Consider the following 72,089-nt stretch of genomic DNA (forward strand, 5'->3'; position numbering starts at 1 on the left):
GTGATATGCAAGTAGTTAGAAGTTGTCCTTGCTGATGACAAAGATAGAGATGGAGAGGAAAATTTTAGTGCAGGTGCTAAAATCCTCAAGGAATGAGGAATGGCAGGGAGATCAATGTGGCCTGGCAGACCGAAGGTGCCATAGTTGCAATGTCATGGATCTCATAGGAGGAAGTGTGTGGGATTGAGGAAGAAATAGACTATTAGATAGAAATCATTAACCCCATTTTAGAAATCATGAAATTGAGTCTCCGAGGGGTTAAGCTCAAACACCTCAAACTGAACCCTGGTCTCCTAGTTTAAAAGGTCACACCTAAGTTTTTCAAACTATTTAAATGAAGGACAATTTTCCCCCAAACCACCCATGAATAAATAATTTTTTATGTTTTTAAATATGTTTTTATTGATTTTAGACAAAGAGAAAGGGAAAAAGAGAGAGAGAGAAAAATATCGATGAGAGAGAATAAGAGAATCATTAATCGACTGCTTCCTGCATACCCCATACTGGGATTGAGCCCACAACCTGGGCATGTGCTGACTGGGAATCAAACCAGCATCCTTTCAGTGCATGAGAGGACAATGAACCAACTGAGCCACACCAGCCAGGGCAAAGGGACTGTTTTGTCTACAGAGATGGAATTCAAGCCCTGGTGGGAATGACTCTTGTCTCCATCTCTACAGCCAGATTTCTATTCCAGCAATTCATTGTCTAAATCTCTGGACAAAGCTTCCATCAGGATTCTTAAAAATACATCTTCATTAGCACCTAAGTTATGCCACCTTCCCTGACCAGCCCCTTAGATGCACAGTAAATCATTCTTTCTCCTATATTACTGAAGCAGCTTTTCCATTATTTCATTGTACTACTGCTGACACTGTGTGATAAATTCCATCTGGGTTGAAATTTGTTTGATTGTCTTGTGTTTTGGATAGCAGGGCCTCAATTTGATTTGGATGATTGGTTGATTACATTAGTGATTAAGTGAATGATGGGTTTGCTCTCAACTTCTCAGGCCTTATGGAGTACTGGCCATTGCCACTGTCCAAAAAGATGAATAATCTATAATAATAAAAGCATAATATGCTAATTAGACCATACATCCTTCCCAATGAAGCTGAGCCTGTGAGGAAAGCCCAGGTCCTGGGTGCCTGCTGGCAGCCAGAGGAAGACCTACTACTCTTGCACGAATTTCTTGCATCGGGCCTCTAGTTTAATTTAAGGCAGAAGAAGGATTGAGTAAGATGCAGATCTACTGGCGACCACCATTTTGAAGATTAGGGACCTGCTCCTTCTTATCCTGGTTTTGCAATTCACTCTGGTGTGAAAACAGGTATAGAAATAATGGATCTTAATGGTAACCTTTAGAGACATAGAAAGGAAGGTGGGGTACCTAATGTACCTGCTGTTGCCAGCTGGCTCAGGGGAATGTGGGTGCTTAGATAACTCAGAACATTTCCTGGGATTAGTCTGTTGGGGGGTGAGTAGAAAATACTTCCAAGACATTTAAATAGGGGACCATCCTGTGTATACTGAAATTCAGGGAGAATCGTCTTAATATTTTTTCTACAGCTAAATAGTCACTAAGTCAAAGTAATAGTTTTCTTCCTTACTATTCCCTATTTCAATTATAATGTTCCTTTTCATAGTGACCCAAAGGTTATTTTATTGGAAAGAAAACTGACGTCATCCTACTAACCCTAACAAAGTAGGAAGCTAATTGTTCTGAACATTTCCCATGGTCTGGGAGACCAAAAACTCTCTCCTTCACTTTCATTAATTAAGGGAGAAGGGATTCCAAAGGACACCATGACATCCTGATGCTCCTTTGGGAAGGACAGCCTGGCCTTAATGAGTCACCAGGCTCTACATGGTTTTCTGTACGAGAACCTTTTTCTCAATGGGGCAAGCAAAAACAGCCCTAAGAGATTTGTTCTGTTCTGTTAGAGCCTTCCTTTTCCTCCCACCACACACCCATAGATAGCCACCCTCATCCTCACAGCACGTGTGTAACTATGGTCCTTGATCAAGGGGAGCATTCAGTGGTCTACATTGTCCAGTATGCAACCTATAAAACTAAGTGGAAAACTTCTGCCTTATAAAATTCTCCTTGGAGTTCAGCCTCAAGCATTCTGGCTCTGAAGGTGAGTGCAACTGTTTTAATTGTTATTTGTTCAATGAGAAATTTAAAATAAAAGAAACTAATCAACTTAGCTCTTGACCTCTGTGGAGACTGTGGCCTCAGCAAGGGATGCACAGCAGAATGGTTACTCTAGACACCAAAACCAGGCTGCCCAGGTGTCGCAGGGCAGTGTGGATGGTCTGCAGCAGCCAGAGCCACTGCTATGCTTGTGTGACTGAAACTCTGAAAGGAAATCGTGAAGAAACCACCAGGTACTCAGGTTGGAGGCTCACAGTCCTATGCCTTCTAGTCCCCATGCATTGAGTGAAGGGATAGTTGAGAGTTAGAGTCCCTGCCCCAGGTGGGCAGCATGAATGGATGGCAAAGTGAAGAGCTCAAGAAAGAACCCTGGTAGCCAGTGGAGAAGAAGGGAATATCAAGAATCACATGTCGTATTATGCATCTCAATGACGTAGTCCAAAAGTATGAAGGCATCAGATATTGTACTTCCTGTCTTAATTTTGATTTGTGGTGAAAATCTCCTGCCATGTGTTGAAAGAAATCTATGTAGTTTTTAAAATCAAAAAAATTAACAAAGAAAATCCACCAACACTTCATTTTTACCTAATAAAAAATAGCCCTGCAGTGTGACCAAACACCTTTGGAAACTTTATAAATATCATGTCTTTTAATCTCACAACAAAGCTGCATTGCAGAAACAATTATTCCCATTTTACCAAAGAAAAAGCTGGGAGTCACAGAGATTGGCATGTTCGAGTTAAAACAGCTGGCCGGTGGGCGGCCTAGGAACTCTTTCCCCTTCATCTCCATGACTCTGGCAGCACGGACTGAGGCTCACACCATGTGCTCGGTGATGCAGGGGTGGCCCACAAATCCTGCTCGGTGCTTGGCCCCTTGCTCAGACCTGTGTATGTTCAGAGTCTGACAATGAGCACTCTGTGGGACCTTGAATGTGTGGAAAGGCCAAAGGAACAATAGATGCTTAAATGTCAGAAAGGAAAGGCAGTGGAGGCAAGCTAGCTGTATTTAAATGTGTCAGAGTTTTTCTATAGAAAGGTATAATTAAGCTCCAGGAGATGACTGATTAGGTGTAATGCTAGAGCTACCAGCAATGGCAGCAAACGGTCACTAGAGTAATTTAAATGCACATAATGAAATCAAAGAAGAGATAGAACACATTTTTAATGACCTGTAGGTTCTTAAATATTAGTTCATTAAACCTTACCATTCATTTATTCAAAGAACTAAGCCCCATTTTTGGAAATACAAAATGCTTTCTTATTCAGAAATAAGACATTTTTATGATATCTGGTAGTGATATTTACCATGTATGTAAGTGTTTAGAACTTTAAGAATGGAAATAATGTTGATAGCAGAAAATTGTGTTTCTTTGAAAATCAGAACTAACAAACTGAGTAGAAAACCTCAGTTTCATTTAACATGACCCTCAAAAGCACAAAAATTGCAAGGAAGCATATATAAGAAAATACATTTAGAAATGTAATCAGATAGATTAAGCTTCATGAATACCATGCTAAGGCATTTGACATATTTTCCATTTAGCATTTCAGATATGGAAATTTCTTAGGAAACTGGGATATATTTTATTGATAATATTGACTGAAATTGTAAATCAGGTAAATGGAATTATTATATGAGTAATGTCTTATTTCTGAATAAGAAAGCATTTAGTATTTCCATAATATATAAATACTAGTTACTTATGCCCCCAAAGTACAATAAATCAAATGGATTGTGAGGCATTGTTAAAGAATGTAGGTGAGTCTTTTTCTTTAGTTGTTAATTAGAGGAGAAAAAAAGAAAATGCATGCAAAAAGGATTTATAAATCTGTAGAATGTATCTGCAAGGATTTTTATTTAGCTGAAGTTAATGGAAAGATAAGATATGCATAAATAGTGAAATTTTCAGGTAAATTAAGTCCCAATTAAATTATTTTATAATATTTTTAATTATCACTTTTATTAATTGATTTCTTTAGAGAGAGAAAGGGAGGAAGAGAAGGAGATAGGAATGAGGGGGGAAGAGAGAGAGAGAGAGAGAGAGAGAGAGAGAGAGAGAGAGAGAGAGAGAGAGAGAGGGAGAGAGAGAGAGAGAGAAAAACACTGATGTGAGAGAAAAACATCTATCAGTTGCCTACACTATGTGCCCCAACCAAGGATAGAGCCCTAACTGGGTAGGTGCCCTGACCAGGACTCGAACCTGCCACCTTCCTGGGGTATATTGGATACCACTCCCAAAACAGCCACACCACACCAGCCTTACAATTATTTTCACACTTCTGTTTTCTCATTCTGATAAGCATATCTTTCTTTTCTAATTTTCACTGAATGTTTAGTATGCCCTGAAATGATTGCCTTACACTACTGTCTTCTCTTATTATTCATCAATAACCCTGCTTTTGCAGGACTGCCTCTAAACAGAGGAACTTTGCCTAGTGTCACACACAACACATGGAGAAGCATAAAAAATAAAAAATGAATACTCACATTTCCCTCCACAGGAATAATTCAAAGAGGACATGGAGGTTGGAAACCATACCAGTGTGACGGAGCTCATCCTTTTGGGGTTAACAGAAGAATCTACACTTAGTGTCATCTTCTTTGTGATATTCCTAGGAATCTATGCTGTCACCTTAATGGGCAATGTCAGCATAATCATGTTAATCAGTAGCAGTCCTCAGCTTCATACCCCAATGTACCTTTTCCTCTGCCATTTGGCCTTTGTTGACATATGGATATCCTCCTCAGTCACACCTGTCATGCTCATGGGCTTCCTGAGGAAAAGAATCTCTCTGTCTCTAGCTGGTTGTTTGGCTCAACTCTGTGCTGTGGTCAAGTTTGGGACGACTGAGTGCTTTCTGCTGGCTGTCATGGCCTATGACCGCTATGTGGCCATCTGCTCTCCACTGCTCTACTCTACCCACATGTCCCCCAGAATCTGCATTCTCTTAGTGGGGATGTGCTACTTGGGTGGATGTGTGAATGCTTGGACATTTACTGGCTGTTTATTGAGTGTGTCTTTCTGTGGACCAAATCAGGTAGATCACTTTTTCTGTGATTTCTCCCCTTTGTTAAAAATTTCCTGCTCCGATATCTCCATCATTGAAATTATCCCTTCCATCTCTTCTGGGTCCATTATCGTGGTCACAGTGTTTGTGATATCTCTCTCTTACATCTGCATCCTCATCACCATCCTGAAGATGCGTTCTGCTGAAGGGCGCCACAAGGCCTTCTCCACCTGCACCTCCCACCTCACTGCAGTTACTCTCTACTATGGAACTATTACCTTCATTTATGTCCTGCCCAAATCCAGCTACTCAACCGACCAGAACAAAGTGGTGTCTCTGTTCTACACGGTGGTGATCCCCATGTTAAACCCTCTTATCTACAGTCTGAGGAACAGAGATGTGAAAGATGCCCTGAGAAAGACAACTGTCAGATTGTGTCAGATATTCTTACCATGTCAGATGAACTGTAAGGTTTGTGTTTACCTGTATCACACTTAGGACCTACTAAATGCTGCCTAACCGATTGCTTAAATTCATACTTCTTCTAACTCATTTTATGCACTTATAAATCAGTTATTATGGCTGTAGTTATCAGTTATTAACACCTGTAGGTTTCATGTGCTTTTTCTTAATTAATTTATTTAGCAAACAATAATTTGCATTTACTGTGTTCCATGCCCTATTCTAAGCACATTAAGTTCACATAGTTGCAACTTATGTGGGGGTCAGTTGGGGGTGATCAGATATATTAGTTGGTTTATTTTTCACAAAAACCACATGAAGTAGTACTACTATTTCTATTTTACATGTAAATCACTTGGGGCACAGAGACATTAAGTAGATTGCTCAAAATCATGCAGCTAGGAGGTTGTGCATCCAGTGTTTGAATCCAGAAAGTCTGGGTCCAAAAACCACTATACCTCTCAATTTAGTTTTCACACCAATCCCATGATATTATAAATTTCCTTCAATTTACAGGTTAGAATGCTGAGTCTTAGGGAGATCCAGTAGGTTGTCTGGGAGATTCTAGAGAAATCAGATCCTCTTGTTCCATGCACTTAACCTATACTGTGATGCCATGAGCAGTCTAATGATTTCAGCTATTACTTTTCTAGAGGATTTGAGCTTTGCCAATTGGAAAATAATTTGAGTCAAAGACCAGTGACAAACATTAATGTCCATATATGTTTAGTTAAATAGATGGATAGATAGATAGATAGATAGATAGATAGATAGATAGATAGACAGACAGATAGATATAGGTAGATAGATGGATAGACAGATATATATAGATAGATATACAGAGAGAGAGAGAGAGGCAGCTAATCAATGATTCTCTTTCATCATTGATGTTTCTATTTGTCCCTCTCCCTTCCTCTCTCTGAAATCAATAAAAACATATTTTAAAAAAAGAAGATCTGAGATGATGGTTCATTGGCTAGTCAGTTGTAGTGTAGTTAGAAATTAACCTATTCAAGATATAGTTTAGGTGAAAGACCAAAAGGATTTGCTGATGGATTAGTATGGGAGGTTAAAAAAAAGTTTAATAATTTGAGGAAACCTCAGAAATTTTTAGCTTTGATTATTCTAAGTGGTGTGAATGCGATGTCACTAATTAGTTAAGGAAAAGTGATATTCCGGTTAGCTATTGCTGCATAACAAGTCACTCAAAACTTATGGCTTAAAACAAAATTATTCTTTTGTATTCCATTTTTTTTGTGAGTCAGAAATTCAGGTTAGGCTTGTCTCCTCCACAATAAATTAACAGGAGTCAATTAGTGATATTGAGGTGCACTCAGAAGCCTGGCACCTTGGCAAGGATGGTTTGAAATCCTCTCCCTCTCTACGTAGTCTTAGAGTCTTTCCATAGGTCTTACCAGCAAAGTCGTTGAATTTCTCACCTGTTGGCTCACACTCCAATAGCAAGTGTCCCAAGAGGCTAAAAAAGATTGTTCCCTATGACCTAACCTGAGGAGACCCAGAGCATCATTTCCACTCTCTTATATTGGCAATAAAATAATAAAATAAAATAAAATAAAATAATAAATAAAATAAATCACTAAAGCCAGTCCAGGTTTAAGGGGAGGGAAATTAGATCACATCTTTCAGTGACACATGAATATCAAAGACTTTGGAACCATCTCCAATTTACCATAATCCCTCTGACCACAATTACTTATCTACTTCCCATGTATCAAAATACATTTATACCTTCCTATATTTCCTCAAAACATTATGCCATTACAGCATTGGCATTGAGTTTCTCATCATGAGATCTAGATCAGGCATGGGTGAGGTTCCTTGTGCACAACTTCTTTTGATTTGCTGACCTAGGAACTAATGTGACAAGACATATGAATATGACTCCTACACATCTATCAGGTACTATTGATACAGGCATTGAAAGACTGCAGTAAATACTTTTCTTTTTTTTTTAATCAATATATTTTATTGATTTTTCACAGAGAGGAAGGGAGAGGGATAGAGAGCTAGAAACATCGATGAGAGAGAGACATCGACCAGCTGCCTCCTGCACACCCCTCACCGGGGGATGTGCCCGCAACCAATGTACATGCCCTTGACTGGAATCGAACCTGGGACCTTCTAGTCCGCAGACCGACACTCTATCCACTGAGCCAAACCGGTTTCGGCCAGTAAATACTTTTCATAAGGGAGGAATATGGGAGTCACCTAGCAGCACTGGCCCATGGAAATTGCAAAATCCAACTAGACACATGCTGCCATATATTTTAAAATCAGGATCTAGTTCTGGTTTTGCTAATAAGTATCTGTGGCTCTTGGCTCTGCCTTCTGAGCTTATATTTCAATCCTCTTAATCACCCTTCCTTTTACAGGGGGGGTGGGGGGAATCTGGTGTGAAAAGAGGAATAGAAATAATGGATCTTAATGGTAACCTTTAGAGACATAGAAAGGAAGGTGGGGTACCTAATGTACCTGCTGTTGCCAGCTGGCTCAGGGGAATGTGGGTGCTTAGATAACTCAGAACATTTCCTGGGATTATTCTGTTGGGGGGTGAGTAGAAAATACTTCCAAGACATTTAAATAGGGGACCATCCTGTGTATACTGAAATTCAGGGAGAATCGTCTTAATATTTTTTCTACAGCTAAATAGTCACTAAGTCAAAGTAATAGTTTTCTTGCTTACTATTCCCTACTTCAATTATAATGTTCCTTTTCATAGTGACCCAAAGGTTATTTTATTGGAAAGAAAACTGACGTCATCCTACTAACCCTAACAAAGTAGGAAGCTAATTGTTCTGAACGTTTCCCATGGTCTGGGAGACCAAAAACTCTCTCCTTCACTTTCATTAATTAAGGGAGAAGGGATTCCAAAGGACACCATGACATCCTGATGCTCCTTTGGGAAGGACAGCCTGGCCTTAATGAGTCACCAGGCTCTACATGGTTTTCTGTACGAGAACCTTTTTCTCAATGGGGCAAGCAAAAACAGCCCTAAGAGATTTGTTCTGTTCTGTTAGAGCCTTCCTTTTCCTCCCACCACACACACATAGGTAGCCACCCTCATCCTCACAGCATGTGTGTAACTATGGTCCTTGATCAAGGGGAGCATTCAGTGGTCTACATTGTCCAGTATGCAACCTATAAAACTAAGTGGAAAACTTCTGCCTTATAAAATTCTCCTTGGAGTTCAGCCTCAAGCATTCTGGCTCTGAAGGTGAGTGCAACTGTTTTAATTGTTATTTGTTCAATGAGAAATTTAAAATAAAAGAAACTAATCAACTTAGCTCTTGACCTCTGTGGAGACTGTGGCCTCAGCAAGGGATGCACAGCAGAATGGTTACTCTAGACACCAAAACCAGGCTGCCCAGGTGTCGCAGGGCAGTGTGGATGGTCTGCAGCAGCCAGAGCCACTGCTATGCTTGTGTGACTGAAACTCTGAAAGGAAATCGTGAAGAAACCACCAGGTACTCAGGTTGGAGGCTCACAGTCCTATGCCTTCTAGTCCCCATGCATTGAGTGAAGGGATAGTTGAGTGTTAGAGTCCCTGCCCCAGGTGGGCAGCATGAATGGATGGCAAAGTGAAGAGCTCAAGAAAGAACCCTGGTAGCCAGTGGAGAAGAAGGGAATATCAAGAATCACATGTCGTATTATGCATCTCAATGACGTAGTCCAAAAGTATGAAGGCATCAGATATTGTACTTCCTGTCTTAATTTTGATTTGTGGTGAAAATCTCCTGCCATGTGTTGAAAGAAAACCTATGTAGTTTTTCTCATCAAAAAAATTAACAAAGAAAATCCACCAACACTTCATTTTTACCTAATAAAAAATAGCCCTGCAGTGTGACCAAACACCTTTGGAAACTTTATAAATATCATGTCTTTTAATCTCACAACAAAGCTGCATTGCAGAAACAATTATTCCCATTTTACCAAAGAAAAAGCTGGGAGTCACAGAGATTGGCATGTTCGAGTTAAAACAGCTGGCCGGTGGGCGGCCTAGGAACTCTTTCCCCTTCATCTCCATGACTCTGCCAGCACGGACTGAGGCTCACACCATGTGCTCGGTGATGCAGGGGTGGCCCACAAATCCTGCTCGGTGCTTGGCCCCTTGCTCAGACCTGTGTATGTTCAGAGTCTGACAGTGAGCACTCTGTGGGACCTTGAATGTGTGGAAAGGCCAAAGGAACAATAGATGCTTAAATGTCAGAAAGGAAAGGCAGTGGAGGCAAGCTAGCTGTATTTAAATGTGTCAGAGTTTTTCTATAGAAAGGTATAATTAAGCTCCAGGAGATGACTGATTAGGTGTAATGCTAGAGCTACCAGCAATGGCAGCAAACGGTCACTAGAGTAATTTAAATGCACTTAATGAAATCAAAGAAGAGATAGAACACATTTTTAATGACCTGTAGGTTCTTAAATATTAGTTCATTAAACCTTACCATTCATTTATTCAAAGAACTAAGCCCCATTTTTGGAAATACTAAATGCTTTCTTATTCAGAAATAAGACATTTTTATGATATCTGGTAGTGATATTTACCATGTATATAAGTGTTTAGAACTTTAAGAATGGAAATAATGTTGATAGCAGAAAATTGTGTTTCTTTGAAAATCAGAACCAACAAACTGAGTAGAAAACCTCAGTTTCATTTAACATGACCCTCAAAAGCACAAAAATTGCAAGGAAGCATATATGGGAAAATACATTTAGAAATGTAATCAGATAGATTAAGCTTCATGAATACCATGCTAAGGCATTTGACATATTTTCCATTTAGCATTTCAGATAGGGAAATTTCTTAGGAAACTGGGATATATTTTATTGATAATATTGACTGAAATTGTAAATCATATAAATGGAATTATTATATGAGTAATGTCTTATTTCTGAATAAGAAAGCATTTAGTATTTCCAAAATATATAAATACTAGTTACTTATGCCCCCAAAGTACAATAAATCAAATGGATTGTGAGGCATTGTTAAAGATTTGTAGGTGAGTCTTTTTCTTTAGTTGTTAATTAGAGGAGAAAAAAAGAAAATGCATGCAAAAAGGATTTATAAATCTGTAGAATGTATCTGCAAGGATTTTTATTTAGCTGAAGTTAATGGAAAGATAAGATATGCATAAATAGTGAAATTTTCAGGTAAATTAAGTCCCAATTAAATTATTTTATAATATTTTTAATTATCACTTTTATTAATTGATTTCTTTAGAGAGAGAAAGGGAGGAAGAGAAGGAGATAGGAATGAGGGGGGGGGGAGAGAGAGAGAGAGAGAGAGAGAGAGAGAGAGAGAGAGAGAGAGGAGAGAAGAGAGAGAGAGAGAGAGAGAGAGAGAAAAACACTGATGTGAGAGAAAAACATCTTTCAGTTGCCTACACTATGTGCCCCAACCAAGGATAGAGCCCTAACTGGGTAGGTGCCCTGACCAGGACTCGAACCTGCCACCTTCTGGTATATGGGATACCACTCCCAAAACAGCCACACCAGCCAGGGCCCTTAAAATTATTATCACACTTCTGTTTTCTCATTCTGATAAGCATATCTTTCTTTTCTAATTTTCACTGAATGTTTAGTATGCCCTGAAATGATTGCCTTACACTACTGTCTTCTCTTATTATTCATCAATAACCCTGCTTTTGCAGGACTGCCTCTAAACAGAGGAACTTTGCCTGTGTCACACACAACACATGGAGAAGCATAAAAAATAAAAAATGAATACTCACATTTCCCTCCACAGGAATAATTCAAAGAGGACATGGAGGTTGGAAACCATACCAGTGTGACGGAGCTCATCCTTTTGGGGTTAACAGAAGAATCTACACTTAGTGTCATCTTCTTTGTGATATTCCTAGGAATCTATGCTGTCACCTTAATGGGCAATGTCAGCATAATCATGTTAATCAGTAGCAGTCCTCAGCTTCATACCCCAATGTACCTTTTCCTCTGCCATTTGGCCTTTGTTGACATATGGATATCCTCCTCAGTCACACCTGTCATGCTCATGGGCTTCCTGAGGAAAAGAATCTCTCTGTCTCTAGCTGGCTGTGTGGCTCAACTCTGTGCTGTGGTCAAGTTTGGGACGACTGAGTGCTTTCTGCTGGCTGTCATGGCCTATGACCGCTATGTGGCCATCTGCTCTCCACTGCTCTACTCTACCCACATGTCCCCCAGAATCTGCATTCTCTTAGTGGGGATGTGCTACTTGGGTGGATGTGTGAATGCTTGGACATTTACTGGCTGTTTATTGAGTGTGTCTTTCTGTGGACCAAATCAGGTAGATCACTTTTTCTGTGATTTCTCCCCTTTGTTAAAAATTTCCTGCTCCGATATCTCCATCATTGAAATTATCCCTTCCATCTCTTCTGGGTCCATTATCGTGGTCACAGTGTTTGTGATATCTCTCTCTTACATCTGCATCCTCATCACCATCCTGAAGATGCGTTCTGCTGAAGGGCGCCACAAGGCCTTCTCCACCTGCACCTCCCACCTCACTGCAGTTACTCTGTACTATGGAACTATTACCTTCATTTATGTCCTGCCCAAATCCAGCTACTCAACCGACCAGAACAAAGTGGTGTCTCTGTTCTACACGGTGGTGATCCCCATGTTAAACCCTCTTATCTACAGTCTGAGGAACAGAGATGTGAAAGATGCCCTGAGAAAGACAACTGTCAGATTGTGTTCTTAGGATCTATTCTTACCATGTCAGATGAACTGTAAGGTTTGTGTTTACCTGTATCACACTTAGGACCTACTAAATGCTGCCTAACCGATTGCTTAAATTCATACTTCTTCTAACTCATTTTATGCACTTATAAATCAGTTATTATGGCTGTAGTTATCAGTTATTAACACCTGTAGGTTTCATGGGCTTTTTCTTAATTAATTTATTTAGCAAACAATAATTTGCATTTACTGTGTTCCATGCCCTATTCTAAGCACATTAAGTTCACATAGTTGCAACTTATGTGGGGGTCAGTTGGGGGTGATCAGATATATTAGTTGGTTTATTTTTCACAAAAACCACATGAAGTAGTACTACTATTCCTATTTTACATGTAAATCACTTGGGGCACAGAGACATTAAGTAGATTGCTCAAAATCATGCAGCTAGGAGGTTGTGCATCCAGTGTTTGAATCCAGAAAGTCTGGGTCCAAAAACCACTATACCTCTCAATTTAGTTTTCACACCAATCCCATGATATTATAAATTTTCTTCAATTTACAGGTTAGAATGCTGAGTCTTAGGGAGATCCAGTAGGTTGTCTGGGAGATTCTAGAGAAATCAAGTCCTCTTGTTCCATGCACTTAACCTATACTGTGATGCCATGAGCAGTCTAATGATTTCAGCTATTACTTTTCTAGAGGATTTGAGCTTTGCCAATTGGAAAATAATTTGAGTCAAAGACCAGTGACAAAAATTAATGTTCATATATGTTTAGTTAAATAGATGGATAGATGGATGGATAGATAGATAGATAGATAGATAGATAGGTAGATAGACAGACAGATAGATATAGGTAGATAGATGGATAGACAGATATATATAGATAGATATACAGAGAGAGAGAGAGAGAGAGAGAGAGAGAGAGAGAGAGAGGCAGCTAATCAATGATTCTCTTTCATCATTGATGTTTCTATTTGTCCCTCTCCCTTCCTCTCTCTGAAATCAATAAAAACATATTTTAAAAAAAGAAGATCTGAGATGATGGTTCATTGGCTAGTCAGTTGTAGTGTAGTTAGAAATTAACCTATTCAAGATATAGTTTAGGTGAAAGACCAAAAGGATTTGCTGATGGATTAGTATGGGAGGTTAAAAAAAAGTTTAATAATTTGAGGAAACCTCAGAAATTTTTAGCTTTGATTATTCTAAGTGGTGTGAATGCGATGTCACTAATTAGTTAAGGAAAAGTGATATTCCGGTTAGCTATTGCTGCATAACAAGTCACTCAAAACTTATGGCTTAAAACAAAATTATTCTTTTGTATTCCATTTTCTTTGTGAGTCAGAAATTCAGGTTGGGCTTGTCTCCTCCACAAGAAATTAACAGGAGTCAATTAGTGATATTGAGGTGCACTCAGAAGCCTGGCACCTTGGCAAGGATGGCTTGAAATCCTCTCCCTCTCTACGTAGTCTTAGAGTCTTTCCATAGGTCTTACCAGCAAAGTCGTTGAATTTCTCACCTGTTGGCTCACACTCCAATAGCAAGTGTCCCAAGAGGCTAAAAAAGATTGTTCCCTATGACCTAACCTGAGGAGACCGAGAGCATCATTTCCACTGTCTTATATTGGCAATAAAATAATAAAATAAAATAAAATAATAAATAAAATAAATCACTAAAGCCAGTCCAGGTTTAAGGGGAGGGAAATTAGATCACATCTTTCAGTGACACATGAATATCAAAGACTTTGGAACCATCTCCAATTTACCATAATCCCTCTGACCACAATTACTTATCTACTTCCCACATATCAAAATACATTTATACCTTCCTATATTTCCTCAAAACATTATGCCATTACAGCATTAGCATTGAGTTTCTCATCATGAGATCTAGATCAGGCATGGGTGAGGTTCCTTGTGCACAACTTCTTTTGATTTGAAGACCTAGGAACTAATGTGACAAGACATATGAATATGACTCCTACACATCTATCAGGTACTATTGATACAGGCATTGAAAAACTGCAGTAAATACTTTCCATAAGGGAGGAATATGGGAGTCACCTAGCAGCACTGGCCCATGGAAATTGCAAAATCCAAATAGACACATGCTGCCATATATTTTAAAATCAGGATCTAGTTCTGGTTTTGCTAATAAGTATCTGTGGCTCTTGGCTCTGCCTTCTGAGCTTATATTTCAATCCTCTTAATCACCCTTCCTTTTATAGGGGGGAAAAATCTGGTGTGAAAAGAGGAATAGAAATAATGGATCTTAATGGTAACCTTTAGAGACATATAAAGGAAGGTGGGGTACCTAATGTACCTGCTGTTGCCAGCTGGCTCAGGGGAATGTGGGTGCTTAGATAACTCAGAACATTTCCTGGGATTATTCTGTTGGGGGGTGAGTAGAAAATAGTTCCAAGACATTTAAATAGGGGACCATCCTGTGTATACTGAAATTCAGGGAGAATCGTCTTAATATTTTTTCTACAGCTAAATAGTCACTAAGTCAAAGTAATAGTTTTCTTCCTTACTATTCCCTACTTCAATTATAATGTTCCTTTTCATAGTGACCCAAAGCTTTATTGGAAAGTACACTGACGTCATCCTACTAACCCTAACAAAGTAGGAAGCTAATTGTTCTGAACGTTTCCCATGGTCTGGGAGACCAAAAACTCTCTCCTTCACTTTCATTAATTAAGGGAGAAGGGATTCCAAAGGACACCATGACATCCTGATGCTCCTTTGGGAAGGACAGCCTGGCCTTAATGAGTCACCAGGCTCTACATGGTTTTCTGCACGAGAACCTTTTTCTCAATGGGGCAAGCAAAAACAGCCCTAAGAGATTTGTTCTGTTCTGTTAGAGCCTTCCTTTTCCTCCCACCACACACACATAGGTAACCACCCTCATCCTCACAGCATGTGTGTAACTATGGTCCTTGATCAAGGGGAGTATTCAGTGGTCTACATTGTCCAGTATGCAACCTATAGAACTAAGTGGAAAACTTCTGCCTTATAAAATTCTCCTTGGAGTTCAGCCTCAAGCATTCTGGCTCTGAAGGTGAGTGCAACTGTTTTAATTGTTATTTGTTCAATGAGAAATTTAAAATAAAAGAAACTAATCAACTTAGCTCTTGACCTCTGTGGAGACTGTGGCCTCAGCAAGGGATGCACAGCAGAATGGTTACTCTAGACACCAAAACCAGGCTGCCCAGGTGTCGCAGGGCAGTGTGGATGGTCTGCAGCAGCCAGAGCCACTGCTATGCTTGTGTGACTGAAACTCTGAAAGGAAATCGTGAAGAAACCACCAGGTACTCAGGTTGGAGGCTTGCAGTCCTATGCCTTCTAGTCCCCATGTATTGAGTGAAGGGATAGTTGAGAGTTAGAGTCCCTGCCCCAGGTGGGCAGCATGAATGGATGGCAAAGTGAAGAGCTCAAGAAAGAACCCTGGTAGCCAGTAGAGAAGAAGGGAATATCAAATTCTGCTCGGTGCTTGTCCCCTTGCTCAGACCTGTGTATGTTCAGAGCCTGACAATGAGCACTCTGTGGGACCTTGAATGTGTGGAAAGGCCAAAGGAACAATAGATGCTTAAATGTAAGAAAGGAAAGGCAGTGGAGGCAAGCTAGCTGTATTTAAATGTGTCAGAGTTTTTCTATAGAAAGGTATAATTAAGCTCCAGGAGATGACTGATTAGGTGTAATGCTAGAGCTACCAGCAATGGCAGCAAACGGTCACTAGAGTAATTTAAATGCACTTAATGAAATCAAAGAAGAGATAGAACACATTTTTAACGAACTGTAGGTACTCAAATATTAGTTCATTAAACCTTACCATTCATTTATTCAATGAACTAAGCCCCATTTTTGGAAATACTAAATGCTTTCTTATTCAGAAATAAGACATTTTTATGATACCTAGTAGTGATATTTACCATTTAAGTGTTTAGAACTTTAAGAAATAGTGTTATAGCAGAAAATTGTGTTTCTTTGAAAATCAGAACCAACAAACTGAGTAGAAAACCTCAGTTTCATTTAACATGACCCTCAAAAGCACAAAAATTGCAAGGAAGCATATATAGGAAAATACATTTAGAAATGTAATCAGATAGATTAAGCTTCATGAATATCATGCTAAGGCATTTGACATATTTTCCATTTAGCATTTCAGATATGGAAATTTCTTAGGAAACTGGGATATATTTTATTGATAATATTGACTGAAATTGTAAATCATGTAAATGGAATTATTATATGAGTACAAATATATAAATACTAGTTACTTATGCCCCCAAAGTACAATAAATCAAATGGATTGTAAGGCATTGTTAAAGATTTGTAGGTGAGTCTTTTTCTTTAGTTATTAATTAGAGGAGAAAGAAAAGAAAATGCATGCAAAAGGGATTTATAAATCTGTAGAATGTATCTGCAAGATTTTTATTTAGCTGAAGTTAATGGAAAGATAAGATATGCATAAATAGTGAAATTTTCAGGTAAATTAAGTCCCAATTAAATTATTTTATAATATTTTAAATTATCATCATTTTTATTAATTGATTTTTTTAGAGAGAGAGAGAAGGAGAGAGGATGGAGGGGGGAGAAAGAGAGAGAGAGAGAGAGAGAGAGAGAGAGAGAGAGAGAGAGAGAGAGAGAAGCATTGATGTGAGAGAAAAACATCTTTCAGTTGCCTACACTATGTGCCCCAACCAAGGATAGAGCCCTAACTGGGTAGGTGCCCTGACCAGGACTCGAACCTGCCACCTTCTGGTATATGGGATACCACTCCCAAAACAGCCACACCACACCAGCCTTACAATTATTTTCACACTTCTGTTTTCTCATTCTGATAAGCATATCTTTCTTTTCTAATTTTCACTGAATGTTTAGTATGCCCTGAAATGATTGCCTTACACTACTGTCTTCTCTTATTATTCATCAATAACCCTGCTGTTGCAGGACTGCCTCTAAACAGAGGAACTTTGCCTGTGTCACAACACAAAACATGGAGAAGCATAAAAAATAAAAAATGAATACTCACATTTCCCTCCACAGGAATAATTCAAAGAGGACATGGAGGTTGGAAACCATACCAGTGTGACGGAGCTCATCCTTTTGGGGTTAACAGAAGAATCTACACTTAGTGTCATCTTCTTTGTGATATTCCTAGGAATCTATGCTGTCACCTTAATGGGCAATGTCAGCATAATCATGTTAATCAGTAGCAGTCCTCAGCTTCATACCCCAATGTACCTTTTCCTCTGCCATTTGGCCTTTGTTGACATATGGTTATCCTCCTCAGTCACACCTGTCATGCTCATGGGCTTCCTGAGGAAAAGAATCTCTCTGTCTCTAGCTGGTTGTTTGGCTCAACTCTGTGCTATGGTCAAGTTTGGGACGACTGAGTGCTTTCTGCTGGCTGTCATGGCCTATGACCGCTATGTGGCCATCTGCTCCCCACTGCTCTACTCTACCCACATGTCCCCCAGAATCTGCATTCTCTTAGTGGGGATGTGCTACTTGGGTGGATGTGTGAATGCTTGGACATTTACTGGCTGTTTATTGAGTGTGTCTTTCTGTGGACCAAATCAGGTAGATCACTTTTTCTGTGATTTCTCCCCTTTGTTAAAAATTTCCTGCTCCGATATCTCCATCATTGAAATTATCCCTTCCATCTCTTCTGGGTCCATTATCGTGGTCACAGTGTTTGTGATATCTCTCTCTTACATCTGCATCCTCATCACCATCCTGAAGATGCGTTCTGCTGAAGGGCGCCACAAGGCCTTCTCCACCTGCACCTCCCACCTCACTGCAGTTACTCTGTACTATGGAACTATTACCTTCATTTATGTCCTGCCCAAATCCAGCTACTCAACCGACCAGAACAAAGTGGTGTCTCTGTTCTACACGGTGGTGATCCCCATGTTAAACCCTCTTATCTACAGTCTGAGGAACAGAGATGTGAAAGATGCCCTGAGAAAGACAACTGTCAGATTGTGTTCTTAGGATCTATTCTTACCATGTCAGATGAACTGTAAGGTTTGTGTTTACCTGTATCACACTTAGGACCTACTAAATGCTGCCTAACCGATTGCTTAAATTCATACTTCTTCTAACTGTTATTTTATACACTTATAAATCAGTTATTATGGCTGTAGTTATCACTGTTATGAACACCTGTAGTTGTCAAGTGCTTTTTCTTAATTTATTTAGCAAACAATAATTTGCATTTACTATGTGCCATGCCCTATTCTAAGCACATTACATATATTAATAGGTTTATTTTTCACAAAAAAAACCCATGAAGTAGTACTACTATTTCTATTTTACATGTAAATCACTTGGGGCACAGAGACATTAAGTAGATTGCTCAAAATCATGCAGCTAAGGAGGTTGTGCATCCAGTGTTTGAATCCAGAAAGTCTGGGTCCAAAACCACTATACTTTTCAATTTAGTTTTCACAGCAATCCCATGATGCTGGTATTATAAATTTTCTTCAATTTACAGGTTAGAATGCTGAGTCTTAGGGAGATCCAGTAGGTTGTCTGGGAGATTCTAGAGAAATCAGATCCTCTTGTTCCATGCACTTAACCTATACTGTGATGCCATGAACAGTCTAATGATTTCAGCTATTACTTTTCTAGAGGATTTGAGCTTTGCCAATTGGAAAATAATTTGAGTCAAAGACCAGTGACAAAAATTAATTTCCATATATGTTTAGATAAACAGATGGATAGATAGATAGATATAGATAGATCCTAATGTGTGTGTGTGTGTGTGTGTGTGTGTGTGTATACATATATATATATATGAGAGAGAGAGAGAGGCAGCTAATCAATGATTCTCTTTCATCATTGATGTTTCTATTTGTCCCTCTCCCTTCCTCTCTCTGAAATCAATAAAAAAATATTTTAAAAAAGAAGATCTGAGATGATGGTTCATTGGCTAGTCAGTTGTAGTGTATTTAGAAATTAACCTATTCAAGATATAGTTTAGGTAAAAGACCAACAGGATTTGCTGATGGATTAGTATGGGAGGTTAAAAAAAAGTTTAATAATTTGAGGAAACCTCAGAAATTTTTAGCTTTGATTATTCTAAGTGGTGTGAATGCGATGTCACTAATTAGTTAAGGAAAAGTGATATTCCGGTTAGCTATTGCTGCATAACAAGTCACTCAAAACTTATGGCTTAAAACAAAATTATTCTTTTGTATTCCATTTTTTTTGGTGAGTCATAAATTCAGGTTAGGCTTGTCTCCTCCACAATAAATTAACAGGAGTCAATTAGTGATATTGAGGTGCACTCAGAAGCCTGGCACCTTGGCAAGGATGGCTTGAAATCCTCTCCCTCTCTACGTAGTCTTAGAGTCTTTCCATAGGTCTTACCAGCAAAGTCGTTGAATTTCTCACCTGTTGGCTCACACTCCAATAGCAAGTGTCCCAAGAGGCTGAAAAAGATTGTTTCCTATGACCTAACCTGAGGAGACCCAGAGCATCATTTCCACTCTCTTATATTGGCAATAAAATAATAAATAAAATAAATCACTAAAGCCAGTCCAGATTTAATGGGAGGGAAATTAGATCACATCTTTCAGTGACAAATGCATAGCAAAGACTTTGGAACCATCTCCAATTTACCATAATCCCTCTGACCACAATTACTTATCTACTTCCCACATATCAAAATACATTTATACCTTCCTATATTTCCTCAAAACATTATGCCATTACAGCATTGGCATTGAGTTTCTCATCATGAGATCTAGATCAGGCATGGGTGAGGTTCCTTGTGCACAACTTCTTTTGATTTGCTGACCTAGGAACTAATGTGACAAGACATATGAATATGACTCCTACAATCTATCAGGTACTATTGATACAGGCATTGAAAAACTGCAGTAAATACTTCTTTCCATAAGGGAGGAATATGGGAGTCACCTAGCAGCACTGGCCCATGGAAATTGCAAAATCCAAATAGACACATGCTGCCATATATTTTTAAATCATGATCTAGTTCTGCTTCTTGCTAATAAGTTTCTGTGGCTCTTGGCTCTGCCTTCTGAGCTTATATTTCAATCCTCTTAATCACCCTTCCTTTTACAGAGGGGAAAAAAATCCCATTTTATAGCTGAACTAGAGGCACAGTGCACGAATTCATGCACCTTGAGAGGAACTGTGGACCACGAGGCTGTGGTGGGTACAGGGGCAGGTCTTGGCCCACCCTCTGCGCCCTTGCCGGGGCACTCCCTCCACGGCCCCAGTCCTCTGTCTGCCAACAGCCCCACTCCTGCCACCGCCACTCCCATGCACTGATGATGGCAGCCCCACTTGCACCCGCTGACAGTGCAGAGCGATTGGGGCTGGCGCCAGCAGCGGGTGCGAGCAGGGCCGGCACTGGCAGCAGGTGCGAGTGCCCGGCAGAACCGCAGCATGTGGGAGCAAAGGATTTTCAGTAACTACCAGACGCTCGCCCCGATGACAGCAATCTGACGCCCCCGCTCACCTGCTCAACCATCCTGCCACAGCCAATGCCTGCCATGTTCCGTGCTCTGCTGCCTGCTGCTGATGCCTGCCATGTTCCTCACATGTCCCCTGGTGGTCAGCATACGTCATAGCAACCATTTGTTCAGTTGTTTGGTTGTTGGGTTGTTCTACCGTTTGGTCTATTTGCATATTACGGTTTTATATATATATATATAGATTAGAGGCCTGGTGCATGAAATTCATGCACGGGGGTGGGGGTCCACTCAGCCCAGCCTGCACCCTCTCCAATCCTGGACCCTTCAGGGAATGTCCCACTGCCGGTTTAGGCCTAATCCTGGGGATCGGGCCTAAACTGGCAGTTGGACATCCTCTCACAATCCAGGACTGCTGGCTCCTAACTGCTCACCTGCCTGCCGGCCTGGTCGCCCCCAACTGCCCCCCCCCCCTGCTGGCCTGATCGCCCCCTAACTTCCCCCCCACTGGTCTGGTTGCCCCTTACTGCCCCCCCCCCTGCGGGCCTGGTCACCCCCAACTGCCCCCCTCCCCTGCTGGCCTCATTGCCCCTTACTGCCCCCCCACTGGCATGATTGCCCCCAACTGCCCCCTTGCTGGCCTGATCACTTCTAACTGCCCCCCTGCCAGCCTGGTTGCCCTAACTGTCCCCCCACCAGCCTGGTTGCCCCCAACTGCCCCCCTGCTGGCCTGGTCGCCTCCAACTGTACCCCCGCCAGCCTGGTCGCCCCTAACTGCCCCCACCTGCCTGCCTGGTTGCCCCTCACTGCCCCTGCTGTTGGCCTCATCGCCCCCAGCTGCCCCCCTGCTGGCCAGATCGCCTCCTACTGTCCCCCCTGCCAGCCTGGTCATCCCACGCAGCCTGCTGTTCAGTCGTTTGGTCATCCTTTACTAACCCCCCTGCTGGCCTGGTCATCCCACGCAGCCTGATGTTCAGTTGTTTGGTCGTCCCTCACTAACCCCCCTGGTTGCCCCTCACTGCCCCTGCTGTTGACCTGGTCACCCCCAACTGCCTCCCTGCTGGCCAGGTCGCTCCCAACTGCCCCCCGTGCCAGCCTGGTTGCCCCACTCAGCTTGCTGTTCAGTTGTTTGGTCGTCCCTCACTAGTGCCCCTGCCGGCCTGGTCGCCCCACGCAGCCTGCTGTTCAGTTGTTTGGTCGTCCCTCACTAACCCCCCTGCTGGCCCGGTTGCCCCATGCAGCCTGCTATTCAATCGTTTGGTTGTCCTTCACTAACCACCCTGCTAGCCTTGTTGCCCATTCAGCCTGCTGTTTGGTTGTCTGTCCAGTTGTTTTGGTTGTGACAGCCCCTGGCTTTTTATATATTAGGACTAGTGGCCTGGTGCACGAAAATTAGTGCACTGGGGGAGGGGGTCCCTCAGCCCAGTCTGCCCCCTCTCACAGTCCAGGAGCCCTCATGGGATGTCCTACTGACGACTTAGGCCAAAGTCTGGCCTCCCTCTGCAGGAGGCAAACGGCCGATAAGGTATATAGATACTTTCTGAAGGCAGCACGGACTCCTTCCTTATTTCTTTCCTCTGTGGTTGGAGAATAGAGGACTAAAAGGTGGCCGGGTCTGGGGTTTTTGTAGGCAATGGAAAGAGAGAGAGGGGTGGGAAAAGTCTAGACATGGTTCCCTTCAATTGTCCTCCCTTTCTTCGGGCCCCTCCCTCCGTTTTTTCCTTGTCATGGTGGACACTTGGGCCTCAGACCAACAGGAGCCCAGCGACAGTGGGGTTTAGCCCCCTCACTTCTCAGCTGAATGTACAGCCGCCTCACATTCCAAGTGGGGCTAAAATGCTGGGAATTCACGCCTCCCGGCCTTTCCCCTCTTGGTTTCTTCCTTGGGTCTGTTGCAAACTTCAACGAGACACCGAAGCAGCTCTGCCCTGGTAGTTCTGCACCGCCCCCACCCGGACGCCACCGGGCACTCTTCCTCGAGTTCTCCGGGTCCAAAGTCTGCGCGCGGAGAGGTCCCAGAGCCCGTTCCCCCGAGCAGGTGGGGCAGGGGGGCTGGCTTGGAGACCTGGAGGAAGATGGCAGAGTAAGAGTTGGTATGAACCAGCGCCTGCTCAGCCAGACTTCCTAAGCTCCCCACTGGGCCCAGGCCGGGCCCCTTCCCTGCGCTGGGAGGACCCCGGCTGAGGTCCCCTCCCTGCAGCCAGCGCCTTCCTCCCTGTTTCACCACCAGGGGGCGGGAGCAGCTCACTCGCTCTGGACCCTGCCAGCCCAGCAGGTGGCAGTGCAGGCAGTGCAGCCTAAGGCGCAGGTGGTCGTGAGCCTCCTCCCCCTTCCTGAAGCGTGGGATGGGGTCGCAGCAGCTTGCGACCGCCCGCGGGCGTTGTGCATGGAGACATCGCTCGCCTCTGAGCCACCGTCTGGCCTAGGACCTGTGGGGGCTGGGGTGGCCTCAGGCTCCCGCTGGCCCCACCAAAGCCAGACTCAGCTTGGCCACCCGCCCCCACCGCCTGAGGGCTGCACATGCCCCACGGGCCTTGTCGCCCTCGTGAATCGCCACAGCCCAGCCGTCCATCCCAGGAAGTGGCCTTCCCGATTGCCATGGCTCACTCCCCAGTGCAGTCAGGCCTGCCTGGCAAGCACATAGGCAGGAATTGGGCCACCAAGGGGGAGGAGGAGGGATGCGCAGGCCGGGGTGGATGCAGGGAACTTGGTGGTGTAAACACAGCCCCCCCACACTGCACCGGCCCCATGCACCACATTCCCGGGTGCCCCTGCCTGGCGCCGCACTCTCGGGCCTGGGGTGGGGGCAAGGGACCTGGATCTGTGGCCTGGAGGCGGCCCTTGTTGGCTTGGAGTTGCAGTGGTAGGTCAGGGAGGATGCGGGGTGCCATGAGACAGCCTCACGCAAGTCCCCGCTGCAAGTCCCCGCCTCTCTCTCTCCGAGAGGTCAGCAATTCAGCCCGCTCAGCTTGCTGCGCACACAGCGGCGTTCGGTCGAGCCTTTGGTCGTTTTTGATGTTGCGGACACTGGCTCTTTATATACATAGTTTTCTTGGCCTATTTCTCGCGCATTCTAAGTTGAGAGTCCAAACCTCCTCACTTTGCACTGTGCAAGCTGATATTCATCAAGAACTTTGTGAAATATTATATCCTCATGCCTTATTTATTTTATATCTTGAAGTCTGTACCTCTGGACCCAAATCTATTTTGTTGACTCCTGCAACCCTCCTCATCACTGGAAACCACCAATGAATATTCTATGTATCTATGAGTGTATTGTGGGTGGTATTTTTTTTTTTTTTGGAGGTGGGGTTGTTTTTTCCTTTGTTTTGCTTTTCGGATTCCACAAATAAGTGAAACCATGTATAATTCTCTGATTTATTTGACTTAATACCCTCAAGATTCATCGATGTTGTTGCATAATGGCAATATTTCATTTTTTATGGCTGAGTAATATTCCATTGTGTATCTTCACCACATCTTCCTTATCCATCACTAGTCTATCAATGAACACTTAAGTTGCTTCCATGTCTTAGCTATTGTAAATAATGCTACATTGAACATAGGGATTCATATATCATTTCAAAATAGTGTTTTTGTTTTCTTGAGATAAACACCCAGAAGTGGAATTGCTGAATTACATAGTAATTCTTTTTTTTTTTTTTTTAGAAATCTCTATAATGTTTTCCATAGTAGCTGCATCAATTTACAATCTCATCAACAGTGCATGAGGGTTCCCTTTTCTCCACATCCTCACCAACACTTTTTAATTCTTGACTTTTTAATGATAGCCACTCTAACAGGTGTGAGGTGATATCTCATTGAGTTTTGATTTATATTTCCCTCATGATTAGTGATATTGAGCATCTTTTCATGTGCATATTAGTCATCTATATGTTTTCTTTGTGGAAATACCTATTTAGAGCCTCTGCCCATTTCTTGTTATTGAGTTGTTTTGTTATTGAATTGTATAAGTTCTTTATACTTTTTGAATATTAACCCCTTATTGAATATATTATTTGCAAATATATTCTCCCATTCAGTAGGTTGTCTTTTCTTTTTGTGGATAATCTCCTTTGCTGTGCAGAAACTTTTTAGTTTGATATAGTCCCACTTGTTTATTTCTTCTTCGGTCACCCTTACTTTTAGTCATATCTCTCAAAAATCATTGCCAAGACCAATGTCAAGTAGCCAACTGCCTATGTTTTCTTACAGGATTTTTGTGTTTTCAGGTTTTATATTTCAACTTTTTAATTGATTTGAGTTAATTTTGTGTATGGTGTAAAATAGTGGTCTATTTTTATTCTTTCTGTGGCTGCCCAATTTTCCCAACACCATTTATTAAAGAGACTGTCCTTTCCACATTGTATATTCTTGCCTCCTTTGTCATAAATTAATTGATCATATATACATGGGTTTATTTTTTACTCTCTTTTCTGTTCCATTTATCTACGTGTCTGTTTTTATGTCAATACCATACTGTTTACTATAGCTTTGTATTATAGTTAAAAATCAGTAAGTATGATTTTGTTCTTCTTTCTCAAAATTGCTTTGGCTATTTGGGGTCTTTTGTGGTTCCATACAGTTTTATGATAGTTTGTTCTATTTCTGTGAAAAATGCCATTGGAATTTTGATAGAGATTTCATTAAATTTATAGATTTCTTTGCATGTACAGACAGTTTAACAATATTCTTCCAATCCATGCACATGGAATATCTTTCCTTTTATTTGTGTCTTCTTCAATTTTTTTCATCAGTGTCATAGTTTTTAGTGTATAGATCATTCCCTTCATTGGTTATATTTATTCCCAGGTATTGCGTTCTTTTTGTAAATGAATTGTTTTTTTAAATTTCTTTTTCTGCTAGTTCATTGTTAGCATATACAAATGCAACTCACTTTTATTTATTGATTTTGTATCTTGCAACTTTATCAAATTTGTTTATCAGTACCAACGGGTTTTTTTAGTGGAGTCTTTCAGTTTTCTTTATATAATATCATGTCATCCGCAAATAGAGAGAGCTCATCTTGTTCCTTTCTGATTTGGGTGCCTTTTATTTCTTTTTCTTGTCTACTTACTTTGGGATTTATAATTACTCTTATGGTTGTATCAATATCCACAAATCTGTATTACATCTTCCTTTACCTTTCTTATATTGGTTATTTGTACATTTTTAAAAAAACATTTTTCATTATACATTCAGTAAAAAGACAAATCTTTGGCATTGTTGGTCCTCTTCATCATTTGTTAGATTTCTGTTATATTAATTTCTTCTATTAATTTTATAATTTTTCTTCAACCCTGCATTTTATATTACTATTTTTCTACCTATTAAAATTTTATGTAAATGTTATTAATTTTAGAAATTTTTATTTTTGGTATTTCTAGTATAATTTTTCTTCAAAGAACTTATATATCTAGAACACAAGTTTTTATATGTATCATTCAGTTGTTCTTAATTTCTATATATATATTTTTTTGACCTATGGGTTAGTCTATTTCCAAATATATGGATGTTTTCTAGTTAACGTTTTGTAACTGATTTGTTACTTTATATAGAGAGAATATATTTATATAATTGAAAACTATTAAAATGGGTTGATCTTGTTTTATTCCCCAATATCTGCTCAATTTTTTAAAATACACTATATTGAAAACTAATGCATTTTCTGCAGTTGGTTGCTGTGTTCATATATGTTCTATGTATGTTCAGTGATGTTAGTCTTGTGTCTCAGATTTTGTATATCATATTACTTAAGAAAGTGTTAAAATATACTATGAAAAATTAAATTACCTTTTTCATTTGGATTAGCTAAAAGCTGAGTTTTATATTTTCCCCCAGCTATTATATTTTTTCTTAACTAAGGATTTACATGTGTCAATAACATTATGTAGAATTGCCGAATAATTGTTATAACAGCGATGAAGACCAACCAAGAACATATATTTTTTGTTAAACTCACAAAATAAGCATAGGCTCACTTAACAATTTTGCCAAATAAAAACTAGAAGATCGCCAAGGACTTCATATAGTAGTACCTCTTTTATAAAATCCAAATGTGGCCCATAATTTCTCTAAGAACCCTGTATGTGCACTTAGAGTGGATGGCCCATTTCTCAAATACCACCACAGTGGGCAGTTGTGTTCTGTTTATGATCCAGTACAGAATCCTAAACAGTGCATTTGTTCAGGATCCATGTAGAGACTGCATGGCATTTAAGATCCCAGGTGGCCAGTGTTATCCCATGTATGGTAAAGACTTAACAAAGTCCTTTGACTTTTCTAAGGAAAAATTTCATTTTGTGAACTTTCTATTTATCCTAAGTCCTGACAAAAAATGGAATGCAAGCTGTGTTACATGCAACATTGGTTATAACAAAAATGATTCTTTAGTTGTAAAGTGTATCTAGACTAAAAGGACCCTATAGGAAATATTCTGTTTTTTTTATGCTTTCTGATTGCAGTGATTCTTATAACTGGAAACAATGCTTGTAGGGACCCTGGAGTTATACCTGACAGTATTATTAGATACTAGAGGCCAGGTGCACATATTTGTGCACAGGTGGGTTCACTCCACCTGGCTGGTGATTGAGGCCAATCAGGGCAGTCTCGCCCAGTCCCTGCAGGAGGTTGGCCGGCTGGGGAGGGGCCGTGGGAGGGCTCCAGGGCATGTCTGGCCCCAGCTCACCCAGTCCCAATCAGCCAGCCCCCAGCAGCAAGCTAACCTACCTGGTCAGAGCGTCTGCCCCCTGGTGGTCAGTGCTCATCATAGTGATCGGTCGACCGCTTGGTCGGACACTTAGCATATTAGGTTTTTATATATAAAGATGTTGTTCCCAGTTATAATCATGTAACTTCTAAGCTGGATGGCTCCTCTGTCTGTGCTTTCTCTTAGGAGACAATGTGAAAACCCATAGGGATTATTTATGCTCAGCCACGAGAAATGACTGGTATAATGGCTGGCATGGTGAATATGTTCGTTATGAAGTTCTATATGTGTGTTTTGCATACTATTTAGTCATTGTCTTTCACTGGATGCTGGTCATTGTATTTGAACAATTATTGGTAGGAATAATTGAGGATTGAGTTGTTTGTTTACATATTCAGTTCACCTTATTGAGGCACCACCATCCTTGACCATCTAATATCCAAGTTCAAGGCTTGAGAAGACTCTCTAGCTCTGCAGGACTGCAAATCTGTGCAACACTTGATCATATCAGGTTTATCTTATTCTAATGATATATGTGAGGTGAATTAATCAGATATGTCCTAGGCTTTGACTTAGGCCTTTCCTGTCCCAAAAGAACACTAAATCCATGGCCTGGGAGGTCTGACTTGAATAATTCTTTCATGGAAAAAGCATTCTGGAGTATTATTAGGTATGCTTCTCTAGGTTCTCAGAGTTCCTTATTATCCTCTCACATGATATTTAAGATATATTTACCATTTTGTCATTTGTGTTAGTTGTGCTCACCATGGAATTGGTTAAAATTAGCAAGCCTGGCATTGCCTCAAATTTTATGCATATAAGTAGAAGATTAGACTTTCACAGATGTCCACATGTAAGCACATAGGTGACAGGAAGTGTTCTCAACTCCTACATCTTGGCTCAAATGCTATATTCCTACTTCCTGCCCCTCACAGGTAAGTTTTCCTTGTTATGCTCTGCTTTCTCATTCTCCATATCACCGTCCCCTTTGAATAGTCTGAATCAATAACTTATTGGTTTTATTGTCATATTACCAAAAGCCTGGGACAATCCCTGGAATATAAGAATCATTTAATATAATTTTTGAATATAAGAAGGAACAAATGAATGAATGAAATGAATAATACTCAATGAGTCTGTCACCAAAAAGGTAGATTTTTGTGACTAAAGCACTCAAAAGGGGGCAGGAAAGGTATATAAATGTGGTTGTTCCTTAAGCCTCTCCAACAGGCAGTCACAAATTCAGTTCCCTCAAGTTTCCTGAGCAATACTTCTTTGGGCCTTCCCATGAACAAGTCACTCCAAGAGTTTGTTCCACTCAGTCCCTAAGAAGTTAAGGAAACTTTCTCATTCCCATATACAGGTTAACAGGATTCAACATGACAGAATTCACAGGTCAGTCAGCAACATGAGCCAGAATCTTAGGGGTCCACAAAGCCTGCCAATCCTCAGCAGATACCCTTCCTGCAAAAAATAAAAAACATTGCTACCAGTTTTCTACTGGTTGCACTTTGTCATTTCCTCTTAGAATGCACTTAGTTGTAAGTATAATTACCACACTCATTTTAGGATAAGATTGAAAATGGACATAGTCTTAAATGTTTTGAGGTAGAAAAACCTTAACTTATGGCAGAGAACAACTTTTTAAACACACATATATAAATAACATTGTTAAAGGATTATACAGTGTGCCATACCAGCACGGCCAAGGGTGAACCTGAGGAGGGGCAGTAAAGGATTAAAGAAGACAGACAAGAGAATACAGCTGGGGCTCCGCGATCTCCCGTGCCTGGATGAGGACACAGAAAGACCCAGCCTGCAAGCCGAGGCTTTATTTTATAGTCAGAACACACAAAGCAAAACACGGGAAGTGGTCAACATGTTTACAATGTTCTTGTGCGTTTCACCTTGTTTTGGCAGCACTTGTTGCACCTCCCACAGCCCATTAGCTACCTAGGAAGGAACTAGGGAGGACTATAAGGTCAGGCTTAATTATGCTAAGAGGGCTCTGCCCTCCAAGCTGGGACTTGTTTGTGGCCCTGCCACAGGTCAGTCCGAGGCTTGACCCTATAGCCTCGCCCTACACACAGATTAGTTTTTCATGTGAGCCAATATGTGTTTCTAATAATAAATTCAATGTTATTAAAGGTAATTCAGTATGGACCTTGACTTTACAGTATGATATCAGATCAACCCTCTACCTTCACTAAAATACTCTATACTGGCTATTAACAAATGGGCAAATATATTTAGACCACAGACATTCAATTTCCTTTCATTTATTTATTTGTATTATTACATCAAATCCTATGAAATATTAAGCTTCAGTGAGAAAATATTTTTCTACCAAGCATTCTCTTTAGAGCTCCCTTAATCTCACTGTTTCTGAGGCTGTAGATGATGGGGTTCAGCATGGGGATCACCACCATATAGAACACGGACACCACTTTGTTCTGATCCGTTGAGTAGCTGGACTTGGGCATCACATAGATGAATGTGACGGTCCCAAAGTACAGACTTACTGCTGTGAGGTGGGCGGTGCAAGTGGAGAAGGCCTTGTGGCGCCCCTCATTGGAGCGCATCTTCAGGATGGTTACAAAAATGTACATGTAGGAAACAACTATGACAAGCACAGTGAACAAAATGATGGAGCCAGCTGTAAATGAGGGGACAACTACAGGGATACTGTTCTCAGAACAGGAGAGTTCAACCAGAGGAGCAAAATCACAGAAAAAATGATTGACTCGATTTGGTCCACAGAAGAATAAAAAATAGTAGCAAATAGCAAAGGAGGACGCATTGAGAAAACTACCCACGTAAGCCACTACGAGGAACTGAACACAGACTTGTGTGGACATTTTGGTTGAATAAAGCAGTGGTTTGTATATTGCCACAAAGCGGTCATATGCCATGATAGCCAGAAGGAAGCATTCGACTGCCCCAAAGACAGCAGTTGAACTAAGCTGTGTGCAGCATCCATGATAGGAGATGGAATTTCTCTCCACCAGGAAATTAACAAGCATATTGGGTGTGACAGAAGTTGAAAAGCATATGTCAGCAAAAGCCAAGTGGCTCAGAAAAAAATACATTGGATGATGGAGCTGAGAAGAGATTCTAATAAGAATGATTGTGCTGAGGTTACCAGATATGGTCACCAGGTAGATACACAGGATGATCATGAAGAGGATGACTTTAAGGATGGGGTCATCAGTTAAGCCCAGTAGAATGAAGCCTGTCACTGCCGTGTGGTTTCCATCCCACAGGGAATCCATGAGATAATGTAGCTGATATCAATGAACCTGAAATATTACATTAAAGAAGATATACATTTAATGATTTAATTAATACATATGGGAAGTAGTAAATATATTTAAGCATCAGTGCATATTTCTATGCAATTATGAATCTCTCTGGTTTTTAAAAATTATTTTAGCAGAAACCCCAGAAGTGTTTCTTCAAACAGTATCATACGTACGTATACATTTATACATATCCATATACTATAATATTTACTATATGCTTACTAAATGATAAGTGTAGGGCTAAGAATCATGTAAATGTATACATGTATACAGTTTAATTGATTGCCCATAAAATAATATTAATACTAATTGTTTTATATAAGAGTAACCTGGGTCTGAAAGAGGTTATGTAGCAAGTCATGAATTTAGAACATGAAGCTCGGGAAGTCTTCACTGCCCCATTCCTTTAGTATTATTTAACAAATGAATTTAAATAGCAAATGCAGTTAAATAATACTTAACCTGAAATCAGTACATGTGGCAATGAGTGGACAGTAGGTTGTCCTTTAAGCCGTCTAGCCGTTAGGAATAAAACAGGCACATACTTATTTATCTATTCACAATATCTGCCAGTTAAATAAAATCAGTGTTTTCAAAGGAGAAATAAAATTGTTCCTGATACTAATTCAGATAAGAATTTCAAATTAGGGTTATGAGTGAGATCATCTATTTTAAATGTACTGAATATTTTTTAATATTTACAATTCAGAATATTACTGTTTTATCAAATAAGTTGAAATATTAATGTAATCATTATGCAAAAACACGATTGATATTCAGAAGATAATTAAAATATGTAATATTAATTCCTACTTTAACAATGTTTTCTAATTAAAGTTTTGTAAAATGAAATAATATTATTATCAACCCAATATGTAGCTGAATAAAGTGTAGGCTAAGAGCTGAAAAGGGATCACCCACCTTGTGTCCAGGCTGTCCCTCATCTCCAGATTTTCTGACTTTATATCCTGAGCTTTGTCTATGGAGTTATTGCCTTGAAGCTAAAGCATTTAGAGCCATAAACAAAGTCAATCTTTCTGCAAAGACATCTACAATATCTTTACATTTTTAAATCTTAAATGTGTTTCATTTCAATAAATGTTGAGCATAGCTCAATGATAATGAATTAATTAGCATTACTGGAGAGTGCTGAGTTTGGATAGAGTTGAAAGATCATATGAGTTTCTGTCTTTGGGGTAGATAAACAGGAATCCTCATAACTTAGATTATGCCAGTTTACATATGAACTAAACAGCAGTTCAGCCAATTGCTTACTGGCTAATTGCTTAATTACATCTGCCCTGTTTCCCAACTATGACTTGTGAGTACACATATAATGTTACGGAGTAAGTGTTCTCAAATAGTCAATGAAAATCATTACAATAGCTTCATTAACAAAAGTCGAAACCTTACCTTGGGATAAGAGGCCATTCATCTTTCAATAGCAGATTAGAGTTATTGTGGTTATATAGTGATCTTTTATTTTTGTTTCCTTTGGGGATAAATCTCTGATGATTCTAGAGCTTCAAATGAGAATTCAAAAGCATTATAGTAGCATCATTATGTTCTGTAGTGGCTAATTGAGCAATACAATTCATACACCAATACTAGTATACTAGTACAACTAATCTTTCAAGATTCTGTATATTCTCAGGTGGTCAATTTATTGTTTTCCTTCTATGCAGGTACTCACACATAATTATATAACCGTTATTTAGTAATTATTAGAATATAATACAATAAATTGTCTGGATAAATATTGACTTAGATATTTTAGATTTAAGGCATACTTAGTACTCCAACAAATAAAAAAAAAAGAAAGAAAGAAAAAGAAATTAGTACTTTCCACTCCTTGGTTGCAACACTAAATCTAGGAATGTCAAGGGAGAGAATGTGCTTCATGAAATGCAGAAAACTCAGTTAAAAAAAACGCACAATTTAATTGGTAGTATGTATCATAGAAAGAATATGAAGCAAATAGCACAAATTTTATATTTCAATTTTTAAAATTTGATTTATCTGAATTAGATTTATTAGTTGAATGGATGAATTAAAGGGGGATTTGATGACAATTAATCAACAGACCTGTATTACGCATCTACTATGAGCAAACACCAGTAGTCAGTCAAAATTATAAAGATGAATAAAAAAAAGACATACTTAGTACTAAACTTCACATATAAAAAGATAACTTAGCTTTATCCATTCATATGTATTTATTGCTGAGTATTTTATATTGATATCTGTAAAATATGTCAGTACTTTGGGAAAATATGAGATGGAACTTGATATAAAATTGAATTTTAAGTAACAAAAGTTTTTAAGACATATACATTACTTATAATATCAGATGTAAGAAAATGAAAGCTTTGAAAGTTGTATAGAACATTAAAGAAAAAATATTTGGATGACTTCCAGATAAAAAATAGTCTCTCCAGAGACAGAGAAGCATTGATTAGACCATCAAACCTCAAAGGGAACATAGGGGAGGGTGGGGGTAAGAGGGAGAGATCAACCAAAGGACTTGTATGCATGCATATAAGCCTAACCAATGGGCACAGACACCAGGGGGGTGAGGGCATGAATGGGGGAGGGCAATGGGGGGATAAGGACACATATGTAATACCTTAATCAATAAAGAAAAATAAAAAAATAGTCTCTCACTGTCAATAACCTCAAATGCTGCCTCCTGAGATAGTGCCTTATGGTGTAGATCCGTGATCGGCAAACTGCGACTCGCGAGCCACATGCGGCTCTTTGGTCCCTTGAGTGTGGCTCTTCCACAAAATACCACGGCCTGGGTGAGCCTATTTTGAAGAAGTGGCGTTAGAAGAAGTTTAAGTTTAAAAAATTTGGCTCTCAAAAGAAATTTCAATCGTTGTACTGTTGATATTTGGCTCTGTTGACTAATGAGTTTGCCGACCACTAGTGTAGATGAATGGTGATGGAAAGCAGGTATCTTCAACCCTAAGATTAAATTTTACCTAATTCTCTTGTTAATCCTAATGAGCTAATATCCAAAATATATAAAGAACTCATACAACTCACCAACAAAAACAAAAAAAACAAAAACTCAATTTTAAAATGGGCAGAGGACCTGAACAGACACTTCTCCCATACAAATGGCTAACATATATGAAAAGATGCTTAACCGCACAAGCTACAAAGGAAATGCACATCAAAACCACAACGAGATACCACCTTATACCTGTGAGAATGACTCTTAGCAACAAAACAAATAATAACAAGAATTGCAGAGGTTGAGGAGAAAAAGGAACCTTATTCACTGTTGATGGGTATGTGAATTGGTATAGTCACCATGGAAAACAGTATGGAGGTTCCTCAAAAAATTAAGAATGGAGCTACCATATAACTCAGCAATCCCTCTTCTTGGTATTTACCCCCCAAATGTTAAAACATTTCTTCATAAAGATATATACACCCCTATGCTTGTTGCAGCATTATTCATGGTGGCCAAGATATGGAAATAACCTAGGTGTCCTTCAGTGGATAACTGGATAAAGAAGATGTGGTACATATATACAGTGGAATACTACTCGGCCATAAGAAAAGGTGAAATACTGCCATTTGTTATAACATGGATCTTGACAATATCATGCTAAACCAAATAAGTCAGATGGAAAAAAAATAAGAACCATATGACTTTACTCATATGTGGGAGATAAAACAAAAAGCAACAAATGAACAAACAAAAAACTCATCGACACAGATAACAGTATGGTGGTTACCAAGGGGGAAGGGAGATGAGGGGTGGTAGAAGAGAGTAAAAGGGGCCAGAATACATGGTGACAGAAGGAGACTTGACTTTGGGTGATGAACACACAATGCAATATATAGATGATGTATTACTGTACACTTATATCATCTTATTAACCAACTAGAGGCCCGGTGCACGAAATTCATGCACTGGGAGGGTGTCCCTCAGCCCAGCTTGCACCCTCTCTAATATGGGACTCCTCGGGGGATGTCCAACTGCAGGTTTAGGCCCGATCCCTGTGGAATCAGGCCTAAACCTGCAGTTGGACATCCCTCTCACAATCTGGGACCGCTGGCTTCTAACCGCTCACCCACCTGCCTGATTGCCCCCTAACTGCTCCCTTGCTGGCCTGATTGCCCCCTAACTGCTCCTCTGTGGGCCTGATTGCCCCCAAATACCCTCCCCTGTTGGCCTGATCACCCCCAAGGCTTTTATTAGTATAGATATGACCCTGCACAGAAAATTTTACTAACCCTGCTTTACAATAAGGGCTTGACGATTGAATCATTGGGACCAGACACCAAGATTTCCTTTCTTTGAATAGTGGAGGGAGTAATTATCTTGTCTTTAAGTTGCCCGGAAATTAAAATGAAATAATGACTTAGAAAAGTATAAAAGCACCATATAAAGACAACTGTCTTTTTAATGAAGTGGTAAAATGAAAAACACTTTTTATTCTCCCCTTCCTTCCTTTACAGCTTTTATTTAAACTTTGAAATTTTTAAAAATTTCACTCCAATTTTCATTTCTTTACATTCAACATTATTTTGTATTGGTTTCAGGTTTTATATTAGTTACAGAATAGTGGTTAGACAATCATATACTTTACAAAGTGTTCCCCGATATTTCTAGTATCCACCTGGCATCATACCATCATTACAACACTATTGGCTATATTCCCTATTTAAGTGACAATGGATTTACAGGTTCCTTTCAGTCTTTCTTTTGTGTTGCTTGTCCTTCCTTTTCTTTCTCACTTCTTCCCTCATTTTCTTTATATAGTATCTCAATTGGCCATCAAAGCTCAGTGAAGGCACTGGGACACGCTTCATCCATTTTACAGACCAGGAAACTGAGGCCAGTTCCAGTTGGCTGTGGAACTTGACTCAGCACACAGGAAGCCCTCAGAGCCATGCTCTCTGCCCTTCCTAAGGAGCAGCCACCCAGCAAACAGAACAAACCTTCCAGTCAGGCTTCCGAACCTCTTTCTCAAGCACCTCTTCATTGTGGATGCTCCACATTCTTTCCTCTCCCCCCATTCTTTACTGCCCCCGCTTCTCTGGAGCAGGTGGAAGGCTTCCCACTCACTGCCTAGGCATGCTCTGCTATGGGGCAGGGTGTCGCGAGCTTGCTTTTGGGTCAAGGCAGGAGCAGGAGTCACTGCCTCTGAAGTGTGAAGGCCGCCTGAGCGTGGCCCATTAGCACTGGGAGCTTCTCTGAATCACATCAGTCAGTCCAGTACCCTGCAGTGCAGCACCCCTCCACTGAGGTGGCACCACCCCTCAACCCCCGCCTCAGGGGTGAGGGTCTTTGCCCCTCTGCCAGGAGTCCTTCCATGCCCCTTGATCCCTGGCTGGGCCCACCCACACCTTGGGAGCACTGCAGAACCTCTGTCTCTGCAGATGAGGCAGATCCCTGTCCTAGGTCTCTGCAAAGCTATGAATCTGTGGCCAGAGGCCTGGTCTGGGTCTCAGCAACCACATGCCTGCAATGTTCCCAGGGACCCCAGGAGCGGCTGGGCGAGTCCCGCCTCACCTCCCAGGGGTGCCGATCTCCCCAGGGACCCCCGGGAGAGGCTGGATGGGCCCAGCCACGCCCCCCCCAGGTTGACGATCTCCCCAGGGCCCCCGTGGAGCGGCTGGGCGGGCCGGCCATGCCCCCCGTTTTGCTGATCTCCCCAGGGACCCCCTGGAGCGGCTGGGCAGCCCGGCCTCGCCTCCCCAGGGCGGCGATCTTCCCAGCGAGCCCCGGAACTAAGAGGACTGGGCGCCGCCATCTTGGTCTTCTCAATGGCTGGATAGGCCACCAGGAGTCCCGCCCCCCAGCCTCCCACCGGCCCAATCATGGGCGTAGCGGAGGTGTGGTCAATTTGCATGTTTCTCTATTATAAGGTAGGATGTCACCCCAATAAATTTAATACAATTTTTTTAAAACGTAACCTTCCTCCTTCATCTAGAAAGGAGCCATGTCATACGAATTAGCCCCCAGTAGAGTTTCTTTTGGGGACTCCTTAATTTATTTTGTCAAATACATTCCTGAAAAGAAAGAACTAGTAGCTAAATAGAGCTTTCAGGTATCTTCTGAGTTGGCTTGAAGAGTCTCACTAGTGGAGGTACTGTGGGGGGAATACTGCTGGTCACACTCAGGTCACCGGGCACCAGAAGCTTTACAACTACCAGAATCACTGATTTCAATCCTTACACTATATATACATCATGGACACCATCTCTTTCAGGTGATGAGATCTTGGGTGGCAACACGATTCTTCCAAGGAGTTCCAGATGCTTCCAGCTGTTAATTCCAAAGACTGCATTCAAAGAGCATAAAACTTATTTGAAAATACTTACACTTGTAGATGCCACAAATGGTGGGTGAAGTAAAGATAAAGCAATTATTTTTTCTGGATGCTCTGGTCTTAGTGAATGCACATTTATTCTTTACTTTGAAAATTTTCTTGAGAATGACACAATGAAATTTATAAGTCTAGAATACTATGAATATGCAACGAAACGTAGTACATTATCCATTCATCTGCAAAAGAGGTCTTCATTATACAGTGTGTATTATTTAAATCAGACTACTTTAGGACCACCAATATGTTCTATCAATTTTCTCATAGGCTCTTTAACTTCCTTGATCCTCAGACTGTAGATAAGGGGGTTCAACATTGGGATCACCACCATGTGGAACACAAACACCACTTTGTTTTGTTCAGCTGAGTAGCTTGACTTGGGCATCACAGAAATGAATGCAGTGGTCCCATAGAACAGAGTGACCACTGTGAGGTGGGAGGTGCAGGTGGAGAAGGCTTGGTGGTGCCTGTTGGTGGAGTAGATCTTTAGGATTGATAAAAGGATATCGACATAAGACAGAACAATGATAAACACAGTGGCCACAATGATGGAGCTGGAAGAGATGGCTGGAATTATTTCAGAAGTAAAGTCATGAGAATAGGAAAGCTTCCGAAGTGGTGAATAGTCACAGAAAACGTGATTGATTTTATTTGGTCCACAGAAGGATAGACTTAATAAACAGCCAGTAAATGTCCAAGCATTCACAAATCCACCTAGGTAGCACATCCCCACTAAGAGAGTACAGATTCTGGGGGACACGTGGGTGGAGCAGAGCAGTGGGGAGCAGATGGCCACATAGCGGTCATAGCCCATGACAGCCAGCAGGAAGCACTCAGCTATCTCAAATGTGACTGTAGAACAGAGTTGGGCTACACAACCAGCAACATGGATAGAGGTTTCTTCCGTGAGGAAGTCCATGAGCATCACAGGTGTGACTGATGAGGAGTAACCAATGTCTACGAAGGCCAAATGGCAGAGGAAAAGATACATTGGGGCATGAAGTTGTGGGCTGCTTCTGATTATCATGATTATGCTGACATTGCCCATTAAGGTGACAACATAGATTCCTGAAAACACAATAAATAAAATGACACAAATTGTAGTATCCTCTCTTAACCGCAGAATAATGAACTCTGTCACAGTTGTATAGTTTTCAGTCCCCATCTACTAGTATGCTGGAAATGGTGCCCACTGAAAGCAAAATAAGTGGATATTAGAACAGAAGAAAATATTATAATTGCACACTTATTTTACAGTGGTTATATAATAAAAATTACAAAAACATAGACACACTGGTGTAAATTTGGTACAAAGTACTTTCACATTCAATACCTCATATTAAACTTGATAGTGTATTTATTTGTTGATACAGGCCAGAAATAAAACAAATTGTTGTAACTTAGCAAACTTAAACAGACATGGGACTTTATTAACTAACTATGGACGCAAAACAAAATGAAAGCTTACAATTTTAAAGAAAATAGATGTGAATTACACAAATTCAGTCATTCACAAATGCCGTTATGGCATGGAAGTAAAGGATTGTGCAAGTGCCACGAGCTTTGGAGCCATATGGGCCTAGAGTCAAATTACGGCTTTGCCAGTGACTCTGTGGAATCTCAGACAATCTGCATGAACTCTTCAACCCTCCATTACTTTATTTGTTAAACATATATATATATATATATATATATATACACACATATATATACACACACACATATATATATATATATATATATATATATATATATATTCTTATTTGACGTAAGAATCCTACCAGCTATATATATATCTTATTTGACGTAAGAATCCTACCAGCTATATAGGATATAACGTCAAATAAGATAATGTAGATGACAACAGAAAGCCCAGCTCACAGAGATAAGTGAATGCTCAACAAATGATCTAGAATAACCAAACCTTAACTTCTAATGCAAAAATTTTCAAAAGCATTTCTGTATCAATATAAAAAGAAAATTATTACCTGTAGATGTTGGTACCTCAACAATAAGGACAATTGCCAATGAATTGTCAATATAGAGCAAGGTTATATTTATGAGATTTGAGGTCTTTTGGGACATAGCCCCTTGAATACATGTTTGCGAACATTCAACTGAAAACCCATCAAGATAGAGAAGAAAGAACAGCTAAACATTCTTTTCAGTGTGCAAGAAAACTTTTGATGGATTGCTAAATCTAATTATTTTTGGACTCACAAGAATAAACAATGTACCAGATAGAAATTCTTCAGGGGAAAAAATAAATGCCTATTTTTTTATACATTTCTAGATGATGCCACCTATATTTTTAACTAAATGTTTTATTTTGAGATAATTATAGATTCGAGTACAGTTGTAAGAAATAATACAAAAATCCCATATACCCTTTACTGAATTTCTCCAAATGCTAGGATCTTGCAAAACTATAGTACAATAGCATTTCAGGAATTTTTTATTGTGTTATATCTCTGTCTCCAGTAATTTTCTTTGCACTGAAGACTACACTATTTGACATTAATACAGCTACTCTTGCTATCTTTTAATTAAAGTTTATATGCTATATCTTATTTCATCTTTTAACTTTCACAAATTTATATCATTATATTAAGTTCTGTAATAATTAAGTATTTCTATTTTTGTTTTTGTTTTCAAGTTACATACAAAATGTGTCTTAAACTTGTACATTTACAAATTAAGTACTTGGTGGAGGAGTATGCAAACGAATAATAATAGTACAATTACAAATATAAAAACAACATAAAACATGGGCAAAAAAGGAATTTAAAGTTTCAAAGTGGGCATGGGTAAATATGAAACAAAAAGATCCTCACAGTGAACTACATTTGCTTGTGAATAAGTTAAAATGTCCAGAACAACTATAATAAAGGATGGCATGTAATAATAGCTTTGAAACATGAACTAGTTAATTCTATAGTTCTAGGTATGCAGTTGATCATTAAAGTACATTTTTCATGTAAACTTATATTAAAAAGAGCAGAAGGAAAAGGTCATGAGTGTTCAGTCTAGCGATGAATGTTCTACGAGCTCTTTAGATGTCTATGTAGGAGGAGGACACACCTGCAGTCAACATCTTATTATCTTATTGCTCATTCATCTTTCTTTTATATTATGATGCTTTAACTTTAGTATGAAGAAGTCAGTAGTGCCCTATATTTTAATATCAAACTTACATTTCCCTCTATACCAAATAGAGCCTAGAAATTCTCCTTTCTAACCAGAATGAAAAGTCATAGGTTTACATGCTACAAGTTACTTAAAAGGCAAACTTGACTAGGAAGTTGCCATAAGAACTGCCTACAAGATCCGAACTACACCTCTGTTCCAGTGTCTTCCTCTTTGGTGTGAATTATAGAACTTGGGAAATGCTGAGAGAGAGAAAATGCACTTCCTAATTGGAGAATGCTCTCACCTTAGCTCTGCCTTGCTTTGAATGCTGAGATTGAGAGTAGTGTTCTTTGCAGCAATGCTTTATGGGTGGTGCTACATCACTGTAATTAATGACCTAGAGAAACAGGCTCTCATCTCTTTCCCTAGTGGCCATGAGGAAAGACCCGATGCACAGAAAAACTGACCTGGATACATCAGGTGGTACTGATTGCCCCAATTTCAATGTTGAGGGGATGTGGAAGGGAGAGTGAAAGTAAGGAGGCCTATGGGACCATTAGAACATTTAGTCGCTGACCTGGTTTTGAATATGATTTTATTCTTTAGTTCACTTGGAAATATGTAACAGTAGGGAAAATGCTAACAGGAGATATGAAGACTGCTTTCCTCTTACACTATCTGTTGTGATAAATATGCTAGCCACGCCATCTTTTCTTTGCAAGCAAAAATATCCCATAGGTGTGTTACAGGTTAGTGAAAAGCTAGGAACATTATTAAGCGAGCGGAGTAGGGAAACTGAGACAAGAAAATTAAACACAGCTAAACAGTTTTGGGAGCTTACAGCTAGCTTGTAAATAAAGCCATCATTTTCCCCAACCAAGGACCCTTGAGAGCAAATAGCTAAATGTCCCACCTCACTAAAGAATGTAGGAAAGGAGGGGGAATCTTAATGTCCCTTCTCTCTCTGACCAGAGAATACGTAGCATAAATCAACCTGGGACTGCTGGGGCTGTGGGGAGAAGAGGGAATGCTGAAAGCCTATCTTACTGAACAAAGAAGTCAACCATTTTTGAGAAAGGAAAAAGGTGGGGGGGGGGTAATTTTATTTCACTGCTTAAACCGTGAAGCTAGTAGTCTCGGGACTTGTTGAGGTAAAATCACCATATGCTTCTCATAAATTCTGGGAAAGCTATATCAAGTAAAAGGGGGGACCTTGAGAGTTAATCTGTACCAAGATATTCAGCCGAGGAATTTTTTCAAAACCTATAGACAAAAGGGTGTATAACCCCTTGAACGCCCACTGCACTGGCTCTTCAGATTAGCTAAGAGCCAATCTTAGATTTGCTTACCTTGCTTCTTTAATAAATATGCATGCTTTACTTTCTTAATAAATTCACTTTAACACAGCACAATTATCTAGAGTCACTCATTCGAATTCATTCATAGGAGAACACAACTGAGGAGGGGACAGCCCTATCCCTCTGACTCGGGGGGCTTTCCAGTAACACCTCTCTGGTGTCTGTAGCAGGTGTACCCTAATCATACAATCTTTGCCTAACCTCTCCTAATTCCCTATAAAACATTAACTGGGCCCCCATCCCAGCCTCCACTTCAAGGCAACTCACTGCAGATGCCCTGCCAAGGGCAGGACGAATGTCTCCAAGCACCGAAGGACTTGGGAATCATCCTGAGAACATGCACCCAAGCATCATAACCTGAGTCATCATTAGTTACCCCAGGATAACTCAGGGATTTTAATTCCCCAGGGTGGTTTAAGTCAAATGTAAAATCCCTCACAGAAATTCAATATAAACTATTCCCTTGGCACCCAGGGAGCTCTGGAATAACAAGAGATAGCAGACTCATTACACTTTAACTTTATAAATACTTACAGGTTTGTCGGTGTGGGACACAGAAACCAAGCCTTCCAGCAAGACATGAAGAAGCCGACTGGAAATACTCTAAGTGGGTGCTTCCTGGGCACTGGGAGTCCTGACTGTCCGATAGGTACTCGGTAAGTTGTGTTCACTTCTCAGGCTGTCGTAGTAAACACTATAAGGCAGCCAAGAGAAGAGTTTCAGTTCTGGAAGAGGACAGGGCTTAACGACATTGCTTCTCAGAGAAGCGAATGGGGAAGGATTGGTTGAGTCTCACTTGGAAAAGCTGGGATGTTTTGTCATTGTATTAGTCTGAGGAAAGGATAGTAGGGACCTAAACTCACGAAGCCTCTGAAATTGCATGCAAAATGCTGTATGAGTGAAACTTTCCTTGGAACAGATACTTAGCTTTCATCTGATCCTCAAAGTTGTTCATTGCCCCTTCCTTCCCAGGGGCTAAGAATATTTCCTAGGTTATTCAACAAAGTTGTCTGAATTGTTCAAGCAATGAATGGTAAAACACAAAACAATATTCCGAATCGTCAAAGGTTGACTATATTAGTTAAACAACAATTAAGGTTAAAAGTGCTTAAAAGAACTAAGAAAAAGCATTATTGAACTCACCCTAATATGCCTAAACTTTTCTCATAGGAGTTCAAATTAGGAAAAAAAAAAAAAGAGGAAAAACAAAATCAATAAATTAGTACTGAGGAGTCATAAATGGGGAGGCGATATAGTTTCAGCTGAGGGCTCTGGAATCAGCCTACCCAGTTTCAGATCCTGGTTCATTTGCTTTATCTGCTTGTAAATTTGGAAAAACTGAATATTTCTATGTTTCCGTTTCCTCATTAAGAAAATGAGGAAAACGATAGCTATATATTAAATAAAATAACGAATGTAAAATAGAATCTTGGCAAAGTGTTCAAATCACTAATTATTAAGTTTGAGAATAATTAAATCACAAGACTCATTTTTCTAAAGGGCCATTTGTTTTCTCTTAGGTAGAAAATTGCAAGTCAAACATTTATTATTAGAGATTTATTATTTTATTTTTCCTGGAATTTGTCATCAGGTCTAGTTATATTCTAAGAACTAATAGACTAAACACTGATGTTATAAAAAAGCTTCAATCTTAATTGCCCTTGAAGGAAGGGCAGAAAAACATCTCCTTTGGATAAATGTCGCATGAATAGTTAGCTAATAGAAAGTTTTTAAAATCTAGAAACTCGAAAGCATTAACTGCATGTTAGAAACTTCAGAGGCAAATGTGCCATTATAGCTAACATAGTAAAAATTTTATCGTGCAAAAGCTGTTGAGTAAGGCTAGTCTGCCCACTGGCTTCGTGGGTTCTTCCAGTTACTAAACCATTTCAGCTACTAAACCAGACCAGTCATAGTTTGAGGTGAGAACAGTTATACAGACACACCCCAACTTATGATGATTCAGCTTACAATCTTTGGATTTTACAGTGGTGGGAAAGCAATATGCATTCCGTAGAAACCATACTTTGAATTTGATCTGGTGATATGTGGCACGATACTCTCTTGTGGTGCTGGGCAGTGACAGCAAGCTGCAGCTCCCACTCAGGCCTGTGATCACAGGGGAAACAACCGTCGCCCTACAGTGTACTGTGTTGCCAACCTTTTTTTTTTTTGAATATTGTGTTTTGTGTTTTTGCATCCCATCATGTCTACAAAATGCCCATCTGTGTCTCCTGCTTCTGGTAAGAAGAGGAAGGCAATTACTAAGTGTTTGAGCACATTTAAGGTAGGCTAGGCTAAGCTATGATGTTTGGTAAGTTAGTTGTATTGAACGACATTTTAAATTTACAATGGGTTTATCAGGAAGTAACGTCATTGTAAATCAAGAAGTATTTGGGGAAAAATAAAAAATAAAGAAGTATTTGGAGTAGGAAGACTTGACCAATTCTAGAAATGAATTCAGAGTCCAGAACAACAAACATTTTACTGAATAAGTTTGTTTTCGTGCCTGAAGATCTCAAAGTTTGGTCTTGTTCTGAGCTACTATTGAGAGAGAGAAGACTACAACAAAACAGGTCTCATCTGTCATAAGCCAGGAGTGTCATAAATGCCCTTATTTAAAGGCTTCTTACCATTTCCTGATATGAGCTAATCTGAACATCTTAGGGCACCTAAGACTGCTGCTCCTATCCCCAGCCCTTAAAGACACACTTTTCCCACTATATGTCCTTTAACTAAACCTTGCTGTTACTGATTTTTCTTTCCCTGAATGATCTCATTAATTTCCACAGCTTTTACCGTCTTCTGCCTATTGATGACTCCCAATCAGTATGACTAGCTCTGACTGTATGATAGACATCTGTTAGGTCTGATCAAATAATTGAATCGATACCCCCTCCCCTGGGAACTGACCTTTAGGCCACTTCACAATGGACATTCCACTTGCTTAGACCACATTCCACTTGCTAAGACCATTACTTCTCCCCTCTGCAGTTTCCCAGAATCCAGACCTGCACAGAGAATTCTCCACCCAGAAAGAGCTCTCCTAGAGTTCTTTAAAAACCCCTGACTCGGCCAGAACTTGTTTGGCTCAGTGGATAAAGCATCAGCCTGCGGACTGAAAGGTCCCAGGTTCGATTCCGGTCAAGGTCAAGGGCACATACCTTGGTTGCGGGCACATCCCCAGTAGGGGGCATGCAGGAGGCAGCTGATTGATGTTTCTCTCTCATCAATGTTTCTAACTATCTCTCTCCCTTCCTCTCTGTAAAAAAATCAATAAAATATATTTTAAAAAAACAACAACAAAAAAAAACCCTCTGACTCCCTGTCTTTGGGTGCTGGCGCCATTTTGGAGCTCAGCCCATCTGGGTTTCCAGATGACCGAATAAATTCATAATTCCTTACCCCTTTTGGCTTTGTGAGTTCCTCCTTTGGCAGCCCTAACAAAACATCCACTATCCTTCAAACCAAATTCAAGACCCCTCCCCGCTGCTCCACTCCTAACTCAGACTTTCTCTTTCTACTGCACCACACCCCATGGGACAAGTGCACGCCCAGAGTCCATTCTATTCCCTCCTTTTGGATCATCACCCAGATAACAGGACCCTAAAAATCCTTGCCCAAGTGGCCCCTTGCTTACTCCCAGAGTCTATAAGAGTCTCTTTTTCAGATCACCTTTGTAAGGGAGAACTACACTGCTGGTTTCACACACCTGGGCCTCAAGGGTAGCCAAGGGATAGCTGTTTGCAGGGGCTGAGCAGACTGTGCACACGCAGGCTGCCGTAGCCACACGTCTGCAGGCGCGGGTGGGCTGGAGAAGGGTTCTCTTCACGTCCTTATTTCAGCATGAACCCAAGAACCCCAAGTACTCTTCCTTCCAAATTATTATAAAGGTAACTTTGTTAAGGAGGGAGGATAGAACGTATTTTATTGACTTGTTTTCTTTATTTTTAACTTTTGCATATTAAGCATATGATATGCAGGCCTCCATTGGTTATTCTTGCCCAATGTCAAAAGCAGGTTTGCTCCTAGGGAGCCTGTTCTTAACCACACCAAATACTTGCAGTTCTTTAATGCTTTGTCTTTCTCAAACACCAGTTTCATTGCAAAACAATTTTCAATGCATAAGTCAAACAAATGGCTGATTTTCTTAGCAAAGAGCCCCTGTAAATAAAATGCTTAAAAGACCAACAACATAATAAAAAAATTAGCAAAGGAACTGAACTGACCAAACATAGAAAAAGAAATACACGTGCAAATAATTGTTTGACAAAATGCTAACCCCCTACTCATAAATTTTTTAAAACATACAAATCAAGAGGACATGAGTTACCAATATTCACCGTCACAGTGGCAAAGGTTTAAAATATGATAAAACTGGGTCACAATATTATTGTGACAAAATCAGTATTCTTATACAATAATATTGAGAGTATAATTGTGTGCAACTTACTTAAAGGTCAATTTGTCGATCTGCATCAAAAGAGAAAATGAATGAGCTCAGACTTTCCTGAGTCTGTCTTAACAGAATGAAGCCCATTGGCTAATGGCAGCCTTTAACCATTGGGAGTGTGAAGCGCAATTTTTGTCATCTGGTACTAGAACAAAGAGGTAAGAAGCTTTTGTTAAGTATTTAATCATTTTGAAATCATGTTTTTTTCTTTTTCCAACAAGAGAGAGACCAAAATGGCCAGAGGCAATCATACCACAGTGACAGAATTTGTCCTCATGGGATTCACAGACCGTCCTGAGCTTCAACTTCCGCTCTTTGTGGTGTTTCTCTTAATTTATCTCATCACCCTAGTGGGAAATCTTGGCATAATCCTGCTCATCAAGATGGATTCCAGGCTCCACACTCCCATGTACTATTTCCTCAGCCATCTGGCATTCATTGATCTTTGTTACTCATCTTCCATTGGGCCCAAGATGCTGCAAAATTTATTGGTGAAGAAAAAAACCATCTCCTTTTTGGGCTGTTTTGCCCAGCTGTACTTCTCCAGTGCTTTTGCCACTACCGAGTGCTTCATCTTGGCCACAATGGCCTATGACCGCTACATGGCTATCTGCAATCCCCTGATTTACACAACGATTATGACTCAGTGGGTCTGCAAGGAGTTGGTGATAGGGGTCTATACCTATGGCTTCCTACACTCTGTGATACAGACAGTTCTGACTTTCCAGTTGTCTTTCTGTGACTCCAATGTCATCCATCATTTCTACTGTGCTGACCCCCCTCTCCTTGCCCTCTCCTGCTCCGATACCCACAACAAAGAAAAGCAGCTCTTGATCTTCTCGGCAGTGAACCTCATTGGGTCCCTCCTGACTGTCCTCATCTCCTACATTTGCATCCTCTCTTCCATCATAAAAATCCAGTCTTCCAGAGGCAAATGCAAAGCATTTTCTACCTGTGCCTCACACCTCACGGTGGTCATCATCTTCTATGGGACATTGTTTTTCATGTACCTGCAGCAGCCTAAAGCAAGGAATTCATGGGAGTACAACAAAGTGGTCTCTGTGTTTTACAGTCTTGTAATCCCCATGCTCAACCCCCTAATCTATAGCCTGAGGAACACGGAAGTAAAGGACACCCTGAAAAAGATGATAGAGGGCAAAGAGTCACAGTGAGTGAGTTAGCAGAATGTGGCATTGGGAAAGTGTGATAAACTAACATGCTATGGCCAATCCGATTGATACTTAGCAGGCCAGTTGCTATCCAATCAACAAGCAAACAGTCCATCCAATTTGTATTTTTTAATGACTGAAAGTACCAGGACACTTGCTTGACATAGCAATATTTAATCCAATCAATTATGGACTAATCAGGATTTACAAGCTGTACTCTTAATAACTGTGTCCTTCATATGTTGAAAATGAAGTGACTCACTACCAGTTAGGTAATAATATGAGCTCTAAATTTAAAAAGATTTGGAAAAGCAACTTTCTAGGTAAAAGTACAAATAAATGAAGTTGGATACAAAACCCAAACGTGAATACCTATGTTGTTAGAAACATTTTCCAGCTTAAAACAGAAAATATAGTAGCAAATCATTTCTTAGTCTTAAAAACATATTTCTGTATAATGTATTGCTATAGATGCTGGTTAAGCTTCATAAAAAGCTTATTATTACATGTAGTTGAAATGCTGCCTGCTTAAAATGGACAATAGAAAAAATAGTATTACCACAATAAAAAGGGAGGAAAGAATTTTACAACTATGAATCAGTTAAATTTGGGGGTTCTTTTACTGTTTATTTAGAAAAGAAAGTTTAATTAGAAGAGATAAAGAGGATTTAGGGTACTTGCAGAGATGTTGAAAGTAATCCAACAGCCAGGGTTTAGTGTTTCTAGTCTCTGAAGGTGCAGCTGCGGTGATTTTTAGGGGGAGGGTGAGAGAGAGGAAGGTCATCATACATGAACTTAGAAAGGGGAAGAGCTGAGAGCTTCCTGGGAAACCAGGCAGAGTGTGCATGCCTCTGAGAAATTAAATTATTGCCTTAATGTGGATGACTTAGAGAAATACTTTCATTTTGTAACATTTTCCATGTACTTTATTTCTGTTTTCTCAGCTCTGATATGAAAACTTTCTTGGGGATATATATATATATATTCTTGCTGTTAGTGGGGATAAGGGAAAGAAAAATCTCTTAATTTTTTATTCAGGCAAGAATATAAGCACTCTATGGTTTTTCTAAGTCTCAATTCTAATACTTTTTTTAAATAGTTAAGACACACACAATGCCATAAATCATTAGATTTTTTCCTTAAACTGTTTCCAAGTGTGATTACTATTTTCACTTATTTTTTTAATGGCTAATAACATATATCACTAATCAACTACAAATAAGTTCAAAATTAATCAAGAAACTAAAAGGTTCCTTTTCCCCCAGATTAAAACTTCAAATATTTGATGGGATCTTTGTTTTACTGCTGCTTATGATCCAGTAATTTAGAAAAAATTAAAAAGTTAAGTATTTATACAGTTCCTCATGTTGTGGTGACCCCCAACCATAAATTATTTTCGTTGCTACTTCATAACTGTAATTTTGCTACTGTTATGAATTGTAATGTAAATATCTGTGTTTTCCGATGGTCTTAGGTGATCCTGCTAGCGGTTCTCAACCTGTCGGTCGCGACCCACAGGTTTGAGAACTGCTGCTGTAGAGCCTAAGACCATCGGAAAACACAGATATTTACATTACGATTCATTAACAGTAGCAAAATTACAGTTATGAAGTAGCAACGAAAATAATTTTATGGTTGGGGGTCACCACAACATGAGGAACTATATTAAAGGGTCGTGGCATTAGAAAGGTTGAGAACCACTGATATAGACAGTTCCATTAAAATAATCTAAAAACATGAAATGTGCATATGTATATATAAATTTATACTCATGTGCACATTAAATGCAGAATTTTTCAGTCTGCATAAATTTAAATTTATTATTTCTCCTTACTTAGTACTCTTGATTTGCTATGCTTAGGAACATGCCGGAAGGATTTTTGATGGTGTTGATAATGGAAAAGGAAACATGAGAGGACAAACATCTATTCATTATCTTTCATATTATTTGATGTATATAAGTATTACAGAATCTTGAGAAAAATCTCAAATGTGTGCCCCCAAATTTTCAACTCTGCCCTGGATGAATAATTCTAGCATTCTTTGGAGAGCAAGGTGGAATAGGAAGGTATGAATTAAGTGCTTAAGTGTGGCTTCCACCTGCAATTAAGTGGTGCATCCACCAGAGAGGTACGGAGCCTCTGATGTCAGAAGTTGGGGAATTAAGGCTCCTGGGAAGGTAACAGATTTAGCCTGATCTTCCAAGCTCTTCTCTTTTTTTGCCTTAAAGATACAAACATATTGTAAATAACTAGAATTTCCATCTCTGATAAGATAGGGAAAGTTGAAACAGGAAAAGGTAATCTTTTTTTTTTTTAAGTAAATAATTCTGTCTTACTCCATTGCAACAGCATAATGTCCTAACAGTTTCTAGGTTTTATTCAGTGGTCTGAAAGAAAATGTTCTCTTTCTACAAGCTCACTTTCTTTGCTTGGGTGTGTTGACCACTCTGGCACCAGGACATCTACCAACCTGCAGCTTCTGGCCCCCTTACAGACAATCCTGTTTGCTGACCACATGGACTTGGTCCAAGGACCAGAGCTAGAACAATGAGCCAGCCAGGCTCAAGCACTGTCCAGGCCACCTCAGGTTCACCCTCAGCCAGGGACCCTACAGGAGACCTCGGCAAGCATAGGGAGAGCTCCTAAGTCCATCTCTGGATTTCCCGCGGGAGGTTTTTATTTCATCTTTATTGTCTTTCCTCTTTAAAAGGACCATTTTTAAAAATATATATATATTATTGATTTCAGGAGGGGAGAGAGAGAGAGAGAGATAAGAAACATCAATGATGAAATAGAATCATTGATTGGCTGCCTCCTGCATGCCCCCTATTGAGGATCAAGCCCACAACTTGGGCATGTGCTCCAACCGGGAATCAAACTGACCTCCTGGTTCTTAGGTCGACACTGACTCAACCTCTGAGCCTCCATGGCCGGGCTAAAAGAACCATTTTTAACTCTCCTCATCCATATCATCTCCTGTTTCATCTAAAAGCTGATCTCATGAATGGTTTATTACTTATCATCTGCCTTAAGCAAAAGTATCAACTGGCTTTCCTTAGAATTCTTTCAGATGCAGAATATAAATTAACTAGAGGCCCAGTGCACAAAATTTGGATACTCCCTCCCTTCCCAGCTACCTGCCACCACAGGCCAGGGCCTCCCTCCCTTCCCCAGGTGGTCCTCCCCCTGGTTGAACCGGAAGAACTCCAGTCGAGGGGACAATTTGCATACTACGCTTTTATTATATAGGATGTTTGAATTAATGTAATAATAGAGCAATAATTAAAAGAAAACTCTACTGTTATTAATATTGGGAGAGACATTTTTATAAAGAAATATTAAAAACATCTGTCACATTTATTGGACTGTTTCATTCTTACATGAGGATCTAAAGCTGGGCAGCAGGGGAGGAAAGAGTGCAGAGGAGAGAGAGGTCTTAGGGAGAAGCTAATGTGTCACTTCTCAGACTCTGTGGAGGTTCTGGCTATGGCTTTATTTCTTTGAGGAAAGAGTAAAATCTTTCAAGTACTGATGGACGCTACAGGAAAATGTAGCATTGCCTATTAAATACAGTAAATGCTCAATAAAAGTTAACTGAATCTTGGTTTCATCTCTCTCAATCTTGCTTTCCATCTCTGTCTCACACCCACATCATTATTGTTGTCGTCGTCATCATCATCATCATCATCGTCATCATCATCATCACAATCACATAGATGTTCTCTTGGGACCACAAGCTCAAAATCTTAATGATCAAATTGATCATCATCTTCTACTTTACAGCCAACTTCTGCTTTTCACAGTTTTGTAAATGCCACTTTCCCCCAGTCACCTGGTTCAAAAAAACTTAGTTACTTTTGACCTCTCCTTTTTTATCTTCACTTTTCAAAAAGGAGGTAAGATTTATTCATTATTTATCTGTGCATGAACACAGGATTTCTTGCATCAGTCCCCTTTCCTTCCAATCTTATCACCAGCCTTATCATTACATTCAGGCTCCTGAACCTCCCTGTGGCTTTGCTTCTAATCCCCCCACCTCAGAGGTCCTCAGTAGATTCACAAATGTGTGAGTATAGTGTATGTTAATATCAGCATTTCAGCCGAAACCGGTTTGGCTCAGTGGATAGAGCGTCGGCCTGCGGACTCAAGGGTCTCGGGTTCGATTCTGGTCAAGGGCATGTACCTTGGTTGCGGGCACATCCCCAGTAGGTGGTGTGCAGGAGGCAGCTGATCGATGTTTCTCTCTCATCGATGTTTCTAACTCTCTATCCCTCTCTCTTCCTCTCTGTAAAAAAAATCAATAAAATTTAAAAAATATATATATATCAGCATTTCAGACCAGTGGGGAAACAATGCACTTATCAGTAAATTAGGGCAATTGCAAGCCATTAACACATTTATATGCCTTACACCTTTTATCAAAATCAATTCAAGATGAATCTGATCTTAATGTAGTAAGTAGAGCCTTAAAAATACTTGAATGAAGTATAGATGAATAGTTGCTAGTCTAGAAATAGGAAAAGCCTTCCTTAGAAGAGAAATAAGCTTAGAAATTATAAATAAAAAGTTTGAAAATTTAGGTGATATGGAAATTTTAAATTTCTATAACAATAATCAGTAAATACTAGCAAACATCAAATGGCAAAATAGTCACAATATATATGATAGAATAATATGGACAGAAGAGAGATAAATCAATAAAAAGGTGGGGACAAGATATGAACAGACAACTCACAAAATAAGAAATATAAATGGTCTGACATTATGCAAAAGATGTTCAATCTCATTAGTAACAAGAAAATGCAAATTAATGTAATAATGAGATCATTTTTCACCTATCAGATTGGCAAAGATAGTAAAGAATATTAATAACCAGGTGATAATATAGGAAAAGAGGCATGCTTACAGGCTGCTTTTTGAGAGTATAAATTGGTAGAAAATGTCCAAAGGGCAGTTTTATAATATTCCCAAAAGACTTACAGTGAAATACCTTTTTGATCCAGCAATTTTCTTTACAATAATTTATTTTATGAAAATACTCTAAGAAATGTACAAAGATATATGCATTTTGCAACTTACTATAATAATCTTTATAACAGTAAAACATCAGTAGCCATATAAAGATATATCAATAAAGGATTGATTAAATAAGGAATAGTGACACAATAATATATAATATGTAGTAATGCAGCAATTAAAATTATGTAGATTACTTTATTTTCATGAAAGTGCTCATGAAATATCTATAAAAGGAGTCAAATTACGCATATAAGATCATTTATTTTTTGTAATTATATATGTGAAATATATAGAGATACACAGATTGCTGGTAGTGAATGATTGGTATGGGTCATTTCTAGGTGATAGAATACCAGGTGCCTTTTACTGATTTCTTGTTTTAGAAATAAACAAAAAATAAGAAATCAATCCTATTCAAGATTCTATTCTAAATTTTTAACTCCGAATTACTTTCCTAGTGCCCAGTGCCAAGCCTACAGGAAGGGAGGCAAGTTCAAAGGATGCACCACAGTCTACATGAATGGTGTGTGAGTAAGGATAGTGGGGGGAGAGGGGAAGAATGAGACAATGGAGGAGTAAAAGATGATGCAGGGTTTCATATCTGCCTGGGAGGCCACTGGCCAAAAGGGAAGATGGTGTAGCAGAAAGATGCTGGTGTTCAGACAGCAGCACAGAGCCTTGAACATAGCAGTGGTCTGATGTTTTTTAAAAATAGATGAATATGGTCCATATGATTCTCACTATAGTCAGTTGTATCAGTGCTGTATCCAGATTATTTCCGGAGGTTCCAGAAGACACGAGTAGAGGCATTTTGATGCATTAAAGGAAGGAAACATTGAAATGGGAACCAGGAGACCTGTTTTACCCCATGGCTGTGTGTCAGCTCACCCTTTCCTCTGCCCAGGAGTCTGTGCAGGGACTTAATACCACTTTTTCAGAGAGGTCTTCCCTGACTTCCAGGTCTGAAGAAAAAGGAAGAATTCGAATCCTGTTCTCACTCCTCTGGTTGTCAGAATTCAGCCTAGGAACTCACAGATCTCTGCCCTGCTTGCCTAGACTTGCCACGGACAGTTAGTTTGTTGGACTTAACTGGCATAAAGAATGTACCAAGGAGTCTGCTCAGAATAACCCGGATATCAGCCCACTGTCACGGGCCCTCATCCCCACACCTAACGTGCACTGGGCTCACACTTCCCTTCAGACACCACGCTAAGCACTTTGCATGCGTGGGAATGTCTCATTTCTTCACCACAATGGCAGATCCTATTATGGTTGACCATAAAAGAGATCAGTAAAGTGGAACTCAGAGAAGCTAAGTGACATCCTGGATCACACACACAGTGTGCAGATGGTGGGGGTCAGATTCAGATGTGGGGAGATTGGTCATCTGCCATTACTTACAGAGCTGCAGGCCCTCCTGAGAGGCTTTACAGCTTTTTTTTTTTTCCCCACTAAATTGTTCACTTTCCTTTTAAGAAAAAATGAGAAGTATGGTGACTTGGCTGGCATGTTATTGAACGGGGGACTGGAGATAGCACCAAAGCCCTCTGGTCCATGCTGCCTGTCTAAATGATGGGGCTGAGTTCAGGGGCCAAACTGCTTCTGGGGAGCCCTGTAGTGGGCTGTGACCTATTGTTCCAATGCTCACCAGGACTGAACTGCTTCCCCACTGTTCTCATCACGAAAGCCCAGAGCTGGGATTGGCAGGAGAGCTGGGGACCGGCTGGCCTGGACGTCAGATAGTTCTCAGAGGTTACCCCAGCACAGGAAAAAGCTGTTTGCACTTGGTCTGCCATCGCACCAGGAGCCTAGCTTGCTTTTGTCCAGCGTGTTCTCAGGTACAAAATATAGTACGGGCTTCCTGAAGGCCTTGCACATTCTCTCCCAAAGAACACACACTTGGGGCTCCTATGACAAGAGGTGGCTCTCCTCCGTGGGCCAGTCTGTAAATCACTCGCATCAGAGTAGATGTCTGAGCCCTGAAATTCCCTTTACTTCCAAATAACCCAGGATCAAGTTACTGGCACGGTTCAGAAGGCATTAGAGCAGACCCAATTTTTTTGACAACTTAAATCCTACCTGAACCTCTCAATTTTGTAGTGAAAACCATATTTGAGAAGTGATATGTGAGGACCTAATAATTTCTAAAATTCTGGAATAATGATAAAAAGAAAAGAAAGGAACAGCTGCTAAAACCTTATAGACCTTTGCTTGGTTAGTACAGGAACAACAGATAATTCATAAGCCCCTGCGTATAACATAACTAAGAGGAAATACTTTAATCAAGAGACTTTAAAGCATGTTTTACAATAATATTCCAAGTTATGATAACCTTTAAAAACTTTGCTGAATTCAAGCATATTTTAATAAAAATATTGATTTACAATTTGAGTTGAACTGAACTGTCGGTTATGTTACAATTCTGATGAATTAAAGCCTAGCTTTTTAAACTTCCTTAAGTTAACTATAATGCCTTTGAGTTATACTTTTTAAATGAATTTTTTTAAAAAAAAATACCTGAGGCAAAGCAGCTAGAAGCCACTTACTTGAGGGTCCTTGCTATCATGGATGTCTCGTCACCAGGTTCACACTGTGGTGTAAGTGGGGGGAGTGTGTTGAGTCTGAGTTTTAAATAACTTGAGAAAATGGGTTCTTGCCATTTCCCCCGGGATTTAATACTAATCCTGCTGTTGAGAAAATTACGTGGATATTATTAGGGAAGTTATAGCACTTGTGCCCCCTTGAAAAACATGAGCACTGTGGTCACAGGGCAGTCGGCTTTTTCCAGCCTTTGTCAGCTCTATGCAGGTTGCATGTTATTTCTGCTTTCGGTGGGTGATTTTATTTGTGTTCCTTTCTTTGTTATAAAAGCAGTGGCAGCCTGAAACTGCAGGCCCAGTAGAAATAATGCAAAAACAAAACATTTGGCCAGGCCAAAAGGAAACTGCCCCTTTTCTCCTCCACGGGCTTCCTCTGCTACCCCCACCTCCTCTGCTAAAAATGGTTGTTGATAAGCCTGTTTCTCCCACGGAACTGTAAGCTCCTTAGGACAGGAGGTGCCCTTAATCGTTTCTGGATGCTCAGCTTCGCTCCGTTTTGTTGGTGTTCACTCCACCCTCCATTCATATACTGTGGTGCTGGACCTTGTAGAATAGTGCAGGAGATGGCTCATACTTCAGAACTGAGTGCCACTTAAAAGTAGAATGCGTCAGCAAAGGAAGCAAGAAGGTTGGCAGAGCAACAGATAGTAGTGCCATCTGGAAAGCCACCCAAGGCACGGGTCCTGTGGGTCCATCCCAAATATCTGGTCCTGATTTGGAGAATGGACATATCAAGACACCAGAACCTCCGCCATTTAATGCTACCTCACAGCAGAACGCCCTGCTCTGATTCCAAGGCTCACTAGTTAAGCAGGAGAAGGAGGGTGTCCAGGGCACTTGAACCTAGATTTCTTTTTCTTTTCTTTTTTCCCCCGTTATCCCTTTTTCCATTTTCTTTATTTTTATTGTTGCCACTATTGCAGATGTCCCCATTTCCCCCACCTTTGCTCGCCTCCACCCAGCCTCCCACCCCCATTCCTTCGGGCCATCACCACACTGTTGTCTGTGTCTATGGATAGAACTTAGAGTTCTAATGTTTCCTATTTAATTGATTAAAGTGGCATCTGACTATATTCACAAAGTCTCTTGTGAGCTTTGATAGGGTGACCCAGAATCCCTGAATCAGCTCTGGGACATGGATGGTGGTGAATTTACATTTTGGTCCCTTTTTGATGACCCACCAACCTCCCAAAGCATTCTCTTTTGCATTTTCTCAGCCGCAGGCTGGGTGCTGAGTGGTTAAGGCTGAATGAGACATGATCAATGCAAGTCGCACAGAAAAGAGGGGAAATGGGTCCTGTGTGCTGTGATAGAAGATTGTATGGGCACAGAAGGAGCAAAAGAAGGGACTGTCAGTCCTACCTGGGTACGTTATGGGAGAAAGGTGTGTTTCCCATACACATCCTCTGGTACTGGGACAGGGCTCATTAGGAAGCAGGTGGGGGAAGGAGGCACTAAATAAAGAAAATGGAGCCACTGAAAACATCAGGGAAACTTGAAGTTAACTGACTGACTTTATTGGTTAAGTAATGTTTTCTCAAGGCTGACTGATCGAAGGGGAATGCTTTAAATAACTCCAGAAAGCATTTGTAGGGTTCCTGTGTAGTAAATACATATTTTGAGTCTCCAAATGCCTTGATATTTTGAGGTCCCTCCTTTATTAAGTGAATGGAGGGCCCAGCAGAATAAGAATGTAGAATTCTTTCCCTTAAAATAACAGACCTTCCCTTTGGCTGGGAAGAAGGCCACAGCACCCCATCAGGCCTGGGGCCAGCAGTCAGCACCAACCCACTGGCCAGAATAAGGGGCAGGACATAGTGGTCAAGGCTCAGGAGTCAAGCAGCCTGGGTTTGAATCTTGGGCCCATCACTTACGTAATCTCTCATTTTTAACTTCATAGAGTGGGGTCAATAATAGTACCAAAAGCGCAGGTAAACTGAGGATTAGATGAGATAGAATGTATAAAGGCCAGCAGCGCCTGGCACTTGGTAAGCACTCAATAAATGTTCACTCTACACACCAGGGTGGTTGCTGACCTCTGCAACTCAGCAGTTTATGTGTAAGCTTCTTTCTCACACACTGGGGCTATTTATACTCAGAAAGTCAAATGAAGAGGGGAAAATGGCATAAAAAGAGAAAAAAACTAGGGTGAAAGTGAAAAGAGAAAAAAATAAAGAAAAGGGGAATAGGAAAAGAAAAAGGGAAAAATCAAAGTAGAGAGTCAAGGGGAGAAATGAACCCAAACTTATTCTGAGTGGGGCTAAAGGCGACAGAGAAGCAGTTACGTGGTCAGCGAGGCTAAAGAAATGCCCAGAGCTTTGCCACACACAGGGCCTCAGTTACTCTCCATTCCTTTCTTGTCTCTAGTCCACAGTGTTATTTCATATTGTTATAGATAATCATGCTCATTATAACATACTTGAAAATATCAGGAAGTACTTGAAGATATAAATGACCTATAATTTATCAACCCAGAAGCATAGCAAGACCCTGGGGGGGGGGGGGGGGGGGAGTGGGAGCGGTGGGGTGAGGGCATGTGCCAGGGGGTAGAAGAGGCCAGGGGAAGGTCAGTGGGGGGAAAAAGGAGACATAGGTACTACTATTTGTATTACTTTAAACAATAAAATAAATTTTTAAAAATTAAAAAAAAATTTAAATTATTTCTTAATATTTTTCTAAAATGTGCATGTAACATAAGTAAAGTTAATGTTTCTGGTACAGCATCAGAAAAATAAGCTGAAAGGATTCTCAACAAATTGGAAGGGCATGTTTAGAATGGTCTCATTTATAATATAAGCTTTGTAGCTCACATGAAATTCACTTTTGAGTCAATTACAAGAAGAAAAGCATCTCAAAAACATAGCCAACCATTCTCAGGCATCCGCAGATACTGACTGACATGCTATGGAGCATTTTTGTCCAAGCCCTAACCTTTGTGATATGGTCCAGGGTTAGTACACCACAAATTTATTCATTTTTTAATATTTAATATGTTTCTCTATATTGAAGAGGTGGTGAAAAAGGGACCCTCATTCACTACTGATGGGAATGTGAACTGGCACAGCCACTATGTAAAACAATATGGAGGTTCCTTAAAAATGTAAGAATAGAGCTACCACATAACCTAGCAACCCCTCTTCTGGGCATCTACCTGAAAAAATTGAAAACATTTATTCATAAAAATATATGCACCCCTATGTTCAGTGCAATGTTATTCACAGTGGCAAAGACATGGAAACAACTGATTGGATGGATGACTGGATAAAGAAGATGTGGTACACATATACAATGGAATACTACTCAGCTATGTGAAAAGATGAAATGCTGCCATTTATGACAACATGGATGGATTTTGAGAATATCATGCTAAGCAAAAAAAGTCACATGGAAAATGTCAAGAACCATATGAATTTCACTCATATCTACACTAATAAAAGAGAAACATGCAAATTAACCATCACTCCGCTATGCCCACCAGCCAATCAGAGCGAGTATGCAAATTAACCCAATAAAGATGGTGGTTAATTTGCATACGTAGGCACGGAGCAAAGACTGAAGACAGTGTACAAGGAAGAGGGAGGAGAAGCAGAAAGCAGGGTGAGGGCAGTGGTGGCAGTGGGAGGGAAAGCGCGGGGGGGGGGGGAGCGATGGCAGCAAAAGCGCAGGGAGGCAGCGGCAGCGGCGGGAGGGAAGCCTGCCTCGGCAGTGGTGGCGGCAAAAGCAACGATGGGCTTCGCTCCCTTCTCTGCTTCGCTCAGGCCACAGGAAGCCCTATTCTTGCAGGAATAGGCCCGAGGAAGCCCTATTCTTGCAGGAATCTTCCTCATTGAGCCTCTCGTGTGGGATATAAACAGAAAGCAACAAATGACAAACAAGACAAACAAACAAGAACTCATAGGCACAGACAAAAGTATGGTCACCAGAGGGGAGGGGGTGAGGGGAAGAGTAAAGCGTAAAGGTGATGTCAAACATATGGTGACAGAAGAAGATTTGAGTTTGGGCAGTGAGCACAATGCAATATACAGATGATGCATTAAAGAATTATACACTTGCAACCTATATAATGTTATTTTCCAATATCACCCAGTAAATTTAATCAAAAAGATAAATTCAGGAAGAGATAGTAGTGGGAGAGTCCTGGGGGCGGGCCCAGTTTAACCAGCGGAAGGAAGTGGCTTCAGCTCTAGAGGCGTCGAGAACACAGAGACATTTTGCTCTCTAACATCATGCCGTTACTTTACATTATCTTGTGAGCATTCTACCAAATCATGAAAAAAGTCTATATGACTGCGCAATCTACTCATTATGTAGACTTTTACATTTAATATAGTCAATGATCAGAGTTCACTTGATTCATTTTCATCTTTTCCACTGTTATTTTTTTAAATATATTTTATTGGTTTTTTTTTACAGAGAGGAAGGGAGAGGGATAGAGAGTTAGAAACATCCATGAGAGAGAAACATCAATCAGCTGCCTCCTGCACACTCCCCACTGGGTATGTGTCCGCAACCAAGGTACATGCCCTTGACCGGAACCGAACCTGGGACCCTTGAGTCTGCAGGCCAAAGCTCTATCCACTGAGCCAAACCAGTTAGGGCTCCACTGTTATTAAGAACATGTTAGGATGTAGATCCTCATCTAGATTTCTAATAATTACCCTCAGCTTGGGTTTCTAAAAATAAAATTTCTAGGTCAAAAAGTGCAGCTATTTCATAGGATCTGTCATACATACTGGCGGATGGGCCTCTAGGCATAGAGAGCCTCTGGGCAGCAGGCGTGGAGTGGCCAGGCCCCGCAGAGAGCTACTGGTGCACAGATTCATGTGCAGGGCTACTAGTATGTGTATAAAAATGAAGATATTATCACATATGTGTAATGAATACACGCACAAATTTCTGAGTAATTCATGCACATGATTTTGATAAGCCAGAGTCAGTTGACGTACTGCTTTTCTATTTCAGAGCAACCAACTCTTTTAGCTATCTTTTCTGGTGATTAACTTCATATTTCTTTTTTTTTTCTTTTTTTCTTTTTTTTTTTAATTTCTTTATTGATTAAGGTGTCACATATTTGTCCTCATCCCCCCATTCCCATCCCACACCCCTCCCCACGGATGCCCCAACCCCCTGTTGAACTTAACCATTGGATAGGCTCATATGCATGCACACAAGTCCTTTGGTTGATCTCTCCCCCCTCCCCCCACCCTCCCCTATCCTCCCTCTGAGGCCCGATAGTCCGATCGATGCTTCCTTGTTTCTGGTTCTGTTCTTGTTCATCAGTCTATGTTGTTCATCATTTCCCCTAGATGAGCGAGATCATGTGTCACTAGAGATATACTTATAAGAACTGAATGTGAGACGAGCAATAATAGTTATGCTGACAGGCAAATGAATCAGTCTGTAGTGAGTTTCTTTCTGGACCAACAGTTCTTTTGAGACCCAATTTCAATGTCCACTGGTTCCTTATGTGTACATGTCAGCACTGACCCCTCAGCTCTGGGTGGCACACAAATGGTGGTAACAGAGGTCCGACTCCCTCTGGTTTGGTCTCGGCCAGACCCAGGGGCACGGCTTCACCCGGACTCAGGGGCACGTGGCCTCACCCAGACCCAGGGGTCGCGTGGCTTCACCCGGGCCCGGAACCCAGCCTCACCCGGATCCAGGGGCACACGGCCTCACCCGGATCCAGGATCCGGCTTCACCCGTACCCAGGGGCGCAAGGCCTCACCCGAACCCAGGGGTGCGTGGCCTCACCCGGACCCAGGGGCGCGTGGCCTCTCCCAGACCCAGGGGCGCGTGGCCTCACCCGGACCTAGGACCCAGCCTCACCCGGATCCAGGGACACATGGCCTCACCTGGACCCGGGGGCGCGTGGCCTCACCCGGACCTAGGTGTGCGAGGCCTCACCCGGATCCAGGGACACATGGCCTCACCCAGACCCGGGGGCACGTGGTCTCTCCCAGACCCAGGGGCGCGTGGCCTCACCCGGACCTAGGTGAGCGAGGCCTCACCTGGACCCGGGACCCAACCTCACCCGGATCCAGGGACACATGGCCTCACCTGGACCCGGGGGCACGTGGCCTCACCCGGAACCAGGGGCGCGTGGCCTCACCCGGACCTAGGTGCGAGAGGCCTCACCCGGATCCAGGGACACATGGCCTCACCCGAACCCAGGGGCGCGTGGCCTCTCCCAGACCCAGGGGCGCGTGGCCTCACCCGGACCTAGGTGTGTGAGGCCTCACCCGGACCCAGGACCCAGCCTCACCCGGATCCAGGGACACATGGCCTCACCCGGACCCAGGGGCGCATGGCCTCTCCCAGACCCAGGGGCGTGTGGCCTCACCCGGAGTTTGGTGCGCGTGGCCTCACCCGGACCCGGGACCCAGCCTCACCCGGATCCAGGGACACATGGCCTCACCCGGACCCAGGGGCACGTGGCCTCTCCCAGTCCCAGGGGCGCGTGGCCTCCCCCGGACCTAGGTGCGTGAGGCCTCACCCGGACCCGGGACCCAGCCTCACCCGGATCCAGGGGCACATGGCCTCACCCGGACCCGGGCTCCAGCTTCACCCAGACCCAGGGGCGCGTGGCCTCACCCGGACCCAGGGGCACATGGCCTCACCCGGGCCCGTGACCCAGCCTCACCCGGATCCAGGGGCACACGGCCTCACCCAGACCCGGGATCTAGCTTCACCTAGACCCAGGGGCACGTGGCCTCACCCGGACCCAGGGTCGCGTGACCTCTCCCAGACCCCTGGTCGCGTGGCCTCACCTGGATCCAGGGGCGCACGGCCTCACCCGGACCCATGATCCGGCTTCACCCGTACCCAGGGGCACATGGCCTCACCCGGGCCCAGAAACCCAGCCTCATCCGGGTCTAGGGGCGCGTGGCCTCACCCGGACCCAGGGGCGCGTGGCCTCTCCCAGACCCAGGGGCGCGTGGCCTCACCCGGACCCAGGACCCAGCCTCACCCGGATCCAGGGACACATGGCCTCACCTGGACCCAGGGGCACACGGCCTCACCCGAACCCGGAATCCGGCTTCACTTGGACCCAGGGGCGCGTGGCCTCACCCAGACCCAGGGGCGTGAGGCCTCATCCAGACCCAAGGGTGTGTGACCACACCCGAGCCCAGAGGCTCGCAGCCTCGCCCGGACCCGGGTCTCAGCAGGGTTTCGTCTTCTTGATCCCAATTCCTGTTGGTCAATTCCCTCTCAGCAATTCCTTCGACCATTTTCTCAGAGCTCCAGGGCGGCTGCCGCAGAACTCGTTGGGCGGCGGGCTTGGCGAAGCTCCGGTGTGCCCGGTGCGCAGCGGCAGGCTGGTCCGGTGTCGCTGCGTCGGCCCTTGGGTCTGCAGCGGTGGCCGGTCGCCGAGCGTGCGCACCTGGCCGCTTCCGGGGCGTTGAGATTCTTGAAGGACTCGGAGGTCAGCAAGCGCGGAGTCTCCCACCCCATGTCTCCCAGGGGCTCATCTGTCCGTGCTTGGCAGCGAGTGGAGCCGTCCCCTCAGCCGGAGACCGCCGGGGGAACTGCGCCGAGCACATTCCAGGCCGGCATTGTGTCGCCTGAGCCGTAGTTCTTAAAGTGTGGACTTTGGGTCACCGGCATCAGCATCATCCCGCGTACCCCTCTCTTTTATTCTAGTTGTAGAGCATCTGCTCAGCCAGCCCTCTGGTGGTTCTGGATGGTGTCTGCTCTGCTCTCCCGTCGTAGTCTCAAAATTGTTGTGGTAGGCAACGATCAGGCTTCCGCCCTATGCCTCCATCTTGGTCCTCCTTTGTACAGTTAAGTCTTGATTGTTGTTGGTGTCACTGGGAGGAATTGTCCTCCAGGCCAATTGGCCGTGAGGACCCTCTTTGTCTATATAGGAAGAGTTGCTGTGCAGGAGACATGTTTATGGGCCAGGTCTTGATGCAGCAATGCTTTGGCGCTCACTGAGTCTGCCTCTTGAATGTGTCCCTTGTGCGCTTGGTTGAAATCTGGTGTCATCTCACACCGACCACTAGATGCCCTCGTTTCTGGGTCTCCAATGTAGTGTAGGTCAGCTACTGCCTGAGGCACTCAGCAGGGAAAAGCCTCAGCTTGGATGGGGCGGAGCTACAGGGTGGAGCCTACAACCTTGGCTTCCTGTCAGCCCCACCCTATGAGGTTCCTGTGTCTGTGTCCCTCTGTACTCCTTGCAAACACCTCTGAGAGAAACGTGCCCTGGAGTTTCGCCCGCTGCCAAACAGTCTAGTCTCTCCCCTAATGAATCTGGATTCCCAGATTCTCGCCTGGAACTGGGTTTCAGTGTAGTTGGAACTGGGTCTCAGCGCAGTCTGGCGCTTTTGTCTCCTTCCCAGCAGGGCAATTCAGTGGCACAGTCATCAGTCCCTTCTCTGCGCACCTTCCCGTGCGCGCCTCTGGAGCTCTGCCTTCCATCGCTCCTCTGTGTCTGCGCCCCACAGCCCAGATTCATTCCCCCAGCGTGCGCCTGGCTTCCCAGGGTTTCACCTGGAACTGGGGTTCAGTGCAGTCGGAGCTGGTGTTCAGCGCAATCTGGAGCTTTTATCTCCTTCCTGCTAGTGAACGCCGGCCAGGCCGTCCGCCGCCCCTTCCTCTCCGGCTCCGTCCTCCCCGCATGCGCGCGTGCTCGTGTCTCCGCCCGTGTCTCCATACCTCAGGCTTTTACGGCTCCTCTGATTATCCTTGTGGTTTTCTCTTTTCTTCTAGTTGTGGGCATTTCAGTCTGCCAGCTTTCCTGTGGTTCTGAATGATGTCCTTTTTGACTATTAGTTGTATTTTTGAAATTGTTGTGCCCGACTGTAGGTTTGTGTTTAACCTATGCCGCCATCTTGGTTTTCCCTAACTTCATATTTCTAAGTAATATACTTCTACTACCATTTCTTAATCTATTTTAAGCATTGTCTGTATACATTCTACTATGACAAAATGTGTTGCTCACTTATTTCACACGCATTGTCTTTTCTCCATCTTCCATTGATCATTTTGTAACATTGAGTAATCTAAAAAACTTTATTTCTCACTTCACCTGCTCTGATGCTTTATTTTTTAAATATATTTTTATTGATTTCAGATAGTAAAGAAGAGGGAGAGAGAGATAGAAACATCAACTGATGAGAGAGAATCATTGGTTGGCTGCCTCCTGAACACCCCCCACTGGGGATCGAGCCCACAACCCGGAAATGTGCCCTTGACCAGAATCGAACCAGGGACCCTTCAGTCCGCAGGCCAACACTCTATCCACCGAGCCAAACTGGCTAGGGCTGATGCTTTATTTTGTAATGAAAATATTATCACCCCTGTGCTATCCTTCAGTTCTTCCTCCCATTACTTCCCCAAAACTATCACCTCCGTATTTACTCTTCCATTGATTGTAAAAGTTAATAATATTCACCTTCTGTTCTGAAATCATAATTATTCATGTTTCTATGATTCTAAAGTTGAAAATCAATAGTGTTCATACTAGACAATCATTTATTTTCATTTGAAGCATTTCATTTTCATCACTGTAATATTTCCATTATTATATTGCATTTTTAAGTTTATAATTGCCTTTATTTTTATTTTGCAATCTTTGCCTTTTTTTCCTTTTTCCTTTAATAGTCTAATTTTTGTTTATAATGTCATATTTTCTACTGAGTCTCTATCCTGAATGTCTCCTTCAAGGTCCTCCTGATATCTGGAGTGGTAGTCATCTAGGTCATAGTGACACCCAAGGGTGACTTTGGAACTTCACCGGATTTGTGGTTTGACACTATTTTATGGATCTCATTTCTCTTTCTTTCTTGGTGTTCTCCATCATTTCGCTATAGGGACTTCCTCAAGCAGTTCCCTTGAATGTAAAGAGAAATGAGTTTTCTTAGTTCTTGCATGTCTTAAAATAACTTTATTTTTGCTTACTCTTGATTTGAGGAGAAATACAATCCTAGACTGGAAAACTTTTTCCCTCAGAAATGCAGAATCTAAGATCTTCTAGCAAACAGTGTCATTCTGATATTCTTTTTTTAATATATATATATATATATATATATATATATATATATACACATATATATATATATGTATATATTATTTCAGAGAGGAAGGAAGAGGGAGCGAGAGATAGAAACATCAGTGATTAGAATCACTGATGGGCTGCCTCCTGCATGCCCCCTACTGGGGATTGAGCCTGCAACCTGGGCATATGACCAGTTCAGAATTGAACTGTGACCTCCTGGTTCATAGGTCGATGCTAAACCACTGAGCCACGCCAGCCAGGCCTGATATTTGTTCTTTTTAAGAGATATGTGAGATGGTTAATTTTATGAATCCTCTTGACTGGGCCATGGGCTGCCCAGATATTTGGCTAAACTGCATTCTGGGTGTGTCTATTCGGGTGTTACTGGATGTGATCAATATTTGAATGAGTAGACTGAGAAAGCAGATTGTCCTCCCTAATGTGGGTGGGCCTCATCCAATCCACTGAAGGCTTGAATAGAACAGAAAGTGGAATAAGAAAGAATTTGCTTTCTCTGCCTGACAGTCCTCTGCTTTCGACTTGGACTGAAACTTACAACATCACTCTCCCAACTCTCAGGCCTTCAGACTTGGCCTGGCACTCTACCATCTGCTCTCCTGAGTCTGCAGCCTGCCAACGATAGGTTCTGACCTGGCCAAACTTTCCATGTCCCATCTGCAATAGTAGGTGACCTCAGTGATGCACTGGAGTTGGCCAAGATGATAAGATAGGCTTCGCAGGTCAATAGCAGGAAAAGGCGACAGCGCTCCTACTGGGCCAGCAGGTGGCAGCAGGCAAAAGATCAAGTGAACTGATCAGAGATTATGATGAAGCAGGAAACACAAGATGTGTGTGTGAATGCACGTGTGTGTGTGTGTGTGTGTGTGTGTGTGTGTGTGTGCTGAACTTTAGATTCCAATAGGAACACATATGCTTTTCAAATGCCTGTGGCACACTTACATAAATATTAGACTACAGAGCTCTCAATAAATTTCAAAAGATAGAAATCAAACGGTGTTTTACCAAAATAAATTAAAACTAAAAATTGATAAGAGAGAAATAGAAAGAAAATGAAAGGATCTAAGCACTTGGAAATAAATATCTCTCTTATAAATTACTTGAGTTTTTTAAAAATAACCTTCATTTTATGAAATAATTAGAAATGAGTCATTGTTGTTGAATGGGAGAATTGTATATCACTATTTGTCCAAAGTGGTAAACTGAAGAAAATTTGTAGTCTTAACACTGTATGTAAAAGTGAGAATGATTTATAAAATGAAGTATTCAATCAAAAGGGCTAGAAATACTACTAATAATATAGCAAAGGGGTTAGAATAAACAAATACATGTAAAACTATGGATTAGATGAATTACAGAAAATCAATATACGTAAAGGGAGAAAAAATCTACTTCTTTGAAATGGCCAGTAATTGGTACCTTGTGGTCAAGTCTGCCAAAGTAGATTTTGAAATAAAAGAAAAAAGAGACATGTAGAAAGAAAGACAGGGAAGCACAAAATTAGAATGAGGACAAAGATACATAAGCAGAGATAAAAATAATCTGTAGGTTCAGTATGATACTATGTACCATTTTGTAATAAATAATTTTTAAAATATAAATGAAAGGGTCAAGCCGGTGTAGCTCATTGGTTGAGTGTCGACCTATAAACCAGGAGGTCATAGTTTGATTCTCAGTCAGAGTACATGGCCGGTTGTGGGCTCGATCCCTAGTAGGAGGCGTGCAAGAAGCAGCCGATCAGTGATTCTCTCTCATCATTGATGTTTCTTTCTCTCTCTCCCTCTTCCTTCCTCTCTGAAATCAATAAAAATATATTTTAAAAAATAAAATATAAATGAAAGGGATTGTTTTTTACACTATTCTAAAGCAGTAGTTTCCAATATTTTTTTACAGCATAGCATATCTGAAAAATGATAACATTTAATAAGTTTTCTTCAGCCAGGAGATAATAGACATCAAAACTCTGGCCACCCAGTACATCTGTAGCTCACGTGGTCGGAAGCTGTATTCTATAAGTCCTAGTCCAGTGATGGGCAACCTTTTGAGCTTGGTGTGTCAAACTTTGCCAAAAAACTGAGCATAACTCGGGTAGTGTGTCACTTTGAGGAAAAAACTAACTCCAAGACTCTAGTCGCAAATGTTTCATCCTCAGGAGCAGCAAATGTTTCATCCTCGGCATGCGGCCGCGTGTCATCAGAAATGGCTACGCATGTCAATGCTGACACGCGTGTCATAGGTTCGCCATCACTGTCCTAGTCAATGCAATATACCAAGGTGAGGTTAAGAGGAGGTAAAAAGGAATGAAGTGCTAAAATGAAGAATAAAATGCTAAAGAGAGGAAACAAAATTACCATTTTTTGCAGATATTATTCTTTTATTAAGTTGATGGAGAGAAAAATGAGGAATGCTCCAAGATAAAGCCATAAGCTGAAGAGTTAGGCGAGGCTTAGGGGAACTCTAAGCAGAAGAAAAAGGCATTAGAGGTAATTATCAGAATGATTAGATATGGAATTACCAGTGGTTGGCAGTCCCTTTTCCTCAGGCTGTGCTGGGCAGTGGTCCACAATCTCATTTATGTGCGATTAAAGCAGTGAGTGTGAACGCTGGGAACAGAGACTCAGGATTAGTTTCCCAGGTTGGGTAGGAAAACCAAGATAAATAAAAATCATTGACACAGTCCACATGACAGTGTGTTCTGGTCCTTCAACAATGAAAGGAAGCTCATCAGAAACCAGTTCCATAGATAAGCATAGATTTTAATCTAAAATTGAAATGACTACCAAGAACCAACAAGCGCCCTAGTCGGTTTGACTCAGTGGATAGAGCGTCGGCCTGTGAACTGAAAGGTCCAAGGTTCGATTCTAGTCAAGGGTACATGCCCAGGTTGTGGGCTCGACCCCCAGTTGATGACTTGCAGGAGGCAGCCGATCCATGATTCTCCTCTCATCATGGATGTTTCTATCTCTTTCTCCCTCTTCCTTCCTCTCTGAAATCAATTTAAAAAACTATATTTAAAAAAAACAAAGATTCACCAAGCACTTGAGAAAAACCTATGCTTTGAAAAAGAAAAATTGATGAGTTAGGTTTTTAAACAAGCTAAATTCTTAAAAATTTAACTTATACTTTAGATTGATGTATATAATTCTGATTTCATAGATAGAAGAGATAATATCTAATAAAACATAAAACAAAAAGGTTAAAATCACTTCAATTAATATCACACATTTTATAAGATTATACTTTTATTGAACAGGAAGTACTTTAAATTATGTTCATTGAAAAATATTTTAAAACTTACTAGATAAGAAGGAGACTGGGCTGAGTAAGAGAATGGACATGGTTGAAGAAAGGATTGATGGACTGAAAAGTAAACTGAGATATTCTCCCCTAAAAGCAATACAGAGAGAAGCTATTTGGAAAACAAGAGAAAAGTTGAAATATGAAAGACATATCCAGAAACTCAACCCTATTTAACAGTTCCAAAGGAGAAAAGAAAAAAAAATGGAGGAAAGGAAATTGTCCAAGATACTTTAAGAAAGTTTCACACAGCTGAAGAAACACAGAGTCTTCAGGTTAAAAAGTCTCATCTATAATAATAATCTATAATAATAAAAGGGTAATATGCTAATTAGACCAGATGTCCTTCCTGACGAAGCCAGAGCCAGAGGGAAGCCAGCCCGGTCCTGGGTGCCTGCGGGTGGCCCAAGGGAAGCCAGTAAATTTATATGATTATGATATAAATATAATAAATCTAACAGAAATAAGATAAATTTATAATTGTATATATAATTGGTTTGCATTATGTCTTCCTTCAAACACGTACCTTGACTTGTATGTTCTGATTTATGGGATTATTTATGTCTTTTGCTATTTGCCAAGAGCCCACATGGGCAGGAACAATGTCTGTTTTGGCTCCTTATTTTAGGACTAGCTATACCCGGCCATACGTTGCTGTGGCTCAGTCTGGTTAAATGGAAAAGAAAGAAAAGAGAAAGCGCACGTTTCTAATATGTTTAATTTCACAATGCTTGTGGGTATACAATATTTTTTATTGTTCCATTGTCTGTGCAGATATGGAGATTGTCTGGTTTGCCGACTCTAGAACAAGCAACATATAATTGTCCATGTGAGAAGCAATCCGTGTCTAGATCTAAACCGCACAATTCTAAAGATTGGCCCTGAGCTTTGTTGATGGTGATTGCAAACGCCAATTGAATTGGTAATTGCAATCTCTTAAATTGAAATGGCATATCCGTTGGAATCATAGGAATGCGAGGAATGAGGACATCTTCACCTTTGAAAGGTCCTGTCAAGATTGTTTCTTCTACGACGTTGCTCATTAATTTTTTTACTGCAAGCCACGTGCCGTTGCAAAGCTTTGGCTGGTTGATATTTCGCAACATGATAATTGGCACGCCGATTTTCAATTGCAGTACGTGCAGTGGCATCCCTGGCAGATCGAGTGAATTCAAAAATTCTGTTGGATAATTAACCGCTTCATCTGCTTCCACAACAGTGTCAACGGATTTGTATGTGACTGCCTCGCTTTGAATGTTAGACTGAAGAATATTGTTAAGTCCGTAGACGTCTTTGTTCTTGGCCACAAGAATAGCTCGTTCACTCAGCCAATCGTGATTCTTATAATTGGTTTGAATATTGGGAAATAAGTTTTCAACCAATTCTTCTTTTGACGTCACTAAATTGCAGAAGTTATGAGGCAATGAAATTCGTCCTGAGGTCAGATCAACCAGCACCTTTCCGTTCCCAATTTCCAGCAATTGATGTGAGAATATCTCAGCTGATCGATCATTTTGCAGCTGGACATACATATTTGTAGTTAATTTTAACGTCTTTACGTGTTGCCACAAAGTAGAGTATTTCAGGCAAGCATTTATTTCGTCCGCTGCTGTCGATCGAGGTAATGTTTGCCTGAAATCTCCTGCAAGCAATATTAATGCGTTCCCAAATGGTCTGATGTTTCCACGCAAATCTTGCAATGATCGATCAAGAGCCTCGAGCGATTTTTTGTGCACCATTGTGCATTCATCCCAAACAATAAGTTTGCATTTCTGCAATACTTTTGCCATGCCGGATGCTTTGGAAATATTGCACGTGGGAGTGTCAATGAATTGCATGTTCAATGGCAATTTCAAAGCGGAATGAGCAGTTCTTCCACCTGGTAGTAATGTCGCAGCTATTCCGGATGACGCAAGAGCTAAGGCTATGTCATTTTGGGATCGAATTGCTGCCAGAATCAATTTAATTAGGAACGTTTTACCAGTTCCTCCTGGTGCATCTAAAAAGAAGATTTCTCCAACCCCGTTATTGACAGTTTGCATTATTTGATCATAAATGCCTTTTTGCTCAAGCGTTAGCTTAGGAATATTTGATTGCACATACGACAAAAGATCACCTGTGTTGTAATTTTGTTCACGACGCAATTCTACATCGAACGAAGCAAGCAGCAGATTGATTTGGTGATCATTCCCAATTGATTGAGAACTTTGTTCGCGATTTCTAAGCACAAATCTTCAATCATCATCGACATTGAAATGGAATCGAAAAATATTTAGTATAGCGTGTGTTGCTTTTACGTCCAACAGATGGCGCTGTTTTTCAAAAAAGCATGTTTTTACCTGTCACAGGTGTGACATCTATATAATAGTAGGTATAAGGTATATAAAAACATGCGCGTATTCAAATGCAACGTTGTGTCAAAATTTCAAAGCAATCGGTGAAGAACTTTGGGAGATTTAAGATTTTGAACAAACGAACATTTACATTTTCATTTATATAGATTTGGCATGGAGTGACCCCTCAGTAACATTAGCTGAATGAGGAAGTAAATGGGACGTGATGAGTGCAGGCTAGTAGACGAGGGTCAAAATAATGGAACTTGGAGGCAAAGGGAAAGATGTTCTATTCCACTTATGGTGTTCAGGCTTGGACAGTGGATGTCAGCTCTGCACAGCCAGGTGTCCTCCTGGGTCAATGAAGGCCCTAGCAGTGCCCAAGCTACAGAGTTGTTCAGAGCATTAGCTGAGAGAACACAAAACACTCGGCACAGTGCTCAGCTCATAGCGGGCACTCAAAATATTATTTATTATATGTTAATACTTTTTAAATTTTTTTCTTCTATTATAAAATTTTCATATTGAAATGTTCTATTTTCTCATTCTCTTTGGGTTGTAATCTGATCTTTTAGGTGCTACTGAAACTGTGGTCCATTTCAGGCCATCTGTAGAGCATTTGAATGGTACTCAGAAGGGCAGGTGAGAACACCGCCATTCTAGCTGTCAGACCTGCCCTTCTCTGTAAGGGGCTGGGCTCGGCCTGGGGCAGAAATGGGTCCACAGGCTATAGATCCCATGGGGCCACAGGAGGTGTCACTGAGGTGGAGGCTGCTGTGCTCTGCCTTTTGTTTTTTTCTTTCACTTCTATTGAGTTCTCAGCTTTTTTCTTTTCTTTTTTTTTCTTTTTTCAGGGAAAATATAGCTGTGATTTGCTTCTATATTTGTTCTGTTTTGTTTTACCTTAGATTTATGTGCTTATATTAGACAAGTCTTAAAGGCCTCAGAGTATTAGCTAGGGGAAATTCTGCTGCTTTTTCCCTCAGAGTTGAGCCTGTTCACCTTGTCAGAAATTCATGATTGACAGAGACTGCCTGAAGTCTGGCCAGCTTCAGATCTTTGGTACGCTTAGGAAGTCTGCGAGGGCCAAAGGGGCGGAGAACATCTGGGTTTACAGTAGACTTCAGCTACATTTCACATTCTTACCCTATATCCGTGTTCAACCCCAGGGAGAGGATTAAATGTGTGGCTTCATTAGAAAAGCAGGAGTCATTTTAACCTAATTGCTCCCTCATCACAGTGTAAAGCTGACACCTAAACCTAGTCCCTGAGTCCTGGCACTGGGCTCCCAGGGGACCCGAGCGCTCTGACCAATTTCACTAAATGTTTTCATGATCTTGGCTGTGGAGTTAATGTTTAACAAGTTCCAGAGGAACCAATTTCCTGCTGGAGGAAACTTCTTCACCAAGTTCCCTAATTATTCCCAGACATCCCCCGGCGGAATCCAGTCTGCCAAGGGAGGGTGTTAATGGGCCACAGGTGGTAGCTGCAGTTTAGGTACCAAGGAAACAGATCAACTGTGCAGAGAGACTCAGGGAAGACCAGAGACCTGTAAACACATGTATTTCTGTTGCTTTTTCTT

At 41.2% G+C, this 72,089-nt stretch overlaps 5 protein-coding genes across 5 annotated transcripts; 4 read left to right on the forward strand and 1 right to left on the reverse strand.

Annotated features, from left to right (window-relative positions):
* Positions 1-4,654: 4,654 nt before the first annotated feature.
* On the forward strand, positions 4,655-5,667 carry LOC129151311 (olfactory receptor 491-like). The gene has a single exon (XM_054725682.1). It carries the CDS (start codon positions 4,681-4,683, stop codon positions 5,665-5,667), a length of 987 nt encoding a protein of 328 aa, XP_054581657.1. The 5' UTR covers positions 4,655-4,680.
* A 5,717-nt stretch (positions 5,668-11,384) lies between these two features.
* Positions 11,385-12,343, forward strand: LOC129151081 (olfactory receptor 491-like). Its single transcript, XM_054724741.1, has one exon. The coding sequence runs from the start codon at positions 11,411-11,413 to the stop codon at positions 12,341-12,343; it is 933 nt and encodes a 310-aa protein (XP_054580716.1). The 5' UTR covers positions 11,385-11,410.
* A 5,016-nt stretch (positions 12,344-17,359) lies between these two features.
* On the forward strand, positions 17,360-18,318 carry LOC129151082 (olfactory receptor 491-like). The gene has a single exon (XM_054724742.1). It carries the CDS (start codon positions 17,386-17,388, stop codon positions 18,316-18,318), a length of 933 nt encoding a protein of 310 aa, XP_054580717.1. The 5' UTR covers positions 17,360-17,385.
* Positions 18,319-29,801: 11,483 nt separating this feature from the next.
* On the reverse strand, positions 29,802-38,294 carry LOC103294700 (uncharacterized). Its single transcript, XM_008151104.3, has 2 exons — positions 37,359-38,294; positions 29,802-30,761 (listed from the first exon to the last, which is right to left on the reverse strand). The coding sequence occupies exons 1-2, from the start codon at positions 38,292-38,294 to the stop codon at positions 29,802-29,804; spliced, it is 1,896 nt and encodes a 631-aa protein (XP_008149326.3).
* An 8,008-nt stretch (positions 38,295-46,302) lies between these two features.
* Positions 46,303-47,241, forward strand: LOC103294699 (olfactory receptor 1044-like). The gene has a single exon (XM_008151103.2). The coding sequence runs from the start codon at positions 46,303-46,305 to the stop codon at positions 47,239-47,241; it is 939 nt and encodes a 312-aa protein (XP_008149325.2).
* Positions 47,242-72,089: the final 24,848 nt, after the last annotated feature.

This window comes from Eptesicus fuscus, chromosome 13 (assembly GCF_027574615.1).
Source record: "Eptesicus fuscus isolate TK198812 chromosome 13, DD_ASM_mEF_20220401, whole genome shotgun sequence".
NCBI classification, from domain to species: domain Eukaryota; kingdom Metazoa; phylum Chordata; class Mammalia; order Chiroptera; family Vespertilionidae; genus Eptesicus; species Eptesicus fuscus.

Bases quoted from the DNA above. Each gene is read 5' to 3' on its own strand.
- LOC129151311 (XM_054725682.1), top strand. From the start codon at position 4,681: ATGGAGGTTGGAAACCATACCAGTGTGACGGAGCTCATCCTTTTGGGG.
- LOC129151081 (XM_054724741.1), top strand. From the start codon at position 11,411: ATGGAGGTTGGAAACCATACCAGTGTGACGGAGCTCATCCTTTTGGGG.
- LOC129151082 (XM_054724742.1), top strand. From the start codon at position 17,386: ATGGAGGTTGGAAACCATACCAGTGTGACGGAGCTCATCCTTTTGGGG.
- LOC103294700 (XM_008151104.3), bottom strand. From the start codon at position 38,294: ATGGGGACTGAAAACTATACAACTGTGACAGAGTTCATTATTCTGCGG. The intron at 30,762-37,358 runs GTAGTCTGATTT...CATTGATATCAG, and splicing joins AACATATTGGTGGTCCTAAA to CTACATTATCTCATGGATTC.
- LOC103294699 (XM_008151103.2), top strand. From the start codon at position 46,303: ATGGCCAGAGGCAATCATACCACAGTGACAGAATTTGTCCTCATGGGA.